This window comes from Stegodyphus dumicola, chromosome 1 (genome assembly GCF_044657685.1).
Source record: "Stegodyphus dumicola isolate Sdum_Otavi_A_Nest chromosome 1, ASM4465768v1".
NCBI classification, from domain to species: domain Eukaryota; kingdom Metazoa; phylum Arthropoda; class Arachnida; order Araneae; family Eresidae; genus Stegodyphus; species Stegodyphus dumicola.
This window is the reverse complement of record NC_140768.1, coordinates 218402598-218474686: the sequence shown is the minus strand read 5'-3', so window position 1 is coordinate 218474686 and position 72089 is coordinate 218402598. Positions and strand designations below refer to the sequence as shown.

At 30.0% G+C, this 72089-nt stretch overlaps 1 protein-coding gene across 3 annotated transcripts; it reads right to left on the bottom strand.

The window, feature by feature from the left end:
• Window positions 1–16742: 16742 nt before the first annotated feature.
• Window positions 16743–66612, bottom strand: LOC146999463 (uncharacterized). Of its 3 annotated transcripts, XM_085825639.1 has the most exons (4): window positions 62367–66612; window positions 43361–53808; window positions 22788–23057; window positions 16743–17093 (listed from the first exon to the last, which is right to left on the bottom strand). In XM_085825639.1, the coding sequence occupies exon 2, from the start codon at window positions 46771–46773 to the stop codon at window positions 45964–45966; it is 810 nt and encodes a 269-aa protein (XP_085681765.1). In that variant the 5' UTR covers window positions 46774–53808; window positions 62367–66612; the 3' UTR covers window positions 16743–17093; window positions 22788–23057; window positions 43361–45963. The 3 variants fall into 3 exon arrangements, with proteins under 3 accessions (XP_085681765.1, XP_085681759.1, XP_085681772.1); XM_085825633.1 differs by having other exon boundaries at window positions 16743–23057; XM_085825646.1 differs by lacking the exons at window positions 16743–17093; window positions 22788–23057 and adding an exon at window positions 31606–36351.
• Between the last annotated feature and the right edge of the window lie 5477 nt (window positions 66613–72089).

Here is a 72089-nt window from a genome sequence, read left to right as displayed (position 1 = left end):
CGGCTTATTATTTTTGGCAGACTGTAAAAGCAATTTTATAAAAGTAAGCTTGAACTTTCGATTATGTCAAATAGAATTTCCGATGCTGGAGCTCCCAAAGGATCTAGAAAACGAAAGTATGTTTCGATGTCCATCAAACAAAAAATGCATAAAGGTATATCCTTTGTTTATCTAACCGTTCCGAAATCTTTTTATCAATTTCACGCTGCTCTGCGCGGGGAGGGGAGACGTCGCGGCCTCGCATTGAACTGGAAGATGTTCTGTCAGCACTATCGTTATCTTCAGGGAAGATGTTTTTATTTTATTCGGCTTATAATTCCTTACTAAATGTACTACTTAATTTCGATGTACTCCGTCTTTGATATGATTTAAATCAAATTCCTCGTCATTATAAATGTCACGAATACAAATCAAATAGTTTTCTGGTTGCAATTTTCTAATTTCGGCTATGCGTAAGGTATGCTTTACGCATGCGCGCGTTGAAAGAAATGTTTAATAAAGCAAACAAATAAATATTAAGCTTCTTTTTTTTGTAAATTTTGATACCCTTTAGATCATAATTGCTCATTATTTTATAAATTATGGTTTCATATTTTTAATTTTATAATTTCTGCATGCCATCTTACCAGATTTAAACTGATGATCTATAATCCGAAATCGCCGAAGTCCCGACGATTCCGAATTAAAGACTTTTGACTGTAGTATATTTTTGTTTTACTTAATTTTTTAGTGTTTATTTGTAATTAAGCCACTTACTTTATAGTAAATACTATATTTAAATGCACATTTTCATAATGTGTTTATTTAATTGGGATACAGGAATAAAATAGAACATTTATTGTCATGTTTGAATTTATAATTCAAAAAGAAAATTTTATTTTGGAAATGTACATTTTACAGCTGATCTGCAAAATATGAAATCTTACTAAATTTAATGTACAGTTAAGGCAGTAGCTTCCAAGTTTGCATTAAATTATTTTCTGGACATTGCTGAATTTATAAGCACTTTAATATGCAAGTAACTGAATAAAATGGGCACAATTAATTACTTAATAAAGATCTTTTTAAAAATAAAAAATTCTTTACTATTGTACATTTCCATAATGCAAGTACTGTTGGTAACACCGAGAGGTCAAAAGTAAATGAAATTCTTTCAAAAACTATTTCTGACTTTAAATTAATTAAAATTATGTTTACTTAAATATATGAAAGTAAAATATTTTTCTTTAATATTTTACTCTCATATATTTAAGTAAACATAATTTTAATTAATTAATTAATTCAGTATAATTTATCTTTTTGTATCATAAACTATATTAAGTTAGGGCAGTAATAGTTTATAGTTCCAGCTGAAAGTCAACAGTCTGTAAGTATATAATCGCAATTTTTTATTATTTATTTTAGATTTTCTTCCTAAAATTATTTAAGCTAAATATCTTAAACAATGGTGCAAATAATTTAAAGCGATTATTAAAAATATAGATAAAATATTCAGGAAAAAAGGGGTTAAGTTATATCTAAATATAATTGTAAAAAATCGAACAACCTAATTCGAGGCCGTTGTCTGCTGACTGCTAGCAGACGGAAATAAAAAGCACTACCTGCCATATCAAAAGCGGGCCAACTGGCGATGAACAGCCTAAGCTATCACTCCCCAAGTGCGTTAGTCACGTGGTATATGTTGGAGACACTCTAGCAGACGAATTCTCTGTGGGGTGATTATATGAAGTCGTTGGACGGAACTATTCACAAATGGGTATTTCCGTTGAAATCTGAAAACCGAAATATTTTGAAATTACAGTAGTTCCTTTATTATGCACAAGGAATTAAAAACAGTAATTTTAGATTAGTGAGGGCTTTTTTAAAACAGTTGAATATATATACACCCCTAGCCGTCTTTCAAATAAACATATCCACCAGTTCTTCAAGATTCATAATTTTTTTTTTAAAACAATACGATAAAAAATCAGCAATTGCACTATGCCATTAAACTATTTTCCAATGCCAGTATGATCCACCTACCTGCAGTTGAAACTACAGCCATAAAATCATAACAGTGTATGAAGGTTGAAATACTAATACAGATTTTTCAGTTATATTTTATTTCTACTGAATAAATAAGTCACTGCTTATTTATTCAGTAGATTTATTTTAAAGGACAGAATTTTGCTGTGAAAAAAATTACTTGCTTTAAAAAAAAAAAAAAAAAAAAAAAAAAAAAAAAAAAAAAAAAAAAAAAAATAGAAGAATTAAATAAACTAACAAATGGTAGTAAGTTGGTTAGCTGACTATGGCAAAGCATACTAGGGTTAACTGCCTTAGGAAGAATCCTTCATGGAGAGTTTTCTAAGGAAATCAGCTCATATTCATCTTACATATGAGGAATCTACTAAAAACAATGCAGCCAGCCTGTTCTTTGGGAGTTGACCTTGAGATAAGGTACCAGTATTCAATGACTTTATTCTCTCTGCGGATGAGATTTTTCGTAAAGCATTTAAAATGAATTTATTCAGAACAGAAAAATCTGATTAAAAACTACACTAGAAGATTTCACAACCAATTTAAGAATGGAAAATGATTTTCCTTTTACATGATTTATTGAATAACCTGATAACAAATGTATTTAAAGGCAATGCTTTAAAACAGACTGAAATATGCAAAAGAAAAAAAATACAACAGATAATTTATTCATAACTATATTCTAATAATATTTAAAAGAAGTATACGCACTTTAAATGGAAACCTGACATTTAGCAATGTGTCTCTTTAAATTGGGTTTTATTGTATATTTTTTCAGACATTTTGTACATTCATATGGCTTTTCTCCTGTATGAGTAACCATATGATATCTAAAATGAGTAATCCATGTTGTTGAATATGGACAGAATGTACATAAGTAGCGACGTCTAGTATAATTTCTTCCATTTTCATTAATTGTAAACTGTTCAATGTTGCATACATATGAATTCACAGAACCTGTGAAAGAAAAATTACAGAGGTGACATATGTTAGAAAACATGCACGTTAAAAAGATTTTTCAAGTTTACATATTAACATTTAAGTCTTTTCTCCTGAAAAATTTATTCCGAAAAGAAGATTAATATTCAAGTCAGATATTTAATAAAAAAAACCTGTATGATAGCTTTCTCCAAATCATTACTAATATTCAGATTATTAGCTTTCAAATTATGGAAAATATTAAATTATCTCAAAAACAGAAGAAAATAATAAGTGATTTGATAAAAAAGTAACTTAAATCACATTTTAGTTTATTTGAAGATTATATACAACTACCACACGACCATTTCTGAATGAAATATTGTTGAAAAAGAAGTGCAGTTTTTCTCATTATGTTACGTATAGTTACTGTATATTGTGAAGTTTTCTAATAATACTTAGGTAGACTTTTAATAAATGAGATTAGCTTTATTATGTTAACACTTATGAAGAATTATGCATGTTTCATCATATACGTGAGAGTTATACATGGTCAATACATATTAAGTACATGTACATGAAAAATATCAGCAAGATTTTCAAAATGAAATAGACATTTTAAAACTTTCAAACAAAAAAGGAGAAACTTATAATATTTTAATCTGAAAAATACACATTTTTTTTTTTTCACTGCACATAAGAATCACACTTATATTGGTTACACAAAATAAATTTTCTGATCTCTTTTCATTCAAATGCCCAAATAATTTGCTACACCAATTCATATAATTGAAAAATCATTCTCCCATAAAAAGTAAGCTGTTTGTAAAGATAATGACAGTGTAATAAAAATGCAATGAAAATAAGCAAAAAAAAAAAAAAAAAAAAGTTACGCAATTGATTAGCATTTTTTTTTTTTTTTCCCCAAATACAATAAATAGTTTCAAGAAAACACAAAATATTGAGAATGAAAAGTTAAATATACTAATAAAAAATTCAACATATAATCATAAATCTTGAGTAACAAAATTTAAAAAACAATGGAAATTAACACCAATGTAATAAATTTTTATTTTCAGAATGCTGTATCATTTTATGTTTTGTTAAATAGCTCTTGCTTGAAAATGCTTTTTTACAAACAGAGCACACAAATGGTCGTTCTCCAGTGTGTTTTCGAATGTGATCATTCAAGTGAGATTTGTATTTGGTTGTATATGGACACACAGTGCAATAATGCTGCCGACCACACTTTTGTTCTGGTTGATAGACAAAGCAAACCTGGCTGTCTTGAGTCAGTAATTTCTCTATAAATAAAACATTATTATAAACATTTAAATTTAGGCAGTAAAAAGTAAGATAATCAATTAGTAATATTTAAAATTACATACATGGAACAAAGAAACACATACAGGGTTTGAATAAGCCAAAAGGGAAAATTACATAAAAGTAATAATATATAAATTTATTTCAATCCCTCAGAAAGCCTGAAAAATGAATTCCTTTACACAACTTTTACATTCATGCACTTTTAGCTGCTAATACGATATTTTGATATGTAGTAATTTCATGAACTTTATAATTACACATTTTTTGCTGTTTCACTTTCTTTTATAGGGTTAGTCCTGATCATTTTTCAATTTTCAATAAAGGATGTTTGTCACCATTTTTACTCAACTAGACATTTCCCCCCTTACTAATTATTTTACTCTTACTCAGTGGCAGCTTGTGCATTATTTAAATGGAAATTCACAAAACAAATGTTGGGTAACAATTTTTAACATTTTATTTCTTACAATGGGATCTAATAAAACCATAATGTTGCTTACAAAATATCTTTGAATGTCAATTATAAAATAGTAGTTTTTACAAATTAAATCCACATTCTGTCTCCCCCCCCACAGGAAACAAATCAATAATATTTTTGTTGAATTTAAATATGTCATTTATTATACTTTTTTCTATTGATAGCATGGCTAGACAGCTTAGTCTTTCTTTGCTAACAGTGCTTCTTAAAAATGTCTTAACTCGTTTTTTAGAGATGAGAAGCATCTTTCAGTATCAGCAGTAGTGATTATAACAGTAACAATAATTAATTAGCAACAAAGCAAATTCTCTGAAAACAAAGACAGTATGCTGATTTCTATAATAAATTGCAGAAGATTAATGGCACCTGTCATATTTCTGAAATCTGATCTTCTGTAAATTACTCCTGGTTCAGTTTTCAGACGATCCTTCTGTAACATGGAATAAACATCAGTTTTTTTTTGTTTGGTCAAGAATCTGAGTTGGAAACTTTTTCACCTGCTTCTGGAACTTCAAGGAGAGGAAAACAGAGTAGTAAGAAATAAAATAAAATCTCTCTTTTACTTCATTTGTGTCAACATCACATATATATTTAGCTGCTACAGTTCCATTTATATGAATATTTTCTCTCTTCCTTTTTCCTGAAGTTTAATCTGATTCCAATATCTCCTTCGGCACTTTGTCTATTCACTTCCTTTCTTTCTCTAATGGCTGCTGGAAAACATTTAAATAAATGCATATCAGCATTCTAATAAGTGATGCATCAGTCATGTTTTCTGGTTGTATAACACATAGATGTGTGGTATAATGCTGTGAAATACTGCAAGCCAAAAACACAAATTCAAATATGTTAGAACACAAATTCTGTGTCTCCTAATGTATGATAAATAGCCCCTGCTTGATTTGCTACAGATGGTTTAGATGTTGACTCTCTTTTTTCTATGTATTCAATCAATTGTTTCCTACAGTTATACACCATATTGATGGTTTGATACTTAAAATTCCACCTGTTGGTGAAGTTAGAATAGCAATCCTCTAGAGAGTTCTCTAGAGCTATTCTCCAGAGTTACTGAAACATATTAGCAATTAGAATAGCAATTCTCTACAGTTATTGAAAAAGTTTTAATATCACTCAGGTTGGGAAAAAATACTCGAACTTTGTTGATTATGACTGGTTACTTGCCCCAATAAAACTGAGCTCACATGCATAGCCATGCACATACTGTACATTTGTGCAGGTACACTGAATAAAAAAGCTTGAACACCAGTGTGATGACCACTCATCATGCTTACCTCGTAGCTATGCAATATTATTTTCTTGGGTTTGTCTAATAATTTTTCCAAACTTATTTGGATACATTCAGCACTAGATTTTGCATCATGCCCTGGTGGTTTCATTAATTTCCAGAATCTTTCAATTAGTTATCTGTTACTTAACACATATAAAAAAACGACAACCGATTGGGAAGTGGATAACACATCAGTACTTTTTTCAGCTATTACTGAAACAAAACTTGCTTCTGAGATCTCATTTTTTATGTGGTTCTGACAAACAATGAGCATGCAGTCTAATAAATCATTTTGAATATCGTTTGACATTCCTTTAAAAATACTGACACTAGTAAGATGATCTTTGAGGCAGATCAAATTCTGCTGAGAAGCTGATAAGACCTCTGTAAACTCCCCGTTTTGATGAATCCTCGCATTCATCATGTCCATGAAGTGCAAGCTCAAATGCACTGGAGAGCAGAATGCAATCAATACTTTTTATTGGAACATAATGATTTTTAGCAACCTCCTAATTATGTCTTTTAACATTTGAATGAAATGCACTATCGAGTTGTTGGTGAATATCCACCTTTCGTATCAAATTAAATTTTAAGATAGAGTTTAAATGTGATTGTGAGTATTCTTATTTTCTGAGTCAGATGTGATAAATCAGCAATACCATAACTCACCCAACTTCAATTGCCATTCTGTTTTACAAACAGGAGACATGGAAAACAAAACACCCATGTTTGATTTGCATTCACAAATCCATGAACATTTCTCATGTAAATTGGGATTGAATTCCTTCCCAATTTACAAACCTCCAGTCTTAGATTTTGTCACCTGGATGATTTATCACAGGTTTTCGCCTGAGTAATTTCATTTCAATTTTTCTTTCCAAAGACAATGTTGAAAAATATTATTGCTTTAATCCCGAAACACTGATTTTACTAAGTGCCCTCTTAACTATTTACACTAGTTTATAAAAATACACATATTGAAAAATTATAACAATAAAAAATAATAAGTTAATGAGAAAATGAATTAACTAACGGGATACAGCAAACCAAGGCAGAATTTGGACGAGATAACACCAATTTAAATAAATATGGCAAATGGCACAATACACCATAAACATATTTTAGTAGGGTAAACGATAATTCTTTTTTTTTTTTAAATACTTCTTTACAATGTAGCGATTTAAAAAAAAAAAAAAAAATCCCTTCTCTCCGCCCTTTCTTCTTCAAATAACAAAACTTCAATCTTGAATATTTTTAATACCAAATTTTATTTCCAAAAGCACAATTAATAAAGAAATTATGGAGGGGAAAAAAAGACCATTTTCTTAAAATACTCATTTCCCTCATAAATTTTGAAAACACACAATGGTGATAATCTACAGCAATTTAAAAAATATATTTAGAATATAATATATATGAAAGAAACAAATTTCACAGAAAGAAAGAACAGTTTAATAATATAAGCTGAGAGTTTAATTTTGGAACACCCCCCGCTACATCATTCAGTATAAATATGTCACATTTCTAGAAAACGAAAACTTCTAAACATACTCAATTTGAAACTTTAATGCAGTGACAGGTATAGGTTTATAATCAAAGTAATATATGTGGGCAATATGTAGGCATAGAAAATTTTAGTGCAGACACAAAATACTGTAGCAGCTTTTACCACCAGTCCCAATAAACAGAAATTTCTCTATTTAATTTGGAAAACATCAAAAGAAAATAGCACATTGAGAATTAGAACAAACATCATAAGAGTTTGAATAAAATTCAATAATTCAGTTTTCAATAAAACTTTCAACACATAATGCTTAAGACAAAAATACTGGAAATTGAATTTATTTGCCAATAACATTTCCCATAAAAAATAAAAATTGTTAGCTTTTTAATTAAAAAAATACTGTGTTACTGATACTTAAAAGAATAAAACTCCTAAAACGTGAATTATATAACAAAAGCTTTAAAACTGTAATGTAATGAAAAGCAGCCCACTACCTACATGTTGTTAATAACAAAATTATTAAACATTAATTACAAGTTTTTTAAACTTACCTTTACTAATGCTGCTGCAGTTATCTATACCTATGTTAATGTTTTCTCTATTTACATACAACTCACATATATTATATTGAAAATAAACTTATACATGTCACCACATTATGATGCTTGAAATGAATTAAAAAAATAACAAAGCATTAATAATAAAATTATTCAATATATCTTTTTGCCGTTTAGTTGAATTTTGTTGCTGAAATTACAAGACCATGTTTTATATATAAGAAAGAACCCTTTTAAGTATCTTAACAGTTCTCTGGTTTATAAAACAAAGCTGGAAAATAACTTTCATTTTTCAATATACTGTGAACTAAAGACTTTTGAATTGATTTATTAGAACATCCTAATCAAAGTAGACAGATAATACCATGCAGTGCCAAAATTGCCTGCACTACATTTTTGTCCTATTAATGTCATCATGTAGCATAAAATATTCTTAATACATGCATTCATATAAATTTAACTTATATCTGTTTCACTTTAAGATTCAATACAAAAAAATAAAAGCAACTATAAAAGTATTAGCTTATTAAGATTCTAGCTAAAAAAATACAAAACAAATATAAAAATATTAGCTTATAAATCGATAATTAAAATGTGCCAGTCTTGGATTTTCTAACGGTAAAATAATGCAAAAACAATTTTAATATTTTATTAAAAGAACGAGCATTTTCCTTTGCATGTGTTTAACTAGTACATGAATTTATCAATAAATTAAAAAAAAGTTAATACATATAAAGTTAATATAGACATATTCCGTAGCACAAACAAATTAAAAGGTTTGAAACATCATTATCAGAAGTGTAAATAAAAGATGCTTGTTCATATGAGCTTTCTGTCAACAAAAAAGAAAACTGTTAACTGCTATGCATGTCTAATAACATTAGTCCTGGATGCAACAGTACATGGCTATATGTATCAGGTATTAGAATACAGTTTAATCAACTAACAATTTCAGGTAAAACACTGCAATATTTCTAAAACTATGGATAAAATGTAAAAATCAGAACATGAAACAATACAAATACAGAAGCAAATTTCCTAAGGAAAAGAAAATCAGAAGCTTGTCCTCTAGCATTTAAAACAGCGCTTGCTATTAATGATACAATAGTTTCTAAAAAAAAAAAAAAAAAAAAAAAAAAAAAAAAAAAAAATTAATTTAATTCAGTATTTAGAGAGTTTAATAATAAATGATAACTAAGAATTCTTACAAATTATTTGGCAGTTAGAGAACTTTATATTATTATTAAATAACTCCTAGCTTCAAATACAGAAGAATTTTCATTTTAGATCTTTTTATTCTTTACAACTAGTTTTTTTGGCCTTATGATGCTAGAACAAATATAAATTTAATTTTTTATGACAACATTTACTATTAAAATTAGATTAAGATTTTTGTTAATCATATATTAAAAAGATTAGTAAATCATATATTAAAAAGATTAGTATATTGATATCAAATATACTAACCTATCTAATTCAAAATAAATTACTTCTATTGCTCCGATTGGGTTATGTCCACGAAATTAATAATGATTAACACCAATATGAAATTTCTATTAATATGACAGATTATACAGCATACATATACTAAAACTACTTAAAGATTCATTTACAGTGTTTAAGTTCTGAGTTATAAGAATAACTGCTTCATTAACGTTTCAAATTTATATAAATAATTTAAAAAGAACCCTGATAACTTTTTTATGCAGTCGAATGTATTCAGACATAAAATGGGTTTGCTCAAAAAAACCTTAATGAGATTTTCTTAATTATATTTTACATAAAACAATTGAATAATTTATGATTTTTTATCAATCAATTTTAAAATGCATTACCAATTAATAACTGGTATATATATATATATATGTCCAAGTTCTTTCAGATGTAATGCTTACTATCATGGTTCAATAGATCTTCATTCAATAATATGGCATTTATAATGCTTAGCCAATCCTAATTTGGATGCAAATCGAATGGAACAGATATGGCAAATGAATTCACCATAAGATATCTCATTATGTCTTAGCAGATGCCTTTGCATATTACTCTTGAGTGAAAATCTTTGGCTACATACTGGACATCTATACGGACGCTCACCAGTATGAGTTAATTTATGATACTTCATGTGTCCGATATTATTTGTTGAATAAGGACAAAATATGCATGAAAATCGACACCCTTGTGATATCTTCTTTTTCCCTCTAGGAGTGTAACTTGTGAACATCTGTTTTTCAATAGCAAAAATTTCAGCACCTAAAGACGAAATTTATAATGACATATTTTCAAAGTATTAAATAAATACTTAGACTGACATTAAACTGAAAGCATGAATAAAGCATTACATAGTAATGAAGGAGCTTATTATAAGATACAGAATATAAGGTAATCTGCTGCGTAAGACAATCGTGAATTTTTAAAAACATTTAACAAATAAAAAATGCACTGTACGAAGATAGTTTCACATAGATAAGTTTGATATGCTGAAGATGTTACACAAGAAATATAGTTACAAATTAAAAAAATTACATGGTCAAAACATCACTAAAATGCATTTTCTTTTAAACATAAGAGATAAGTGAAAAATTTATTTTCATATTTTTAAAAATTTTGTCGGTAAAATGAGTATAGTTTTCAGAACGGCATATTAAGCAGGGGGATGATTATCTTATATTCAAAACAATATGGCATTTGAATATTAACAGGTCTGGGACCAACATTTTCAATACCCAAGGTGATGATTATAGTTGACATCGAGTATAAATTAAACGTAAATAAATGCAGAAAAACGCTTTATTTAATGTCACTTGTGAGAATATCTTGTCTGGCATCTTCTGAAAATGGCTACCTTAGGGGCCTATCTTTGTTGCCTGTGCTATGAGCTAGCAGCAAATCTCAAAATTTTCATATTTATTGAGTTTACGTTTCCTCTTAAAAAAGAATAATAAATCACATATCCTTTCACACTAAAGAAAAATTTAATCAACTTCGAATGATGATATTTTTATTTAACTAGTCTTATTAAAAAACTTTTTATTAAATACAATAACTAAAAGCCAAAGGTATTTGATTAACAAATACACATTTCAGCTTCATATGAAACTAATGTATATTTATCAATTATCAACATATTATACTCACAGTATCTTTAAGAAATTAAAATTAACAGTTTGCATTCAATATATGTCCATACATTGTTCTTTATTTAATATTCATATGCAATATGACATTTTTTTTTCAAGACATCAGGAAAAAGCAATTACATATTGGAAACATTATGAAATTTTATCAAAATATAATTGGGAAAAGATATGAAAACTACTTGAAATTAATAAATACGAATCTCCACAAACACACTTCACAATTCTTTTAAAATATTATCTCTGTCTTTCTCTATGCAACCAATAGAGCAAATTTTGAAATATTATAAAAACCATTAACTGATTCTTGCTTTCATCTCCTTATACTACATATAAATAATCCAAAAGTGTTTGTTACATGAAAACTAAAAAAAAAAAAAAAATTATACTGTTTACCAAACTAATAGAGACAAATTAGTGATAACTATAGAAAAGCTTATTAAAATTTACAGATCACACATAATGAAAAAATTTAGTATTTTAAAAGACAACAGTACATAAATTAATTACTGATTAGATTCACTTTTATTTAACTAATTTCAATTATTGTTAAGATTACTGAATACCTACTTAAAATATCTAAAATTTATATTTAAAAAGATCATAATTAAAAATATACAAATATTTTATTTTGAAATACTGCAGTTTTATTTTATTAAATTTTAAGGCAATAACGCATAGAAAAGTTACAAGGCACCAATGATAAGTAACATGAAAACTAAAAATTTTTATACTGTTTATCAAATTAATAGAGACAAATTTGTGATAACTACAATAGAAAAGCTTATTAAAATTTACAGATCACACATAATGAAAAGATTTAGTATTTTAAAAGATAACAGTGCATAAATTAAATACTGATTAGATTCACTTTTATTTAACTAATTTCAATTATTAAGATTACTTACTACCTATTTAAAATATCTAAAAATTATACATAAAAAATCATGATTAAAAATATATAAATATTTTATTTCAAAATACTGCAGTTTTATTTTATTATATTTTAAGGCAAGGAAGCAGAGAAAAGTTACAAGACAGCAATGATAAGCTTTAGGTGCCATGAGAACTACCTCCCCCCCCACACACATAGGAATAGTGCTTAAAATGATAAAAGCAATTTACATAATTAATAATTTTAAAAACAAAATTTAAATATTTTAAAATGCAGCTTTCTGCAACACAAAAAAGTCGCTGGTACCCAAATTTAATTTTAATCTGGGACACAGTAAACACATTTGAAAGTTGAAACACCCTGAATAGATATGATGATCTACTTAATCATATTTTACGAGTACTTGGATAATAGGCATGAGGGTTGGAAAAAAATCCACAACTTTCATGTTAAATTATTATGCTATGAATAACAAAACATAATTTTTAATTTTTATCCTTTCATTCAAAAGAATAGAATATTTCACAACATAGTAGAAAACATCTGCATAAATATCACACACACGTATATATATATATATACACACTGTATATATATATATATATATATTATATATATATATATATATATATTATATATATATATATATATATATATATACAGTGAGCCCTCCGAGATTGACCAGTATATTCAAGAACATGAAACAAACAAGTATTAATTTATAATTATAATATTATTCTCTAAGATGACAGCTCCTGAATCTGAACATAAAAAATACATTATGCAATTAATTAGCAAAATGCCTAATTTACCTATCAGAATAAATTATTTCATGTATCCAAAAAGTCAAGGAGTTATATTTCTAACCTTACTGAAACAACAGAACTTTATTAAAAAATGATAGAAAATAATATTTAATCCTTTCTAGATATTTCTGTGTTTTCTCAATATTATGCAATTTGTGACAGATAAGATAGTAATTATGATATAGCATTCTTTAAATAAGTCATTATATTAACTGTTTATTCTAATTTTTTTATTTTTCATAAGTGCAGCTCATAATGTATCACAAATCAAGGCTCAAGCAATGCTAGATTTTTTTTTTTAAATGGCCGAGTACTTTATTTAATAGTCATTAGCCTTGCACCACTCTACAAGGGCTGGAAATCGTAGCCATTTCATTATGGAAGCACATAATAGGTGGCCACCGTTGCCTCCTATAAAGGGACGGATGATTACAACCATGCCTTTTCCAGGATTCGAACCCAGGTCCATCACTACGCAGTTAGGGTTATTAACCACTATACCAGTTGGGCGGCTACAATGCTAAAATTAGTTTCTACTTTTGATACAAATACAATTGATCATGTTTATTTCTAAGTTAACAGTTTAGTGTATATATGTATATATTGAAGACTGATAAAAGAAAAGCATTTTTATAATGGCTTGCCAATGCCTCCACTTCAACTTTTCAGAACTTTCACCTCAATGGTTGACTTATTTTATTAAGTTTAAACCATTTTAGAAAAGCAAATATTAACAAAGGAACACAATAAAGTAGGATGACTTCAATGATTAAGTAAGCAGTAAATGCTTTTAAATTACTAAACATTTTAAAAAGTTTTAATAATTTTTTACTTTCTTCCTTTAAATCTTTCTTCTAAATTCACATTTTAAAACATTATTTGCTTACAGTACCGCAGAAATCATCCATTTTCAGCATTTATGAGCTGCACTTACAGGAAAGAAAAAAAATAGAAGAAACAGTTGAGGAATGTAATGATTATGTAAAGAGTACTATATTGAAACCACTACCATGGTTTCTTTTAAAGTTTTGTTTTATTACTGGATTATTTACTACTTAGTTTTTATTAATAAATCCATACATCACACTCCTGCTTCAGTATTTTCTTTAACTGAAATCAACAGTCTTGAAAGTAATTAAGTCATTATGGAAGTTGTTAAAATCTATTATTGATAGCCATCTTTTCCAAGATGACTACTGTCATAGAAGACCCAAAGTTTCTGGAACTAAAGAGGGTTGTCTTAGAGAAAGTCCATTTATTTCCAAAAAAATAAGGATTAATTTCTTTAACCTAAATTTTCTAAGAATCATATTAAAATGTGAGTATATGCATAGAAAAGAAAGTAACATTATAATTAAATACTATTCCACTGAACAATATCATTAAATAAAAATAGAATGATAACAATTTTTAATTAAACACATATTAAGGCCAGAATATATTTATTTACTAATAAACATATAAAAATCATATTAAATAACATTCAAAGAATGCACAGAACACTGAAATTATATAAGATTTATTCTGAATACATAAGGGTGATAAAACTTATACAGTTTAAATTACAGTTACTGAGACATTTACTTTTTACGCAGATGCCTGACATTTTATATTTGGGAGCAGGAATTACATATTTGTGAAGTAATAAAAAGTTATGATATATTATTTTTTGAAGCATTTACAACACAAAAAAATTGCATGTAATGGTGAATTACGAATAAGAAAGCTGAATTAACTAAAAATTACTTTCCAAATTGTATTAAACTGACGATACACATTATTTTCACTAAAATGACTAAACATTTAACAACCCTAATTTACACCCCATTAAAAATTATACTAAGTCCAAATTAACTAATTTAATACTAATCTCGTGGTATACAATGTGATTTTTGATGACATATTACATAATCATACAGACATTAGACAAAAAATTAGAAACATTCCTAACTTACCTTTACTTAACTTATTAAGTTACATTACATGTAGAAAATACACCATTAATACTTAATAAAAAAGATTCAAGATCATTTAAATAACTCGGATCAACTTTCGACCTTTCTAAGTAGAGTTAATTTCACAGTTCATTGAGATTTCAGTGTATCACAGTTTGGATTTTATCTTCCATTTAAGGTGGCCTAAGGGATTAAAATTTCATTATTTGGTATGCCAATTTACAAGTTCTAAGCTCTAATCGAGCTTTTCATATTAATCAATAATGGTTTCTGCTATGTGAACCATAAAACTATTATCTTAATAGACTGCAAATAATGCACAGAAGAATTCAAGTAATTGCCTAAAATTTCTATCAAAGTATACTAATCCATGATTTTGTTCACCTTCTTAATGGTTGCGAGTCCAATTTACAACTGAAACTAACGAAAACCATTATAGATACATCTTATTTCAGAATTATTTGAATATGCTCAAATGCCAATGATTTTTCAGATCTCCAGTTGAACATGCACCTTAGATCATTCAGTTAAAGGCACAGTTAATTATTGCTTTATAAAATAACCTTCTACTGTCAACAATCCATGGCTTGTGAATTTAGGTCCAAGTTAAAGTACTTTGAGCTTAGATTAACACTGTTTCTGTCCAGCAGTTTCATTCCAAACTACTACATAATCATGCACTGCTGGGTAAGAAATTAGTATACAGGCCCATTACTAACAGTCTGGAGAAATTTACAACTTCTTTTACAGACCCTTAAAAAAAATCAAGGAAGCAGTCATAACTCATTAAAATTATTTTTTCTTCATATTTTCAGTCATATGAGGGTAGATTAAAAAGTAAGTTGCATTTCCAAGTTCTGACCATTTATTAAATTGTCAATACAAAGCAACACGGCTATGACAGCGTACAATGCAAGTTCACTTTTCCACATAGTTCCCAAGACACTCTAAACAGTTCTCCGAACGGACAACCAACTTTTCGATTCTGGATGCATAGAAATCTCCTCCAGTGCTATGTAACTACACAGAGACAGCTGCTTTCACCTCCTCATCATTTTGGAATAGTTATCCACTGAAATGCTTTTTAAAGCTTACCAAAAACATGACGCCACACATCACAAGGCTTGCCAAACATACGATCTGCTGCAGTGACTCAAGTGGGAAGTACGAAAACATCCTCCATAAAGTCCCGATTTAGCACCATGTGACTTTCATGTTTTCGGTAAGTTTAAAAAGCATCTCTGTGGACAACAATTCCGAAATGATGAGGAGATGAAAGTAGCTGTCTCCGTGTGGTTACATAGCGCTGGAGAGAGATTTCTATGCATCCAGAATCGAAAAGTTGGTTGTCCATTTGGAGAAATGTTTAGAGTGTCTTGGAAGCTATGTGGAAAAGTGAACTTATATTGTATGCTGCCATAGCCGTATTGCTTTTGTATTGACAATTTAATAAATGGTCATAACTTGGAAGTGCAACTTACTTTTTGATCTGCCCTCGTATTTGTCCTAACCAGTCTTTGTAACATGCAAAACTTTGCTCTTGTTAGTATCAACAATTTCTATTCCCCTAATGCCATATTCTTTTCACAGGTCAAAAGTTATGACACACTTTTGCCAATCACTTAACATCATTTTTAATTTGTTGATAAATTTTTATCTTTAGCTATTTCTTTAGGCGAAAAAAATCACCTTTATTTTTTTATTATACAACATGGAAATATTTAAGCAAGGTTATAAATATAATCTCAAGTACATTTAACATGAATATTTATGCAGAATACAACAAATGTCAACAACTGTCTTTTTTTTTGTTTGGTATTGGTATGAACAAAAGTAATTATGAAAAATAAGAAAACACATAGCTAGTAAGATTTATTAGCAAGCAACATTATGTAATATAAGTTTACACAATGTTTTTAATGAAATGCTATAGCATTTTTAATTTTGAATGAAATCATACAAATATTGAGTATGTTGAGTATGTAAGTGTCGAAGCATACTACTCTTCACAGAAAATCTCTGATGACACACTGGGCAACAGTACGGACGTTCACCAGTATGCCTTCTTACATGATTGTGAAAATGAGTAGATACTCTAGTTGAATATTCACAGTAGTCACAATAATAAACACCAGCAGACCTTGTCCCATGAGGGATTCTTGAAAGAGGTATTCCATTTTTGTTATTCTTACTATTTGTTACAGCAAAATCTATAAAAGTAATGCAATTATCAGAACATATCAAATATAAAGAAAACAAATAAAAAACGAATCATGCTGGTGTACATGTGGGGCCATAAGACACTACAGCAAATAACTTAAAATAAACATAATTGTCGAGATAATACTTTTGCTAAAGCTATGTGTACTTAATTTCGGTGAAGTATTTTTTCTTCTTTTTTTCCTTTTCATATTTAATGGTGTCAAACAAATGCAATTTTATAAGAGAAGGAAAATTTAGAATTATTTAGCAATGAAACAAAGGATTAATTACTAGAAAATAAATAAACAAACCACATAACTCAAAAGATTAAGTGCAATACATTAAACTTTTAAAGCAAAAGAAAATCAAATAACATGGATCATATAACTAGTATTTGAAAACTTACTTTAAGATGAAATTAAATGAATTAATATTAAATTTCATATTAATAAATATGAATATTCAATTTCATATTAATAAAATAAGTATTGAAATGAATATCTACTAATATTATGTTAACTGATGCATAACACAGGAATTTAAGAAATTGTACTTTAAATATTTCATGAAAGCAAATTCTGCAGTGTAATATAACAGCTGTAATGGACCAAAATTAATCTACATGTATCTAACAAGAATATTATATAAAAGAAGAAGAAAACATCAACTAATTACAGATTGCAAGAAATTAATAAGAAATATTACTTATGCACAAATCACAAAATGTTTTGCAAATTTATAAAGTATCCGATTGATTGATAGAAAATTTCCAAAGCATATTTGTATTTTAGAAAGTACCACATTTCTAAAATACAAATATGCTTTGGAAATTTTCTCGATTTTATTAGATATGCAAGACAAAATCTGCATGTAAAAAATCAGTAAAATAAAATAAAATAAAATAAATAAATAAATAAATAAAAAATAAAATAAAATAAAATAAAAAAAAACATGCATAATTCAAATCAATAATAATAATAATAAAAAGCTGATTAAAGTCTTATTGTTTTGCAAAACCATCAAACACTATTCTACATTTTCCGACAAACATTCATTATAAGAAAATACTGGTTTGATTGCAAAAGGGAATTATTTTCTACTTAATAAGTCAGTTGATTATGATGAAATTTAAATTTAATATAATTCTGCTTTCATGGATTTCTAATTAAATATTATGCATACATTAGTACTTTCCATTTGAAACTAACCTTTATACCATTATGAATATTAGAAATAAGCACAAAACAATAAAAATCTGTAATAATGAAATTTGAAGTTTTAATTGGTTGTGGTGGTTCCTTTCACAAAATCAAATATTAATTTACTTTAAAAATTACACATTATATGATATGAATATTTAAATAACAGATTCTTGTATTAACTTTTTATTAAATACAAATGTTAGCATCAGGAAAAATGATCATGAAAGGACAATCAAATGCACAAATTCTTGCCTACATACAATTTTACCTTTTTCCAGAACATAAATATTTGTTACAATGAGCCACTTGCCAAGATTTTGAAAATAAAAATTTAAATAAGCAAACTCTGTCTAGATGAATACTTCACCAAGGTAATTACTGCTAAACGTAACCAGTATTTTTGAAAATGCAAATTAGCAACGATATTGAACAGCATCTCTTTAAGACAATCATATCCATAAAAGATTAAAATCATCTTGAACTGTGAGTGGTCATTTTCAAACTAGAATAACTACGTACTTTCCGATTATCCGCACCTACCACTGAAATGTAGTGAGCTCATTGCCACCTTTGGAGAACATTAATGTACTTGCTGGTGACTAATTTTTTGCCAAGGTTATTGCAAAAGGCAACATTCATTTTCAAAATGATGACATGCAGAAATTCCATATAAGAGTTATTCAATCAATAAACTTTAAAAAGCATGAAACATCAGCAATAAAGCATTTACCCTTTTCAAATCCCCCCCCTTTTTGGACTATCCTGATGTACACAGCAATCAAATTCCCCTCTTTTGTTGGACTATCCAGATGTACACAGCAACCTGTTTTCACTTAAAAAACAAAATCAGAGAATTGCACGAACTCAGTCTTGTACAACTTCTGCTTTTCGTACTGGTCAAAATGAACATATATTATATGCATGCCTGACTTGCCCATAAATATTTTTTGGAGACATCATGGGTTACCATGTAAGTATTTTGGTGACATACTGCTTTTTTCCTGAATATTTTTTCGTGACTTTTGGGGGTAGAGAGCTGCAGATAATTAGAAAGTACCCAAAGGTGCATTAAAATAAATTTTAACAGAAAACCTTTAAAATTTTAAATAATTAAATGTAAGCTTCAAATTTTAGGCAATTTCTGCATTATGATAAGATTTTAATCCATAATTTTTTAACATTTAAATTAAAATTCATTACTTAAGAATACATTTTATAGCCTAAACCTCTTTAAAGTTATGACTGTTTCCATTTTATCATTTAAAAGAACTGTGATATTACTATAAAAACTTAAATCTCTTGAGTGAGTATGATTCAAGTACTTACCACAATTTTTTAATTAAACTATATTTTTACAAGAATTCATACTAAAAAAATAAATAGAACAAATACTAAAATCAAATCAAAATGTGTTAATGAATCATGCTATTATATAGTAATTTTCTTAACTGCAAATAATAAATGATTTCCGAATGCTGTGATGGAAATCTACATTTCTTAAAGAGATACAAGTTATGCTTGTATGAAATTAATTTTTATATATCTCAAAGTAGGGTTTAAAAAATATATCAATGAAGCAACTGCAACCTTTTTTAAAGAAGCAAACAGATTTGATAGTAGCGTATTCGGAAACTAAGTACCGTTTCATTCTAGCGCCGTTGCAGCGCTGTGGTAGGCGTCCTGCGCATGCGCACTAGTCTTTCTTGTTCACTGACTTTCAATTGTCGCCATTTTGGTTATTCTATGTTGTGTTTTCAGTTTGCTATGCACATTTAAAATGTTTAAGACAGTTAGTTCTCCCGCTGATTGTGAGATTCGTGCCGTGATTAAATTTTTGAACGCGAGGAATGTTAAACCGGCCGAAATTTATCGTCAAGTGACAGAAGTTTACGGTGAATACGCGATAAGTGATGGAATGGTGAGAAAGTGGGTAAGAATGTTTAATGCAGGTCAAACATATGTCCACGCCGAGGTTCGGAGTGGTTGGCCTTCTGTTGTCACCGATGATTTGGTAAGGAAAGTTGATGAAGCAATTCATGAGAACAGACGCTTCACAATGAAAACTCTTTCAGAGGCATTTCCACAAATTTCATGTACTGTTTTGTTCAAAATTGTGTCTGACCGCTTGAATTATCGCAAACTGTGTTCCCGATGGGTTCCAAAAATGCTCACTGATGTTCACAAAACAAAGCAACTTGATAGTGCGCTGACATTTCTCACGCGGTACAGTGATGAGGAAGAAAACTTTTTAAACCAAATTGTGACAGGTGATGAAACTTGGGTGTGTCATTTCACACCAGATTCGAAACAACAATCGATGGAGTGGAGACACACTCATTCTCTGAAAAAACAAAAGTTCAAAGTGACAATGTCATCACAAAAAATCATGTGCACTGTCTTCTGGGATAGGAAAGACGTTTTGCTTACTGAATTTCTTCCCAGAGGTGAAACCATTAATGCAGCACGATATTGTGAGATTTTAAACTAACAAAACAAACGAAGAGGAATGCTCAGTAAAGGAATTGTGTTGCTCCATGACAATGCTCGGCCCCATACTGCTGGTGTCACTCAATCGTTAATTCGACAGTTTCATTGGGAGCAGTTCGATCACCCGCCGTACAACCCGGACTTGGCGCCGTCCGACTATCACTTGTTCCTGCACATGAAGCGCGAACTTGGTGGCAAGAGCTTTGGATCTGACGATGACACGAAAAATGCTGTCGAGTTGTGGTTATCGAAACTGGCGGGAAGTTTCTTTGACGATGGTATACAAAAACTGGTCACCCGCTATGATACAAATCTCACGAAAATCTGAATATGTGACAGTGTTGCACAAAATCATAAAAATTTTTTCAGTAAATTAAAAAAAGAAAAGCATATTAAGGTTGGATTTTTTGGGCTATGGCAAAGAACACAAAGACTATCATAATAAGAGGGATATCTTCGTGGAGAACTTACTAAGGGAATATAGCTCATACACAAGTTACACATGGGAAAAATCGATAAAAACTTCCAGGCAGTCAGCTCGTTTGCTCGGATTTGAACCACGGCCTAGCTATCAAAGCTTAGGCTACAGTTTATAATGGGATTAGCCTATATATTCATGAACAACAAGCTGATAATTTTCATATCTGAAATCACAAGCTGATAATTTTCAGACTGAAGAACAGATTTACTGAAGTTCGAGGGTCGGCTTAACACAAATTTAAAATTATCTAGAAATAATTAGATTACAGAAATGATGTTATAAATCAAACACTGGAAAAATATATTTTGTACTTTATTTAATCCTAATGTACATTAATATAATTTCACAACATCAGTATCTGGTTCAGACTCTCTAGCAATTTTTGAAGATCTCCATCTGTTATAAGAAAGCTCAGGTGAATGATATCCTCCATTTCATATACATATTTTATGTTTTAATTACATTCTAATTCTGAAAATTAATTACTAAACTTATTTAAAAAAGGATTCTTTTTGGTTCAGGTGGAAATCTTGAGGCAATTGCTTTAAGAACACATTCAAATCAATTATGCCTTTTAGAATTTTTCAGCAGACTACATTTTTGTGCATAGTTTTTATCATCACTGGCTAATCACACAAGGGCATATTTTAAAACTGAGTTTAACTTCCCTAAAAATGTATGATTTGTCTATAAAAAAACTGTTGGGACTTATGATACAGCAAAAGGAATGCATAAAAAATGCTCCTTTTTAAAATCTGAATAACTGCACGTACACAGTTGTCAGAATATTCTGAAATTCTGGCGACTTCTACTATGGTGGTTGCACTAATTATTAAGTACTAGAGAAAATCTTGGTGCCAAAAAATATCCTTTCATTATACAAATTTCTCACATTTATTTTTGAATGGATGCTAAAGTTTAATTGGCATGTACCTTCAGCACAAATGACAGGCCATTAAATTTGGCTTTACACAAATTTTAAATTTTGGCTGAAATTTGACAGTAAAATCTCACCTCTTGGCTTACACGTAGATCGGCTTATATTCAGAAACATACAGTCAGTAAAATATATTATATTTGTGTACACCCATAATTACCAAAAAATGCACCTTAAAATTAAGTTTTACTTTGAAGTTAAACAAATTAATTCCTTATGCTATTAGCTTAAATACTAGTCCTTTTCATGTACAGAACTTAACACTGTATCTTTATTTCACAGACATTTACAGAATATGTACTTTAATAGAATAGTCATAAATATAAACATTTGAAAAGTATTAGCTTTGTTAAACAAAAAATATGGCTATGCAAAATCCTGATACAAAATAATATATCTTAATTATTTACCAAAACTTATTTTAAAACTACATATTTAAAAGCATTTATTTCAAAGTTAAAGAAATATTTAAATTTTTAAACATTTTAGTGCAGTTCATTTTTCAAAACGGTAGGAACTTTTCAACAACACATTTGGCAAGCAAGCATATCGGAACAGGGTTTTATGCAACATAAAAGCATAATCATGATAATACCAAATATCATTCATCAAATATCATTTTGTAGTGATCCACCATGGAGAAAAACACAATGCCTCTGCATGTTACTTTTTGTGGAAAATCCTTTACTGCAAATAGGACAGATATATGGCCGAGCACCTGTATGAGTGACACCATGTTCAGCAAAGTGACCACTGTTATTAGTTTTATATGAACAGAGCTCACAAGAAAAACGATACGAAGAAGTGATAGGAATGCTAACAGAATCCATGTACATTAATGCCAATGGTCTTCTTCCTTTTCTCCCTGGAATTTAAACATTTCCATATGTAATTTAAATATTTTCATCTTTACACACATATGCATATTAATATCCATTTTTGAACTTTATTCATTTTAGGAAGCAAACAAAATAATGTACAAGCAAAAATATAATTGACATAGGCTACAAACAAAGGAAAATATTTATATATAATTATTGTTAATGAAAAAAACTGCATGCTGAGATTTTTAGATGGAATATAACTTCACAAAATTTTTATACAATAATAAAATAACAGTCAAGAGCTTAGCATTTTATGTTTAGTTATATAGTTAACATTAACAAAATTCTCATACAAATAATTAAAACAACAATTAGGAACTTAACATGTTTAGTTCATATATATGTATGTATGCACATGAACATATCATACACGAATGAACAAACACAAATGAAATCATACAAATATGAACATATGTATATAAGATACATGTTTGTGTGCCTAGGATTACGAAATAGTAAATAACTTATAAATGCTTACTTATGGATAGCTTTTCAATGTATACCTATTAATGACAAGAGAAAAATTCAAATGAAATGCCACACAACTCAGTTATATGCTGATAAATCTGCATAATCTGCAAAATGAATTTGTAGTAAATGCATTCTGTCTTTCAAATTTAAAGTATTTAAATACTTTACTTCTTATAGGTTATTTCACTCAACTAATACAAAAATATTTATTGTAACATAAAAATGTAAGTATAAAATGCTTTATTTGCACTAAATATTTCCATAATTATTTTCTCACTGAATCATATTTTCTTTTGACAAATCCTACATCATTATACAAGGAAAAAGATATGGATATATTAACTAATCTATTAGAGTGCCATTAGAATTTTGAAATGCTATATCATAATTTTCATGTACAGATTATTCAGTTTAATGAAAGTTGGTGTTGATGTAGACAATTTAATACACGGAAATTATTCCTTATCATTGCATTTAGTTACATAGACAAAAAAAAAAAAAAAAAAAAAAAAAAAAAAAAAAAAGGCAAAATTTCACAAATAATTTGTAAACCTGACATAATATTCAAAACTAAAACAAAATTGATGATCACAACAAAAGCTGAGATGTATAATGCCAAAACAGGCTTGTGTTATGAACAGATAATTAACTTGTTTATATTTCTACATGACTTGTTATATTTAAGACTTGTTTACATGCAAATGAGATTTATGCAAATGAATAAGCAATTTACATGTTTACTATGACATTCCTTTTAAGAATTAATACATACTTTTATTTTGGCATGAATGTGGCCAAGTAATTTAGAATGCTAATTATTACTAACAATTAAATACCGATAAGGTATATTAATGCACAGAATATTAAATACATGGTTTATAAATGAAGTTTGCATCTTATCCCAAATCACGCATAACATTAGTTTTCCTAAATTTTTTCAAATTGCCTAATCTCTCTCTTTCACTTAATAGTTACTAATTTCTAGTATTTATAAATAATTTTTCATAATTATCTTATTTATATTCAAATTCAGTAATGACAGACTTTAGCTGCAAAAAGTTGTTTTTTTACTTGAAAAAAGTACTGTTAGATTTATTTATTACATGCTTATGCAACAAATTAATTTACTTTTAACTTAAGTACAAGTTTCTTTCGGTTGGATTAATTCATGAAAATCGTATGTTAATCCAAACACATAATATAATATATCCAAATACTAATTAATTTTTAAAAATAATAAAACTCTGATTTTTAAATAAACTTTAAATAAACTGGTTTATTTAAAAAACTCTGATTTTTTTAAATGTTTGGTTTTAAATAAACTCTGATTTTTTTTTTTTTTTTTACTTAGAATTGAAAGAAGTGCAAACTGATACACTACCAAAAAACATTAAATACTTTGGAAGCACTTCCGCAGAGGATCCGTTAAATGTAAACATCGCCAAAATTGGCGATAACAGTTCAAAGTTGGTAACCCGACGAATTCGGTGGTCGTAGGTAGCAACATGATTCTTCAAACGCTTAGACAACGAATCTCTTCTCGTACGTTCTGTGCGTGCTCCGTTTTGCCGCTGGCTGGTGGTGCATCACTACCGGATGAGCAGGTGAAATTACGGTGGAGCATGGAGGTGGGAAGTAAGAAGGAGTCGCCCTAAACAAGTTTCTCCGTACCCTGCTCTGAAGCACCGGCGATCCCTACGTGGTGACCAAAACATTGGGTCATTTACCATTGAGTTCTATGGGATTTGACGCGTTCGGGTGTAAATATTTTGTAATTACGTCGCAAATATACATATAAATGTATATATTTTCTTTTTCTACAACACTTCAGAGTCCTAAGTATGTGAAAACAACATATTTTTAAACAACATTTCATTCTGAACGGAATTAAATGCTATACTTTTCACAGGACAGTTTTCTCAGAATGGTTTAATTTGAATGAAATATTTTCACAAGTTTTCGTTAATTACATTAGAAAAAAAAAAAATTAAGGTAGTTCGATTTTATTCGGTTAAGGTACAAAAATTAAGATCAAAGTTTATTGTATTATTAATATTAAAATTATGCATTATTTCTTTTCTATTTATAGAGCTTCTTCCTAAAATACTTTCTTAAATATGACATGATTTTTTGGCTTCTTTTAAATCGAAAAATGTAAGTCAATTTATAATTAATGCTCTATTCGGTTCATTTTAAATTAGAGAATTATTAGGAAAATAGTATTTGACTTTCTCTGAACATTTCTGAAAGGGAATAAAATAAGTTTTTTTTTTTTTTTTTTTTTTTTTAAGTATTATTTAAAATTTGTAACTGAGTTATTATAAAATGTAAAGGGAATAATTCTTTTAATTATACTTATCAGATTTTTTTTCTTTTTACCCTTCATTTCAACAATACATATTCCAAAACTCTTTATTACGTTCTTAAGTGCGCATCTCATAGCATTTGCTTTACAATACCTTTTAACAGATTGCTTTCCAATACGAACAATTCTTGCTTAAATAGTTTTATAACTTATTTGTCAACAGGATTTCAATTTATGTTTACAATTCAATATTAAGGTTATTACATATTTAGATAACATTTATAATCATTATAAATTAGATACATTTAATCATTAGATTTCTTCACAGTACTATCACAGTTGTTTATAAGTGAATAAATTCTTCATTTCAAATACATTTATAAATAATTTAATGAATATTTAAGTATTTTGTCAAAGGCAGATACATGCTTTTTGCAAGCACATGCATAAATACCCATACATATTTCCTATTTATCATTTCCGGCATGTGCAAATCTTTAATTTCTGTGCATTCACTATATTTTTCGTGTAAAGTAATTTACATTAATTTAGCATACACCCGAAAGTTTTACATAAAAATATATATATGAATATAATTTGAATGAAAATTATAAGTATTATTTTTAATACCCACTCAAAGGTCAGTTTTTCTTCAAAATTCCCCCACGATGGCATCTCTCTCTTTAGGCAGATAGCCCTTGCATGCGTTACTCTATTTAATAAAAACTTAATCTGACCTATGTGCCTAATTACAAATATTTTAACATACATAATTTTATATTTACATTTAGCCATCAAGTTTCGAACTTTTCAAATCTTCTAGAAAATAAATTTTGGCAGATCTCTTTTAGCAGTTTTCTTAAAATCTATATTTTTGTAGTGCAACAGCTTAGAATTTTATAAAACAAATTCATAATCAAAATCGCTGTTGTTAGTTATCGAAAAATAAGCAAGATGTGATTTTTGCGTAAATGTTTCTAAACTATACAAATTGCTATTATCCATCCCACTATGAATTTTTCTTTCGTGCGAAAGTGTCCCTTTTTCGATTTCTATGGAACTGTCGTGTGTCAAAATACTATCAGAATTTTGTCAAGCGAGCTTCTGAATGTAAACCAAAAACACCCCATCTGGTGACCCAAGCTTCAAAGCAGTGCTTCACTTCTAGCGCGGAATGGCCCCTCCTCCCTTTCCTACCTCCATGCGGTGGAGGGGGGGGGCTTTTTGATAATTGTTAACACGCCTGTTTAGAGTAGTATGACTGTGTTCTTAATAATTAAAAGACTAAACACTCAGAACCATATGGTACCCGAGTCCTAAAACATGATTAACGTGGCCCGCAATAATATAAGGTTTAAATAATTAACTAAAGTTTTTATTTTTATCTAAAATAATAATTACATCACTTTTCATGCTTAAAAATTTGACATATTTTTATAATGTATCTTAGCAATTACCTTTCAGAAGATGCTAGGTGTTTATATATGATAGATGATTAGAATGAAATAAAGAAGTAATAATGAATAAAAAAAGTATTATTGGTTCTCTGAGATGAGATTAAAAAAAAAAAAAATTTAAGATTTTTTATTGGTCATCAAAGTTAGTAAACCACTGCTTTGAGTAATTAATCAAAGTTTGACTTTTGAAAGATAACAAAATGTATAATGTTCTTATAGTTTTATTTACAATGTTACTCTAAAGGATTTGAATATTATTGAAGATTCTTGGCAATGCCCAGTTTATTGTGAAAAAGGCAATTGTTTCAAAATAAAATATTTTAAGCTATCAGCAAGTAAATTAAAAAAATAACTTTGAAAATTGCTTGCATAAAATGGATATTTGAAATGTATTATTCTGTAATGAATCTATTATATGTACAGTAGCACTTAACATATGAAACACAATTTTGGGAATATTGACAAGCAAAGCACTTAATAAAAAAGACACTTTTAAATGTACTAAAATATTAGTATCTGTATGAACAACAGAGAATATATGTAATGAATAATACCATGACCAAACACCTATATAAACAAAACAAAATTAAGTATTCTCATCCTCGACACTTGAAAAAGTAATCCTGCTGTGCAACATTTAGTGAATTTCTGATTGCATGATATTGCAAGCATTTTTTAAGATTTTTCCTACTAGTGGTTAAGACCATTGAATATTGGTAGTTTGATCTGTGTTCATATCATGGTTAAAGGGCTGGCTGCATGGTTGATTTTTCTAGTTTTCCTCATGTGTAATGCAAATACAAGCCAGTTTCCCTTAGAATGTTCATAAAGGCATCCTTCTTCAGGTCAACAGCCGGTATGCTTTGCCATATTCGAATAACCTAAACTTTCCTTCAGATTATACATTGAAAGGTTATATCTGTAGTAAGCAGGACAATGATCATTCAGCTTCTATCCGTGTGGAAGGAGTATATTTAAAACATGTCAGAACCATGGGATTCATAACAAAATCGACCATTAATCTTGAACATTTTATCAAGTGTGCCGTTTTTCTTAAGTTATGGGTTTCACTAACAAGATATTCATGTCAAAAAAGCGGAACTGATTTAACATTGTTTCCTTGAAATAAAATTTTGCTCGAAAAACAAGAAAAGGAAATAAATTTTCCACGTAGCACTAGTGGTTGCTATGAAACAAAATCACTTTTATATTTAAATTAAAGATATATACTTAACTTTAGCTAAACTTATCCTACATTATTTTATGAAAAATCTAGTCTTTATTCGCAGTCCTCTATAAATTTTTTAAAAACTTTTTGAGCTAGAAAAAATATTGTATAATATAAAAGTATGTGATATGTTACGTACATGTCAAAATGCAGTTTCGCTGAGAAAAATATTCATCATTGAAAGATTGTATCTGGAACTTATTTTAATGGTATATTCTGTAATATTTACTACTTTTTGTTCAAGTTCACAAGCAGTTCAGCAATACAGTTGCTGGATACTGGTAGTTTGACCCTAGTTTGAATCTTCAGTACTCAGTATCTTGGGCCATCACACTGTCATGGCCCCTAAAGCTATTACTGCTTGGCATAATATAAGCAAAGCATTTACGACTCATTTATGATACAACATTCTGAGAAGTGCTTCATCTGCCTTTCTCATACACCTGAATGCATCATTCAGAAGAAAATGATGTTGCTGCGTTTAATTTCATCAGGCCTCATGAAAGGTCTAGAATGCTGCAAGTGCTGGTTTTTTCCCACATCTGTTATAAGGAGAAATAATTTCAGCGATATCCTGGAACTAGAATTATTCTAGTTTACATATGAATTTGTCAACAGCATATGCTATTTCCTAAAAATCAGTGAAAATATTGCTTTTTTCATTCTCATTTTGGATATTCTAAAATGCAGTAATGTATACAGCATTGATTTACGTCCATTTTAAGGTAAATTTGCTGATAATTTCTTATAAGTTTCCAAACATCTTTTTAGAGATGGACTTTCTTCTTTCCAAAGTGAAATGTGTGTCAATACAATTTATTTCAAATGACTATGGCATGACATCTAGTCTTCACTTTGGCATTCATGTTTGTTTCATTATTTTACGGAGACATTGCTATTTATTTTTAAGTGTTTTTAATGTGTTATTGAAAATATTTGTAATATAGGCATTTACAAAACTTTGCATTGACCAGAGATATAAAGTTAGTCTTCAGTTAAAAGACTTGTTTAGAATTGTGTTAAGTTGAACAATTACTTTGTTTATGTAAGTTGAATAGGAGACTGTTGTTTTATGATTTTTTTTGTAATGTTGGATAGTTTCCACAGGCTTTGTGAATTTTCTTCATTTGATTATCTCTATGTAGTTGAATAGAAAAATATTTTGAAATTATCAAGATAAATAAGTTATGTATTTTGGAGATTAATTTTGATAACCAGCATCATGTTCTTAGCATATGCTAAGAATATCGTCGAAAGAAAAGAGTCAACCAACGTGTGCAGATCTGTGATAAATTTTACAACTTTTTGCTACGAACATGGATACGAGCCAGTTTCCCTTAAAAAGACCTATACGGAGCATCCCTCCCTTTCCGTGGAGTGCCTAAGGGCGGAGCACGTAATAAGAAAAAAAAATAACAATTAATAACAAAAAAATTAAGTAATCATATAATAAATATATGCAATATCACACTTACATGATAATTTATACGAAACTATTCCTACATGATTTTTCAATGAAATTTTTTTCTTATTCATTGATCACTCAGCATAGCTCTCCAATAACAATAACCGAAATCAGGTTAGAGTTTGAGGGTTAATTAAGCAATATTTTATTTTTAAATAAAAGTTTTTTTTTAAAAAACTTTTATTTAAAATACACCAGTTTAAAATTGCTGGTGGCATTTATCCATTTGGTTTGGTGTGTTTTAATTATGTCAAAGCATGCAAAAATATCTGCGTAAGAGAAGGTGTGCCTTTGAGGAGAACTTTATAAGGGATTTTTGGCTTTGCATTCATGTAACATATTGAAGCACCGTGAAAACACCCATGCAATTAGCTGTCTTTTTTTAGATTAGGACCTAAATCAAACTACCAGAATTCAGTGACAGAACATCAGTTGGAAAGTAATGAATCATAGTATGCTTGTTAGAGTTACATGCAAGAACGTTAAATTCTGCCCTTACTGTTCCTGAGGTTAGCATGATTGTTAATAAAAATAGTGGATATGTTAGTTTTTATTTTATGACACATGCACATATAAACACACACTTATTTATGCATGCATAAGTAAGTCAGAGCAGAATATAATTTATTCCTATACAAACTTTATTTTTTACCTAGTCAAACAGTTGCAATAGTTTATATTTCAATGAAAACATTGTTTATTTCATTTATGTGATGATAATTTATTTTCGCTCATACTTTGGAAAGCATTTTGAAATTATGTAATGAAGGTACAAGTAGTAAAAGTGCCTTTTTGTTTTTCTTGTGTTTTGACAATTTCCCAAGAAACTGCACTGTTAAAAACAGGAATATTTTCTAATTTTATATTCTTAAAGCATATTTAAAGAAAGATATGAATTTCACTAAGTTATTTTTCAACAAATTGATAACTTTGCCATGAAAGACTCATTATTTGCTGTGATCTGCAAATATGATCTGGTTCTGTTTTAAATGGAGAAGACATGTATGTATCACCAAAATAGCTAATTAACAGTCAATTACATATATATAATATCATATTTAACCTTTTGATATTTTTTTCTGCGGCTAACACAAATTTAGATGCGTTTAATATGTTTTTTAATTTATATTTAATTTATATGCTTTAAACATCACGGATCACCCGTTTAATTATCTTGCAATATGTTTGTTTAATATATATAATAATATAACTTAATTTCTATGCTTTAAATATCATGTTTAAACTTTTGATAATTTTTTTCTGCGGCTAACTCAAATTTAGATGCGTTTTATATGTTTCTTTAATTTGTATTACGGTTAACCTTTTTAAATATCTTGTAACATAACTGTACACCGCTAAACTCATGGCCGATTAGCCGTTGACGAGCTTGGCGAGTAAATACGCTTCGCCGCCAACGGATCCTGGAAACCATAGATGAAGAAAAAAAAAAAAAAAAAAAATTGCCATATTTAATAAAGAAAAATTTTCACATACACTACCACATTAGATTGGAGAGACAAAGTTCAGCACCTAAGGCAACACTCATTACTATTTCATAAACTTCTCTGAAGATACATGTTATTCAAATACAGTGATACAAAAATCAGCTTTTTAAAATTATGCCCTTTTGTTTCTTCCTGCAAATGCTATATACTTGTCGTTTATGAACACACTCATTTTAGACATAAAAAATTATCTTCAATAGCAAAAATTTACATCTAATAAGTCTCTCAAAGGTGATGACAATTTGTAAATACTTTTATTATTAGAAACTCAATATAGCAGAGAGTGGTTACTTGCATGCATGAGAATAAATAATACACAACATACCTGTTGGGAGTTTGGAACACAAGTGAAGTTTTATTCAAGGTTCTTTAATATACTAGTGAAGTTTTATTGGAGTGCACAGTTATAGAAGAATAAAAAACAGTGGCACCATCTATGGGCCAAGAAACATATTTAAAGCTAACCTTTTTTACATTTATTATTAATTTATAACTACTTTGATATATTTAATTCAGATAATGAAAAGCAAAAAGAAATACATTTTATTCTTGCCCTAACTGGTCTTTGCTTAAACTATGCAAGGTCATATATAAATATTTTAAAAAACAAAAATTTGGAAATGCTCTACTCGAGGAAAAAATGCTTATAGGAAAAAATGAAGGAGGTTTATAACTATCTTTATGCATTTTTCTAAAATATTTAGCTTAAAATCATAATGACAGTTATCTTCAGAAATAAATGAAATTGGGACACCAAAAATCAATGAATCATTCTCTGGAACTGTAAAGGGCCGTTCAGAATGGGGTTTATCTGGGCTAATGGAGACATCTGGCATAGTGGACCCATCTCCAAAACCAGTTTTCCCCATAGAATAGCGAATTGAAAAATCTGATTTGCAGGCACAGCGGAGCTAGTCATCATATGGAACTGACTCTGTTAGCTGAGATAAACCTCAGTATGAACGGCCCTTAACAGTACATTACCTTTTGTTCCAACAACAATTAATACATTTCTTCATGATAATCTGATATTTTACAACAGTAGCAAGACCATTAATAAAAATATTTAATGTTTGAGTGGTGACTTCACTGCTATTCATAAATATCAGTATTGCACTTATTTATAGTCTTCAAATGCCTTTACACAAACGAAAAAAAGGCAAGAGCATAGTTTTGGATATTAGCATAGTTGGGGTAGGCAGTGAGAGGAGTGTAATCCCCTAATAAATGTGCATGACTATAATTGCATATGATAAACTTTACATCACTTGAATTTGTACTATTTACAGTCTGATCCTAACACTGTGGGGCAATTTTGTGTTAAGCACATTCATTTCTGATGAAAACCACAATATCTACAATGTATTTACCAATTTTAGCTAAAAAATGAATTCTGCAGTTTGTAAACTTCATTTATTTACATAAAATGGAAATCAATATTAAAGTTGTTTGTGACTACTTTTCAAATAATAGTAGAACTTCTAATTATCCTGATAAAAAATGTAATCTGCAAAATTGCAAATTAAAACATATATTAAAAACAAGAAATCTTTATGTTCACTTCATATCCTACATAACTACTTAATTTGGATACCAGCAAATATTATGTTTAAGTAAAAAGGTACAAATTTTATTTTTTCAATCAAAACAAAATTGCTCACTGGCGGCCGAGAGGTAAAATCACTGAACACTGTTAATTCTGATCTGGGTTAGATTCCAGGTGAATGGGTTGGCAGCATGGGCATTTCTGGATTTTCTCATGTGTAACGAGTTTACGAGCCCGTTTCCCTTAGAAAGCTCTTTATGAAGACATCTCTCCCCTTAGGCAGATAGCCCTAGTGTGCTTTGCCATAACACTAAACAAATAAAAATCTTGGAACTTAACTTTTAAATAATGAAAATTCCAATTGCATGCCTTCACTCATATGCAGATTTATTTTCATTAAGTACTTTTTTTTTAGAGATTTTCAACAGTTTAAAAGATCTACAGGTGAATCATCTAATCACAAACATTAAAAATGGCTGTATATGTAATGACAGAGCAAAAGATATGTAGATACCCAACAACTTTCATAAATGCACACAAATATATTAATAAAATGTCTGATGTTAGAAACAGGCATAAAATCTATAAATATTAGATAAGATAATATTCATTCAGGAATTTATCAATAATATATTTTGCAAATAGATATTTTTAAATCAAGTATTGATAAATACAGTACAATACCTCCCCTTTTTTATGATTTTTCAAAACAGATTGTTTTGAAATACCAGTAGTACACCATTTTTAAAACTTCATGTCCAAATTAAGCATTTGGTTACAATTCAATTTAGTCAAGAAAAAAAATAGAACGTGCACAGTAAGCGAGATGTGTAATTTTTATACATTCAAATTTTAATTATGTACAATGAACTTTACTGGAAGATTTATTCAAAAAACTTAGATATGCACTGAAACCCATAACTCTAATATTTATTAAAATACCTCCACCAAACTCCAAAATAAAGCATAAAAACATCACTACATCTAATATAGTCACAAATGTTTAAAATGCTTTAATACAGAGTTGTAAATGGGCCATAATGTATTTACTGAAAGTTTTTGCCATTTTTTTTCTGGAAGGAATTTTCTTAAGGACACTCAAACCTTTACAGGTATCTTGTTGCAAGATTTTCTCAAGATGTACCATATACAATGATCTACTTGTTTGTGTAAGAAGATGTGGAGTATATCCCTCATATCAATCAATGGGCATTTTTAGCTCTATGCTAAGTCTTGCTGAAAGGCACATTAGTTGTTTGCAAAATTCTTACGTGACCAAGGAAGCAAAACATCATCAAAACATGATTTTGATCTGTTGGTTCTGCTGCTTAATTTTTACCCTATGAACAACAAAAATAAAAGCAAGACATTGTTTTTATTAGGAATTGGGGCTGTTGGCATTATTCTATAGTGCTGAAAAGACTGCAAGCATCTACTGACCAAACTATAGCTATTGTTTTGTGAACTTTTTTAATAATGAACTTCTCTTTAGTAAAAAAAAAAAATTTCTGCCATCAATCACTTGTGGCTTAAGTGGTAGCAATCACTTTTAAAGTTTTGCATGTTTTTATATATTAACTTTTGAACTTTTTTTCACTTTGTAAAGTTCAAGTTCTTTTGGTAAAGTTGGTAAAGTTGTGGGGTCAAAGGCAAATGTCTTAAAGGCCTCTGTGAGTGTAACCTCGCCTCAGAAAAGCGCCGTGAGATGGTGGACGGTACTACGAGAGATATAGACATGGCTGTAGTGTGTTGAATCGTAGACAATGATACCACTGGGGCGTTTCGGGCCTGGCGAACAATCATCCTATCTTGCCTCGCATTTGTGCTCCTTGGCCCTCCAGAGCCTTCATTTCATCGGCAACTTCATTGTAGCAACCATTGCTGCAAACAAATTTGTACAGCAGTGTCTGTACGCTGCAGGTGCTGACCTATTGCTCGGTATGACCACCCAGCTTCACGCAACCCTACAATGTGACCACGTTCGAAGTTGTTTAGTTGTCTGTAAGGTGTTCAGTATCGTCATAATGGTATCTTTAGGTGCTTCTTTACGGAATTACAATGGCAGCAACAAAAAAAGATGAATTTTCCGTCTCTGTTACTGGTTTTATGCTTTGCAAATTGCGCACTAGAAATGTGCGCTATGATCACAATTTCTGTTCATTTGCCTTGAAACCTGGATCATTTGCATGTTCAATCAAGATATTTTTTCATACCAAATTTCGTCACAATCACAAAAATCCTTCTTGGTGATTCAATTTTTTTTTGCAAAAGAGTGTGTTTTCAAAGGTGACTTGTCAGCCACATTATCCTCAATATTGTTCAAGAGTTAACTCTATTTTCACGCATTTTTCAAAATTTTAACACTTAACCATTCACTTTCTTCAAAATTATATGAAGAGAAATTTTTTATTAAAAATGATCATTATGCTAATCATTCAGATGTCAGCATTAATATAAAATAAAAACAACTGTTTCTAAACAATTTTTTTTTTCTTTTCGTAAAAAAATAGCCAGTTTTACAATAAGGAAATCCTTTTCAAAATTTGGAGATCAATAGACAAATTTAAAAGAATATTTTTATTCATTTTGCAGCAAAATCCACTGAATTAAATCAAAAATTTATATAATTATTTAGTGAATTACATTTTTTATCATATAACAATAACTTTTTATTTAATACAGTCATTAGAATAAAAGCAATTCAAATGAATTTATATTAATTAAAATATGCATTAAATATTCAAATTTCAATTATAAAAGTAGCACTGAATTTGTATTTATGAAATTTATTGCTTCTAAAATAACACAAACATTTACATCTAAAATAATTATTTCCTTAAATGAATGACAGCAACAAAATAGCCATATTGAAAATTCTAGTAATAAGGAGTACCTATAAACTATAAATAAATAATTAAAGAATTATCTTTTAATCACAAAAAATTAAGCAACAACTTCATGATTTTTATACCGTAAACAGGTCACACAATCGATTTCAAGTATGTCATACAAAGTATCTTAAAAGATACAATTTTGAAAAATTAAATAAATCTAGTCACAGAGTGAAAACGTTTTTGATGAAAAGTTAAACTACTTTTTTGCGTAAAACCTTTTTTACAAATATCACACTGAAATGGACGATCTCCAGTATGTTTTACATGGTGGTTTTTCAAATGGGTAAAATTAAAAGTACCATAAGGGCAAATACTGCAATAATATTTGTTACGACGAAAATTATGCAGTTCTCCATCTACTTGCTGATGCAGAATGAACTTCTTCATTACATATGGCAGCATAACTATTAAAAATTAAAAGTAGTGAACTTCAATAAATTCTGCTTTAAAAATGATTATTTTGCAAATATGAATAAAAAAAAACGGTTGATCTTTACATTATGGTAACTTGGCGTTTTTTTGGCGAAAATTTGGCGACGAACTCTCCTACAGCAAACCTCTATTTTTTTTTCCCGCCGCCATTTTGTCTTCACGAAGTAAAGACATGTTTCTTTTCTTTTTATCTACTGAACACTTCTTCCAACAATCTACTAGCCGAATTACACTTATGCTAGAAATTTTATCTAACAAAACTGCTTAATCATGACAAATATTCACTGCAAAATTGGGAAAAAGTGCACAATACCATACTCCTTACGCGTTTTTCAAAATAACACATACACATAAACCATGTACACGCCGACTTATTTTTACTTAAAAAAAAATCCCAGAATTGCACAAAAACGGCATTGCGCACACTCTTCACTATATCCATGTACACTGGATACATGTACATAAACATGTACATGTACATATACATTTTTTCTAATTTATGTACATATACATGTACATAAATTAGAAAAATTTCACGAAAATACATGACAATTTTCTCAATCTTTAAACCCGGTAAAAAGAACATATATGAAATTACCTGATCGCGAAAAAGTATTTACCCTTTCCAAATATGAAAATTTCCACATATAAAATAAATAAAATATCCAAAAACGTTTACCTCTAAATCATCTATTACATTATACACGTCACCAACGAATTCATACCGCAAGCATTACAAATACTTAGTATCAAATATTTAAATTATTTCCATGCACGTTTACTTCAACTTAAACGTGTACCAAATTCCTACAAACATAAAATTCACAAAATAACTATCATTTAATTAAAATATCACTAAACCATGTACACGCCGCCTTATTTTTACTTAAAAAAACATCCCAGAATTGCACAAAAATGGCATTGCGCACACTCTTCACTATATCCATGTACACTGCTTTTTTCTCATATATTAGAAAAAATTCACGAAAATACATGACAATTTTCTCAATCTTTAAACCCGGTAAAAAGAACATATATGAAATTACCTGATCGCGAAAAAGTAATGAACATTTCCACATATAAAATAAATATCCAAAAACTTTTACCTCTAAATCATCTATTACATTATACACGCCACCAACGAATTCATACCGCAACCATTACAAATACTTAGTGTCAGATATTTAAATTATTTCCATGCACGTTTACTTCAACTAAAATGTATACCAAATTCTTACAAACATAAAATTCACAAAATAACTATCATTTAATTAAAATATAATTAAATTCAAAAACACTACTTGAAATATAAATGAGCACATACATTAAATTAATACATACATAAATACCCATTTCGAATTCACTTTAGTTAGGGCCATGGGATCCAAAAATTCACGAACACTGTTTCACACAAGACAGAATAAAGCCAAATACAAAATTTCCAGATTTTTTCCCGATTTCTCCCCTTTTCCGATTAAAGAACCGTAAATCGTCCATTAATATCACATGACATATCCCATGATCTCTCATTTCCCTCACACAAAATAATGCGTAATCAGAACTGAGTACTGCTCACATTATTACCAAAGTGCCAGGTAGTAACCTCTATCGCCTCCAAAATGTCGCCAAACTACCAGTTACCATATTGTAAAGATCAACCAAAAAAACAGTTGAAAATCAATAAGCTAAAATTTTTATAACATTTTGATCAGACCAATTTTCATAATATAAAAAATACATAAATATTTATATATAAAAAGCAAAATCTAATTTAAATTTAAGTTTGCTACTATACAACATTATTTTTAAGCAAACAGAAGCCTCATATTTTTTAATGGTTCCACGAATGGTATGCAAAAATAAGTTTTGTTTTAGTAGACATTTTTTAATTCAATTTATGCTCTTCTACTTCTTGATGAGAAAAATACAACAAATCATTATTTCACATTAGAATGTATAGAAATACAAATTACTAATACTAAATCATAAATGTCTAATAAAACTCAAGAGCTGCAACTAAAGCCCTCAAAATATATTATTTTTACATACTGAATTGATTAACATTTACGTTCGTTTTTAGTATATAGCATACAATACATAGTAGTTTTTAGTATATAGCACATGACACCTAATTATAAAACTTTGTTCATTATAAAAGATAAAATGTTGTTTTGTTACATTCACAGAGAATGACTTCAGGTTATGACTGGAAACATTAATTTATTGATATTTAAAATCATCTCTTAACTTCTGCCTTCTTTTAAATACATAAACACACATACATATATATATATAGACAAGAAGTAAGAAATTTAGAACCTATTTTACACAAAGACCCAAAAAAGTCAAATTCAGTACCAATTAATTTCAAAATATCCTAGAAATTTACAAAATAAGAATCAAAGAAATGTGAAATTAAAACCTAAAAATTATAAAAACCTGAAAATATTTACCAAAACCAGAGAAATATATAAAGAGAAACTCAATTAAATCTGAGCTAACGTTATCAAGAGTTAAGATACATCAGTCTCAATTAAATTCTTCCTTCCACTAAAAATCCTTGCATTTTTGTATCTAAAATCAGCTGATGAACTATTCTAAAGTTTTTATCCTAAAGTTCTCTTCATTTTTTTCCTGGTTTTCGTACATATTTTCAGGTTCTAATTTCAAATTTCTTTAATTCTTATTTTGTATATTTATAGGCTATTTTAAAATTTACTGGTATTGAATTTCCCTTTTTTGGGTCTTTGTGTAAAATAAAATTAAATAAATCTAGTCACAGAGTGAAAACGTTTTTGATGAAAAGTTAAACTACTTTTTTGCGTAAAACCTTTTTTACAAATATCACACTGAAATGGACGATCTCCAGTATGTTTTACATGGTGGTTTTTCATATGGGTAAAATTAAAAGTACCATAAATTTCTTATTTTTTGTTTATACTGATCAGCGAAAATAATTACATTTTTAAACAAAAATTTTGTGAACTATATATCAATATACATATATATTCCGATGACATTATAGTTTTAATAAATATGTGGCATGTGAAAATGCTCTGAAATTTTACAAATTTTGATTAAATTTATCTTATACAGTTCAAAGCAGCAAATTCCACACATACCGTAATTTCCGGACGAAACGACCCGGCGTTTACGTGTTTAAAAACTTAAATTTTCAGCGGGTGTGGCGTTTCTACCCATGCGGCGTTTAAGCAAAGAATATGTATTGTTAAGAAGAAAAGCTTCACAACAGCATGAGTGGCTCCCTCCCAACAAAAAGGGACACAATTGCGCATGCGTGAAATATCTGTCGCCAAAAAGCGCCAAAGCTCGAAGCTGATGTCGAAGTTCGAACAGGTTCGACGGTCACGTTTATCAAGAGTTTAAAGCTGTGTGACTTCATTTTTTTCCTACATATTGACAGATATAAAATCAGACATCAAACTGCGATATGGATAATACAAGTTCAACTAGTAGAGCAAAAAAGCACGCGAAAAGTCAAAGAACAATTCATCTTAACCCGTATTCCTCAATTTCCTGTACACGTGGTGGAGGTGGAAAATCTCGGCCAGGTACATCACAAAGGGGGAAATTCTCGCCAACAGGTTCCGTCGCCAAATCCCTTGGCGAATTGTCCCTCTTCTTTCTAGCGGCGTAGAAGACAAACTGGTTTACATTACGTCTATGGAGCCTTTCCTTCTTTACATAGACTTTCTTTGGTTTAGGTGCACTAAAAATTAAATATTTCCTATGATGGTCATTGTACATAGTTTGGATGGCCTTGTCATTGTGCATAGACTGGTGCTGTTCCCACACAAAAGACCACTCAGTTGCTTTTTGCGAACGTTATTTTGCTTACATTCTTTCCCTTGAACGGACCTACATGCCTTATTCACCCTAAACGAGATCTTAGAACAATAACATTCTTCCCCCTTTCAAATCAACATTCTCATCAGTTTGAATAGTCTCTCTCCTCTGCCATTCGATGAATCTTCCAGGACCCATCCTCTCCTCACCCCTGCCTTTTCTGCAATTTTTTTCAAAGGCGGACAGGACTCCACCTGCCTCGAAATAACGAACTCTGACGTATTTCCCCTTCAGCATGAATGGATTTTTCTTGGCATTCTGCCAAATACAGATTCCCATCAGTTTGGGTACAAGTACTTGTTGGATAGTTTTTAATTAGGGAGCGGAAAATTTTTGAAAATGTCTCTAAACGGCACAGAAGCTATACATTTCTTACTTTTAATTTATTTTTGAGTTATGGTTTCATTTCATACATTTTTCTTAACTGGTATGTCATATATCAGGACTTAGGTTGAGTTTTTGCATCTATACGGCCCACGACGATGTCAAGTAAATGTTTGAAATTTCAAAAACAATTTTAAACATTTAAAAATGCATCTATTTATTACAATACTTAGCATTAAAAAAAAGTCGTTACATTTCTATTTCCATAGCTTATATTTTCTACACGATAATGCATACATTTTCTTTCCACTTCTTTAGTTTATATTTCTAAAAAGGTCTTCTCTCTTGGAGACCTTTTTTTGGAGGGGGTGAGGAATCGTGGATCATGTAAGATAAAATTTTGCCTTTAATTTGTAAGAGCCTTATATTCTTTCTTTCTTTTTTATTTCTTTCTATTTATTATTATATCTCTTTTTCATTCTAAAAATATGAGCAAGCTTATAATTAATTTTTCTGAAGGATGTCATTCTTAAGTTAACAGTGGGTACACATTTAAATAGCAGTACAACCTGAAATTATTTACCTAAAAATATTCTTATATAAAATTTGAATAACCAACTTTAAATTAAAATTTCTAAAAACAGCAGTAATGAAGTGAAGTCACTCACATGAGAAATAAATTAGTTTTGCCATTTTAAATCTATCCAACCAATACATTTTTAATTTTCTCCATTTCTATGATTTCTATATTTATGTTCTAAATTTTTCAGATAATTTCCACTTTCTTGCTTGTTATGTATTTTGCTGTTTTCTGATTATGTTTAAGTTAATAATACTGAATGTGAACAGAAATTAAATCACTAATCGAATATTGGTTAAAATATATACAACAGTACAATGCATTGCATGACTGTCAGTAAAATTCAAGCTAATAATAATATGAATTATTTTTCATGACATTAATTAACAAAAAAATTATTTTCTCCTTTTATTTCAGCTGAAATAAAATTCTTAAATAAAGTTTAAAAATGCATTTTTTTAAAGTAAACCTAACTTAGTTTTATGCATTGCATTACAATAAAGCAAACTTGTGCAAATAAATTTATAGTTAAACCAATATATAATTTTTCTGCCTTTTTTTCACATAACTATGTAGTTCTCCTACATATTGAGTTTGACAACCTTATTTTAATTTCATTATATATATATATATATATATATATATTTTTACAAAATACCTTATGTAGAAGTTTTCTACCAGATTTTACACTTGTTCTTCAATTTATTAAACATTATTAAAATTACAACGAATTCAAAAGTCCAAAGCCCATACATTTCTGAAGAGCATAAAATCACAAAAAATGACCCAGAACCAGAAAAATTCTATTCCATTTTTAAAATTCAAATAATTTAGAAATTATAAATATTTCTATAGAATTAGATAAAAAGCAGGTTAGCAACCTATAAAAACCATATCAATATTTAAAAAAAAAAAAAAAAAAAAACAGTATATTGACTGGTAGTAAATACAGCAAAATTTAAATTTTATTTATAATTTCAACAAACAACAGAAGTGTACAAAAATTGAGATGTTTCATTTTTTCAAGTCATTCAAAGAAATATGCATACATAATAGATAATGCATCAGGTAATGAACGTAAAAATACTATTTGCTTCAATAAGCTAAAAAGTGATATTACTCACCATAATTCACTTTTACACTTTCAATTAATATCCTTAAATTTAGATAAATAGGTGAAAGTGCACATTGCACTTCAGTTCTTGTTTTTAAAGCGGGCGTTATGCACACCCTGCAGTCAATTATGAGCTGTGTGTTTTAAATTTGGGTATTTTTTTAATCTATTGTTTTGCATTCTGTTTATTAAGATTTTCCATGTAACGTTTGCCACAAAGCAAAAATTTGCAATTTCATAAATGAGATATATTTTTAATACATTAATACTTTTCATTTATACAGCATTTTATAAACAATCCCATGAAAAAAAAATCTTACACAGATTTAATTATATATGAAAAGCAGGATTTTTACATAAAAGAAATCAAAGAAAGGATATTTACATAAGCAATCTACCCAAAATTATACCTGAACTTTAATATAAATGGACAAAAATAATACATTATGTGAACCCATATGAGTTAAAACTTATTTGCCAGGCGCTGAAAATTAGCGAGAAAGATACCACTACTTCATCCAACTGCAGCTCATTTCATAAGGTTTTCCCCAGGTACAATGCAAATACAAGCCAGCAGCCTTCAGAAACTCCCCTCATAAAGGCATCCCTCATATTCAGCACATCACAGTGTGCTTTGCTATAATTAATACGTTGAATGCCCAACACAAGATAACACATATTAGTGCTTTTCTTCAGGATGCCCAATATGAGTTATCTCGTAGTTTCTTGACTTGCCACTTTTGCGTCGCTACGAGTTAGTTCATTGTTTATAAGTGTAAATATGAATGGATGGCCTTCTGAAAGAAAATAAATTCATTATCACTGCGCTCACTTGAATCATCAAGATGGTACATAATCGCTACTGTTGGTACCATCTCCAACAAAAAATTTGTCAGATTCTGACTCACTTAGATTAGCAAAACGTTCAAGTTCAGCTTCACAGTAAGTGGTCTTTTCCTTTCCATATTTTAGAATTTATTACTTTATAGTAAACAAAACAAAACAAAAAAATAAAATAAAAAAAAAAAAAAAAAAAATACAAATCAATGAAAATGTAATGCTTTTGATTCAAGATCTGACATAACACTGAACTTACTCGCTTAGCGCTTGTTTTAGTTGTACTGAGGCGGCAAGTCGGAGCATGTCTGTACGAATCAACTCGTAGTGGTCTTCTGCGAAGAGTTTTATCCAACAAAAGATGACTATGAGATAATTCGTAGAACCCTATTTTATATATATATATATATATTAAAAAAAAAAAAAAAAAAAAAAAAAAAAAAAAGATCCTGAAAACTTTTTAATGATTGTTATGAATCATAATTAGTATTTTAAATAATAAAAAGTATCCCAAAATTAACACAAGATTTGAATTTGGTGACATTTTTGTATTAAGTTGTTGGCAACCCTGAAAAAAGAACAGTTTGAAAGCCGAGAGTTTAGGGTTAGTGAAAATTTAGCGTTATACAATACAACAACGTGTTTTCATTATTGAACAGTATTTTTAAAATAATAAAGTTTGGCAGCCGCAGTTTGAAAATTTCATACAAAATATGGCGAAAATAGTGTTTTAACCTCGTCAAGTGTGAAAAGATTAATTGAAAAATTCGTAGAGACTGGATCAGTTGAAGACGCTAAACACACTGGTCATCCAAAAACAAGCCGTTCAAATGTCAATATTGAAGCAGTGCATGAGAGTATTGGTGAAAACCCAGGAACATCAATTCGGCGTCGTAGACAAGAATTGCAAATTTCAAGAAGCTCTCTACAGCATATACTCACAAAAGATATGTGTCTCCATGCTTACAGAATTCAATTAACACAACTGATGCCTAATGACCATGAACAACGAAGAGAGTTTGTGGACTGGATTATTAACCATCAAAAAGTGGATGCTGGTTTTTCGAGCAAAATGATCCTACGCGATGAAGCACATTTTCACCTCGATGGCTTTGTTAATTGCCAAAATTTCCATGTTTGGGGTTCGGAGAACCCTCGTGTGATTAGCGAAAAACAAATGCACCCACATCGTGTTATTGTTTGGTGCGGATTTTGGGCAGGAGGCATCATTGGAGCACACTTTTTTAGGAGAATGAGGCTGGTCAAGTAGCAACTGTTAATGGTGTTCAATATCGCAACATGATAATACAGTTCTGTCTGCTGAAATTGGATGATATTGATGTGGCCAATATGCGGTTTCAACAAGACGGTGCCACATGCCATACAGCCAATGAAACAATTCAATTACTGCATAAGACATTTCCCGATCGTGTAATCTCTCATTTCTGTGATCAGAATTGGCTCCCTAGATCATGTGATTTAACACCATTAGATTTCTTCTTATGGGGTTATTTGAAGTCAAAGGTCTTTGTCAACAATCCCACAACCACACGTGCATTACAAAAGGAAATTAAACACTGCAGCAATGAAATTCAGCCACAATTATGCAGAAAGGTCATGAAAAATTTCGATGAAAGGGTGTGTATGTACCAGCAAAGCCGTGGAGGCCATTTGCCCAATGTGTTATTTCATAAATAACCCTATCCTATGGACTTTAAGATTCACTTAAAAATACATATCTAAAGATTAAAAACTCTCTTTTATATTGAATTCAAATATTGCGTTAACCCATTAACCACCAAAACTACAAGGAATGTTTCTTTTCTCATGAAAATAATAACAAATACTAAATTAAGCATTTATAACATAAATTTACATTGAAAATAAGAAAACATGCTCTTACCTGTGGAAAAGTTCATGTTGCGAGTGTTGCGTTCGCACAACGTCAGCGGGATAAGACTACGGATGTCTAGTGAGTAGGATTGTACTCGTGTGATGTTTCTTTTGAGTGGAACGCAGGATTACTTTTTAGCTGTATAACGTTTTATAAATCTACTTGTAATTAATTTAATATTAACCTTTTGTAGACGGATGGCCAATATATTGGCAGTTGTATTCCCTGTTTGAATGGACGGGGTTGTCCACTTTAATGGCCATGTCTTTTTCCCCCATTTTACAGGCTGAAAAGTGGGGTGAAATGTCAAATTTGACGTCCCTGGGTTTTCAACCACTTATCTCTTTCAAAGATCTCCCTTTTGCGACATAGATGCACCCCACTGAGAATCCATTAAACTACACAAGAATCTTTGTTGCAAATAGGAGGTGATTTCTTAAAGGAGGGAAAGCATTCGGTTCAAGATTTCCCATCTTTTGGTAGCTTTTACTGCTACCAAAGCCCCGGCCTCAATAGGTTAAAATACACATTGTATTTTTTTTTACAAATACCGATTATTTCATTTGAAAGATTCAAGCATGAAAAGCTTGATTACAATCATGATGTAAAGCTACATTACATACTTTGCATCTATAAACAGTCTAGCTATGGTACTCTTTACAACAAAGTATTTTGTTATCAACGGACTTTACGATAAAATGTCTACCATCTCCATGGAATGGTTTTTGAATGCTGAACTGACCAGGTCTTCCTGTTGCTGATCTATTTCTGGCTAATTCTACACTCTCAATAGGAGTTTGCAAAAGGAATAATGCATTCTCGCGTCTGAAATCTAAAACAGACTTTATATTTCCAGTAGTAAAAAGTGGTGATATTTAGTAAGTTTAGATATGGTCTCAGCTTATATAATTTATCAGTATTGTCAATTTGACTATTGTCAAATGCAAATTTTGCTTCATATTCCTGTACTACAGACGTGATATCAATTCTCGTACAACAGGAACAGAAATGTCCTTATCAAAAGACCAATACATTTTTTCTTGAGGTAAAGAATGATATCCTGTAAGCAATAATATTCCAATAAATCTTCTCATATAGGCTTCAGATACAGGGGCGTAGCTAGAGGGGGGCATCTGTCCCCGGGCGCAGAATCCAAGGGGCACCGAACTGATGTTACGACATTTTAGAATTAAATGTTTTCCATCCTTGACAAGCAGTAGGGGGCGCGAAATCTTCAGTTGTCTGGCAATGAAAACCCTAGCTACGACTCTGTTCAGATATAATAAATTCTGGGCATTTTTTTTCCCCTGAGCATATATATTTGTCTGTTCAAAGAGACGAGAGTAAATGTCTAAACCAAAGAGAAAATCGAAAATCTGTGCACTAGTTTTACCTCGTGTTTTGTCTTTTATAATTTCTCTTCTATCTCTTTCTTCATGTTCTTCTTGAGATATAACTAACAGTTCCTTTTTTATCCACTTCAAAATTTCAGTTTTCTGCTTTTTAAACTTTTTAGTATGACTATAACTGCTTTTAGAAGGCTGAAACTTACTTCTTACGCGAATTTCAACTTCCCCAGCAGTATCATTTGGTAAAATATCTCTATCATTATTTAAAACATTGCCATTCTTTTCTTCTTCATCACTAGCCTTTGCAATTTTTTGGGGAACAACAACATCAGTTTCATTCTGGTCATTATTAACATTATCATCATCCGTTTCTTCATCAAAAAATCTTTGAATGGCTTCTTCTAATATAAGATACCTCGTTCTAGGCATTTTTAAACAATTAGAACACGAACCAGAATATCGAAAGGAATGAGTGAAAAAGGAGATTGATTACCCGTTTCCTGCTGACGTTGCTTCAACGCAACACCTGTTTTCTCTTCCTTCCCAACACAAATATAAATATCTGACTGGTGTAATGTTCTGATAAATGGTGACCTTGACTAAAAATATATCTCTCTTAAAGACGGCGATTCTTTCGTTAAATATTTTCAGGAAAAATACCTGGTCGAAAATTTTGCTTAAAGTATAAGATTAATTATTATAAACAAAATGATTGTTGAAGGCAAATATATCTTTACAGAAATAATCTTCATAATATTCCCTACATAAAATCATCTGCTGGTATAAAATATCTTAGGTAGTTATATTTATATATGCATTTATTTTAACTGTTGCGTCAACGCAACACCAGCGGCTAATGGGTTAATTTTGGGACACCCTTTATAATATGATAAATCAATTTGACTTCTCAGACTGGAATCCGAAAAGTGCCCTGGTAGTCAAGGTGTTAATAAATCCAAATACTCTTAGGAAAGGAATAATAAAAGTCATAATTCTCCTTTCACAGTTATGTATAAATTTTTGTATTAACAATAAAAGTAGTGACAAACAAAGATAAAGCAATACAAAGCAAATATTTTTGGCACACACACATCAAAATTTTAAAGCTGAAAATACAGTAAGTCTAATTATTCAGCATTAAACTAATTGAAAAATTGTAGTAATAAGAATATTTTACAACTTTAGAGTTGTTTTAATAAAAAATTGTGGAAATGTGAGATTTGTAAGGCACTAATGTATGTACAGAACTACTATTTAAAATCTTGCTTACCACATAAAATGTGAATACAATTGCACTACTATCCTTCAAAGGATGCTGCTTAGAGCCTGCTGTTGTATCCAATGTTTCGTTCCAAGAATGAATCTCTGAAAATGGACATTCCTCATAGATGTCTTCCATGTTAAACCATTTTTTGATAAACAAAAACTTTCACCAGGTAGTGTGATTTATAGTCAGAAATGAATAAACGTGATGTCACAAATATAAGACCTTCACCAGAAATTTATGCAAAAACAATAAATTCTTGATAAGCAGGTTTAGTTTTTGTAAGTAAGAATATAAGTTAAATGTACCTATCTTTTCCTTCCATTTTGAAAATATATAAATAAATAAAATTTGAGACCCGCCTTATACAGAAAAGCCCATTGTGGAATATTTTTAAAGTTATGCGATCTTGGTAACAAGAAAGGTATGTGTTAGTGGAATATATGTGGTATGCAACTTTATTTGAAAGCCAATAAACAACAGAACATGAAAAATTATATGTTATTTAACTTTTTTATATCTTATAACTGTAACTAGCATCCATTGATTATCTAATAACTAAAGAGCAGTCTGTTTCTTTAGACTTCTGCTGGAATGTTAGGCATACGTTTTGCAGGATCTATATTAAAATTCATGGTTGAAAGGATTTCGTATTTGCTTGCGATGCTTTACTTTCATATAATATATTTAAGGTCTATGAAAATCAGCATTTATATCTGAAATGCATTTTCTCTGAAACCTTATATAACACAGTACAAAGTCCGAAATCCGGACATCCATTATCCAGAATGATCTAGTTCGGACTTCAAAACCATCAACGTTTTCTCGTAGGCTTTATGCATGTGCATTTGATTTCTCCCTCAGCACATAATAAAACATCTGGAGAGTCCCGATTCTTAATTTCACTTCGAAATTAAATAAAATACCCTGTTATTAAAGAAACAATCATTTTAGTATAAATCTGTATGATGAGTAACTTGGCTTCGTTGCACACATCTCAAATCGAAACATTCCACATAGATACATCGTTGATCTGACGACAACCTGGCGAATCACTATTTATTATACTTTCCTTGAATCACTGCATGTTTATCAAAACATGACAACTTAAGTAATGACTCATGTAGCGATGCCTAAACATTATTTTTATGTTAGTAATAGAATAATAAAGCAGTATGGTAACCTTTTATGTTGACATTACGCTTGGCGATGATTACAGATAAGTTAAATGCGCTAAAAACTGTTGACGAGGAAAATTTACTAAAAATTTCTTTCCATATGGTAAAAATAAATTGTGTTGATGATATGCATAGACCCAAAGATTACATATGAGGTTATTTGAATTAAGAATAACTGATTTGTTATTCACATAAATGCAGAACCAGCGCCAGGGCTCGTATGGCCGCACCAAGTTGCAGAATTTAGTACCCACAGAGACTGCATCACGTGGTAAGATATCTAGCGCCGGCCCTCAATAAGGCTTATGTATATGTGGAAATTTATTTATTTAGAACTCATAAGCCTTATGCATGTGCAAGAAATAGACATAAGTATAATAAATATATTTATTATACTTATTAAATTTTTAACAGTATACCTAAACTAATACAATTCAGCCTTAACTGTCTCAGTGTGCAATAGAAGTATGATAAAATTTAATGGAACAACTTGTCGTTAGTCGCCAAGCTCATGATGTATAGTGAAGGATAGCTAAATTTGATGATGATAGCCGCTAATTTTAAAGGTTTTCTGATATCGCAAAACAAAAGTGAAATTTTCCAGTTAACGGATTTTATAAAGAAATGTGGAGCAGTGGTAATAAATGAAGATGATATAAAAGAGGTTTTTCATTGTGAAGACAATGCTTCTCAATTATAAATCAGTTAATGAATGGCGAAATCTGCATTATGCTTCTAGATCTTGAAAACACAGAAGTTACTGAAAACTAGAAAATTTCAATTGACAAGTTATTCGGAATTCTCGAAACAGGAGTTACAGGATTTCAACAATGTAACTCAACAAGAGATTATGTCTGTCTACAAAATTAAAGAGAAAGTATTAGCACAAAAAACGAATCAACTTAAACAACTTACATTGAAAGAAATGTTTAATAAGGTAAATAAATAAATATTAAACTTTTTTTTTGTAAATTCTGTAACCCTTTAGATCATAAATACTTAATTATTTCATAAATCACGATATCATATTTTTAATTTTATAATTTCTACATGCCATCTTGCTAGATTTACACTGATGATCTAATATCCGGAAAAATCCCAAATCCGGAATCGCCGAAATTCCGAAGAGTCCGGATTTCGGACTTTGTACTGTATTAAATGTACGCTGAGATAGCTAAGATGGTTGCTTTTGTAATTTTATACCAGAAATTTCTTCTTCCATTAACTTGGTTTTCTGCAAATGAGTTGCTATTTTTTATGTGCTCAACTACCTGTTATTTTCCCATATCTAGTATTGGCATTTCGCAAGCTTTTCAAATAATCATGTTTTCACTGTATAAATCCAAATAATAATAATAATAAATGCACACTTTCCCTAATAAGTACGGGATTCTAAAACTACTGAAATAAATTCATATCATCTTTGTTTAAACTCATGGAATTTAAGAATATACTTAAAAATTTCAAACATAAAAAAATTGGAACTGTACCAAAATTATACATACTAAGATAACTTTAATTGAATGGGGGAAAAAATATTCCCTATCAAAAATTTCAGTACACACACACAAGGGGGGGGGTGACAGAGATTTGTTGGAATTTTAGCTTGTTTATTGGCATTGAAGTATACAAATAAACTGCTTTCCTATCCATTTTTCACACAGAAAATGAAACCTGTTTCAGAAGACACATAAAGCAATTATGAGGTCTACAGTAATGCAAAATAATAACAATTATAATAATAAAGAAGAGATACTCAATGCTTAAATAAGAAAATTAATAGAAAACCATTGGTGACACTGCTCCAGATGAAAATTAATATTAACAAACAGCTTTACAGGAACCTGAAATAAAAGCCTTGATAAAAAAAGGGGGGCAATAAGCAAAAGCTCGTTTTCACATTCATTTTGACAAAGTAGGTTGACTGCAGTGCTACTGATATTTCAAAGAAGTCAGTTGATCAGTTTGAGTTGGAATAAAATGATGCCATGTCATGACTTCCCTTGCAAATGCAAAGTCACTTGACCAACCACCCATAACAATGCTGTGAAAATTAAGAAAAATGCCAAATAGCTTGCAATAATTTTAGTTTTAAAACAGCAGGGAGGCCAGCTTCACAACCTGTGGAAATTTCAAACACAATGAGACTAGATTTTTCAATGCAGAAATTTAAACTATTAACATTTAAAAATAATTATTACATTCACATATTCATAATGGTGTGCAGGAAAATAAGAGATAATGTATAACTGTTTTCTCTACAATCAAATTGTAATGTTGTATATTAAAAAATGAGTAATAGCCCCACTTGGGTGGAACTAAATAGGTATGATGTTTCTTGTCTTCCTTAACCCTTTCAAGACGGGCGTCCCATATACGCATTCCCTAAGAATGTCTCTTACAGTCGGGTGTCCCATCTATGCATCACTAGAGATTGCATTCAGAAGACAGGGGTTGCGTATACGCATTTTAAGCTAGAACATTTTTCTGAAGGCCACTAGATGGCATCCTATGTCCATTACTTTTGAAATGAACACAGTTTTAGGTTCCTGACATTGAGTTTGATATATATTGCCTGACTTTGGTATTTTACTCATCAGCTGTTGCGAGGGGGGGGGAGGGAAAGTGTAAATAGAGGTGGGCTCTTTAAATCCCTATGTGCTAATGAAAACATTCTCGTGTCTGATTGATATCCAATTCCTTTTTTATTCTATTTTTTTCCCTCTACAGTGTACGGTCTTTTAGGGCTACTGTGTGGAGTCCTTTTACGTTTTGCATTGCCTTCAGATTATATTACCTTCTCTTTTTATTTAGAAAAGCCTCACCTCCAGTCTATTATGGTGGGAAGGTGCTATTTATCAGAGGAAGAATACGCTCATATGGTTAGTGAACCATTTACTAACGCAAATGAGAGTGATGATTCATTTCTAAAGAGTTAGAAAGCGATACTTCTCCATGCTTCGAGATTTACCACACTCAGTCTTCATTTTAAATTTTGTTACTTCTTACTGTAAATAGTCTTTATTGTGTTGTTTTATTAATTTTAAACTTTATTGATGGATTTTTATCAATTAAAACTTTGGAATAATTTGAATAGCGCTTCCGAAAATTATTTTACAAGATAAGCAATTTTTAAAGTATATTTTCATGTAAAATAAAGAAAAAAACATTATTAAGTACTAGTTTCAACATATATAAGAGCTCAAGTAATAATCTAAAATGATGCTAAAAATTACGATGCTAGAAAAGAAACTTTTTTTTTTCTGATTTTTTTTTATAAAATTAGGCTTAGCGATGCAAAACCTCCAACCTGTATGGTGACTGCTTTCAATTCCCTTCTGTCCCGCAAAAGCGTCTTAAACAAAGGCGCGCCATCGCGAAAAGGTTAAATAGTATTTTCAAGAAAATTTGCCAATTTCTATCAAAATCAAGATTAAAATGATGCCACAAACTGATGAAGTCACATTAAATTTGAAAGTTGATAGTAATGATGTCAGTGAGCTGCTGGACTCAAAAAGAAAAAAATTAATAATTAATAAAATTATAAAAATGTATTATCAAATTGCTGTGTAAGAAAACAACGAATTAGGCACAAATCCATCAGAAAAGCATATGACTTGTCAAGCAAGCTTGACAGTACTCAGTCATCAGACAAATTTTCAGGAGACATTGGCATCAAACTAACTCCATTTTATGTAGCATATTTAATATGCTACATAAAATATGTATGTATAAACACTAAATTTTTATTATATACTTTTTATAAATGTTTTTTAATATCATTGTCCTATTTAACTAAAATTCATATGCATTTATATGCAAAGTTAAAGCCTAACTTGTACGCTTTTTATTGATCCCCACGTTAATGCAATTTCAGGTTATATAATATCAAAATTAGTGTAGTAATTTCTTTTAATCATTCTTGTTTCATAAAAGGGGTAATGAATTGATTTTATAATATGAAAAATTTTCAAAATGGTACCAGACTTCGGTTTTGTGAAGTAAAATCAATACATATGTAATTGTTGAAATAGGTTAACTGATTTTGGACCTTTCAGCACATGCATTATGAACTGCATACACAAAAACATACACTTTTTTTTAACTGTCATAAAAAATCACATTTACATTTTAGATTATAATGATTATTATTTTTTAAATATTTAAAAGAGTCACATTAGAAACATTCTAAAATTTCCTCTTATGTTAGGGGCGAGGACTTTATTTATTATCAGACAAAAAGCACAAAAAGCATTCAAACTAATATATACTTAAAAATAAGCTAATAATAACTGATCACCAATGAAAAGAAATCCTATTAGAACTATTCTATGTAGAAGTTTCAAAAAGGCTTAAATGATCATCATGAAAAGCCTAGTATTGCCCCCATATATTTAAACATTCCAATTAAATGCAGCAAAATTCATTTCATTCAGTTTTCTTCTTTGATAGAAAATAATTCGGTGGCAATATAATAACTATAAAGACCTCACCTCATTTTCAAATCAGCAATTTACTGCTATTTTTAAATAGGAACAGTAGATTAGGAAATAATTTTTACATTTTTGAATAGGCATGCAATAATATAAATTAATTCTGACATTCAAGCACATTGATTAGTATTTTGAGACATCATAAAAATGGATTTCACAGAATATATATTACAATGTTTAGAAAAAGGTTTAAAAGTCTGCACATTCATATTACAAACAAATAAAACAAAATTCTGTTCCACAACTACTACATTTAAACACAAAGAGTGTAATTAGAGTCTTTCACCATCATGATTCAATAAAACATGACGTCGTAAACTACTTTTAGCTGAAAATGCTCTCTGACACAGTAAACATTGGAAAGGTCGAGCTCCAGTGTGTTTAACTTCATGGTAAAGCATATGTTGCCTATTTTTTGTACAATATGAACAAAATTTACAACAGAAATGACGCTTTTGTTGATTTGGACTTTCATTATCTTGTTCTGTAATTATATAAAACATTGGATATTCTTGCCTAAGAACAACAGCTAAAGAAAGAGGGAAAATGAGAATTAGAAATTAATGGTAATTTAGGAACAAAATGTAATTTAAAAAATCTAAGAGAAGCTTAGAATAGCACATTAGCAGTTTCAACATTAATAAAAATTTTCAATAATTTATTTAAATGATTTTTAGATTTCATTCAGTAATTAAAAATTTTAAAAAACCATCATTTTAACATAAAAAATATGGCCATTTTATGTTCAATTTGGAAAGGGGGACAAGTGAATACACAGAAAACTAGAAAATATATAAATAAAAATTAAAATTTCTTAGATTAAAACTTAAATTATAAAAAAGGAACTATAATTTTCAACAGAAATATAACACTCATAAATGAATATATGTTTTTATAAATTTAACATTTTATAATTTGAATTTTACAAAAAACAAACAATTATACATAAAAAAAACATTTAAAAAGCACATAAACAAAATTTTTATTTGTATAAAATACTGCAAAAAAGTTATTCCCTTTTAAATTCATGATGAAAAATATTTCATTCAGAAAAATAAAGATAACTAAGCAGATGAATATCAAATAAAAAATGAATGGTACATTTAATAACTCTAAAATGTAATACAACAGGAAAGAAAAATAGCTACATGTTCTGGTACAAAATTTGAAATATTGGTCACAATGAAATTCCTTGCTATTCAATTTCAAACTTTACGAATATTTTTTCATCAGCATTCATTTTAATACTTTACAGTTTTCAGCCATTACTGTTGATGCTTTTGCATACCCTTGATTAAAGCATCATGTACCCCCAAGCGGTATGCATACCACATGTTAGGAATTACTGATTTACATACAAAAACTTTAGAATATACATATTTTTCAGAATTTTTTTCACAATGCCTATTTCATATCGCTGGTTGCAAAACCTAAGCCTGGAAAATCCCTGTGAAAAGAAGAAACTAAATTTTCTGCTATTAAAAAGAAAGAAAGAAAAATGGAAAAAGGCAAAATATTTAAGTCTCTCTGTTGAAAAATAAAACAAATCTGCCATTAAAAATTCATTTAACTAACAAGTTTTACTCTTTTTTTTTTCCTTGTTTGATTTCTAGTCTAAGATGCATATATTACATTTAAAATTTTTAAGATGATTTCCACTTCCTTGTTTGCTATGCATTTTGCTGCCGGATGCCATTATGCTACAAAGATGCTCTTATTTTATTAAATGTATTCATAAGCTGTAGAAGTTATGCTACAAAATAAGATGATAACGTACAAAAGTCTGTAATTCCTACATCATCACATATATGCACACATAATTCAAAACCATATCTGGCTATGATATAAATAAATAAACAATTAAAATAACTCACGTGATTCATTTAGTGGAATAATTCCTAATTTTATAACAGCTTATTTATTACTTAAAATAATTTATTTAAAAAAATTTTTCGAATTAAGAAACATATCATGTGGTTATTTTCGTAACGTCCTATGTTTAAACTATGTGGATTAACTGCATTTCACATGATGCTATTTCTTTTCTAGGAACACATTCTATGAAAGAGAAAAAATTAATAATTCTGTCACTGACCACGAATATTTTTATAAATAATAGTACAGACTATGGCTGTCAAACTCAATTTACAAATTATATATTTTTAATCAATTTGATTACATTCAATTTATTTGTACTCTAATTTAGCAGTAAAACAAAATCTGAAGAAAATAATTATTATGTTGCACACACTAAAGATAATATTCATATAGTAATTACACAAGTAGTCAGATTTATTACTTAAAATCACTTAACAGATTAGAAACTGAAATAAATCATTTACTGTTAACCATTTATTATGGCCCACATACTCTTAGTAAAAACTGAGATGGATAATTGCAGTTGCCTACCACAAATTTCAACATTTGAAAAAAGATTTCAATGGAACATGACATCTATGCATATACAGTTTTAAATATTTTATCTTTTTCTCTTCTTCTTACAAATCCCTCTGATCTGAATCAGATCAGATCCATAAGTTCATTCACCTTTATGACTTCCAACAACAAATTCTCTTCAGTAGGTCTTCACGCACCAAGGCAACACAACTTAGCAGATGTTGCACAACGGCTTCATGGTTTTTACACTTGGTACACGTCGAGAATGTTTTAGTATCATGAGAAAAACATAAGGATCCTTAAATGCTCTGAAGTCAAATGAGCCAGATCCATTTGGTCCTTCCTGTCACCCTTGAAACCAACAGCAGTACCAGAACCTGCACTATGATACCATGAATAAGTCAGCAGTTGTCTCCAAAAAAGTGTTAATTAAAGCCTTTCTTCTTCAGTATAAATCAAGATAGGTCAAAGGTTTAGTATAAACCTGAGGCATGGAAGTATGCTCCTTTGCTAGTCTACTATATTATTATATTTTAGATTTACATGAGATGGTATCTATTGTACATTAGACAGAAGATTTGGACAAGGTCTTGAATTTTTCAATAACTTTGATTCCTCTCGGGTCTCTAATACTTCTCTAGCTGTCTAGGTATTGGATAATACTATGGAGGTAAGGATAATACTGGTGTAAGGATCCAGATTTGCCTGGATAAATGTTGCTCTAAAACACAGTCCAAAGACATATCAATAGCAATCAATTCAGAGCTGAAAACAGAACAGAAATGGAGGAAATATCTTTCAAGTGTATAAATCCATATTTCTACACTTGAGAGATATTTCCTCCACGTCAAATTTAACAAATCAAGCGTGTCCATGTGCATTCTTACTGCCATCTGTATATATCAGAACTGCTTCAACAGGTACACAATGACTTTCAGAGCTCCTGGGAATACATTCTTATTCATATAATCCATTAATTATAATCCATCCTTAGCATCCTGATTGCTGTGCCAACTCTATTTAAGTAACCTCTTGGTTTCTAATGGATCACAGTTTTACTTATCTGATATGACAGTGCAATACAGTGGTAGCTTGGTCTACACTATTGATCTATTCCACATCTTTGGATGTATATCAAATGAATTTTTCCAATAAAAGATAAAGGGAAAATAATAAGTTTTTATAAAAATCGAATTTATATCATTATAACATTGTTTAATATTAGAAAACAAATGCAGTGAATGAAATATTTACTGTATATAGAGTGGTCGACACTGAAAATGCAACACCAAGAAGGTGTGGTCAGAAAGTGATGAAATTTGGAAAAAAGACAGAGACAGCAAGCAGCAATAAGTGATCTTTATTTCAAAATGATAGTCTCAATAGAGAGCGAGAACAGCATAGGCTCAGTAGGATGTAGGACCATCGCGGACAGCGATGCACGAAGAAACACGTCTAGGCATAGAGTCAATAAGAGTGCGCATGGTGTCCTGAGGAATGGTTCTCCATTCCTTTTCAACTATTTGCCACAGTTTGTTTTCTGAACGAGACAAGGGCAGAGTCTGCAAACGGCGTGCAATCACATCCCACACATGTTCGATTGGTGACAGGTCAGGAGAGTATGGTGGCCAGGGAAGCATCTGTATACCTTGCAGAGCACGTTGGCAGATGCGAGCACTGTGTGGTCGGGCGTTATCCTGCTGAAAAATTACATTAGGCAGCCCCTGAAGGTAGGGGATTGCCACCGGCCACAGTACATTGTCCAAGTATCGTTGGGCCGTCATATTGCCCTGAATACGAACTAGAGGTGACCTGGAATCATAGGCAATAGTGCCCCAAACCATAATGCCACGTTGTCACACGGAGGGGCATTCTACAGTTACTGCCGGATTAGATATGTCTCCATGTTGACGGCACACACGTATGCGGTGACTGTCACTGGGTAAACAGAAGCATGACTCATCTGAGAACACGACGTTTCGCCATTCTGTCATCCACATCGCTCCAGTCCAGTACCATTCTAAACGCTGGTGTCTATGCTGTGGGGTCAATGGCAGTCTTCTTAATGGACGACATGAGTGCAGGCCATGCTCAACCAATCGATCGGAAATGGTTCTGGTCGACACGGGCACATCCAGGGTATCTTGCACATGCTGCAGAATTGCAGTAGAAGTGACTTGCAGGACCACCACAGCTTGTTGGGGATGTGCCAATCCATGCGTGCTGACGTCACTCTGGCTGCACCTGCACCCCTCCTTCTTCCCACATTTCCTTGTTCCAATCATGTTCGCCATAGCCGATGCACTGTGCTTGCATCCATGTGGATACCAGCTGCGATTTGACGTAAGGACAAACCCGCCCTTCTCAGTCCGATCACCATACCCCTTGTAAAATTGTCTATCTGCTGGAAATGCCTTCATTGACGGCGGCCTGGCCATTCTCTCCTATTACACGTATCCCCTGGGACAAAAACCAACTTTCTTTGATAATTCATCTGGCAGAAATAACGACATGAATATTGCCCATTCTGCACGTTCCTTCTCTTATATCTTACTTCACGTGCGTCGGAGGGCTGCGCATTTCAAATCATTCGCATAACTTAATGACATGCGTGTACTCTAAAATTTGCATAAATTTCTGACCACTCCTTCTTGGTGTTGCATTTTCAATGTTGAGCAGTGTAAATGAAATACATAAATGTTTTTCTCTTATCCATATCAAAAGCAATTTCTCAACATGCTGTAATGTTTCTGTTTCATAATCAATTTCACCCCTTTCACAACATTAGCCAGTTTAACATCATAACATCTTTATTTTCACGATCATAGATACTGTCATGCTTGGCATACAATATGCAATAGCCAAATCCTGTGTGAAGATTGCAATAGCCAAGTCTTCACATTTTTTTTTATAATTTCTCTTTAAAAAAAAAAAGCTCCATAGTGATCTTAATCACATTCTTTACTGCTTGACTCTTCGCATTACTTTCTTAAAATTAACTGTTACTGAATTTACAAAAAATTCTGGCAAAAAAGAGCAAAAATTCAGAGTTATTGTTCAATTTATTTGCTGAATAAAACATACTAATGCTCATGAGCAGCTGTACCACTATTTCAAAAGAGGTAAATAAAGATAGTGTGTGCAGTTATCACTCATTGAATTTGAGTCGTATTCCAAACAAAAATTTTCACTAAAAGAGGACATACATCAGTTAAACTTTTTTCAAAGTGGACATATACCGAGGTACCATTGTATTTTATAATAGTATACAAAATTATAATGTCATAAATGTTTAAAATATATGCATCTTTGTTACAATTATCTTATACATAAGCTTTAACCCTCCGAGCATTACGAGTTTAGTGCTGAAATTTCAAAATTCCTCAAAATGTCATGAATAAGTGGTATTTTCTTCATTTTAATTAAAAAATGACTCTCTCATTTTGTACCTTGATTCCTTTTCTTCCAATATACATCCAAACCGAAATCAGATATATTAAAAACTAACAGAAATATTCATGTATAATGAATATAGAAGGCAGCCTTCTATGTGGAATTTTCTGGCCGTAACGCTGAGAGGGTTAAAGTCATAAAAAGCATAAATTACTATTTTAAGATGGAGAAAATGTTCTAGTTTTCCTGAATTTTTTTCTCTCTTTCTGTCAACTCAGGAAATTAATGCATTTCTTACATTTCATGCTATAACCAAAGAAAAGGAAGTGATAGAAAAATATACACAAGACTAAACTACTTTATCCTGACATGAGTTGCCAGAAAGCTTTGCTAAATACAAAATGAATCTGGACATATTGTCCAGATATTTTCCAAGTAAATTTGGTGGTCGTGTGCTTAATGCATGATATAATTAAAGAAAATAAGAGTAGACAATCTCTTATAACAAAAGAATATATTAAGTACTAAATTACAATTTAAATTACATTGCAGAGATCAACGCAGAGCTCGGAACACAGTTCGTGCTACCGTCGCGTACAGTTGTCTGACGAGAAGTCTGAGTGAGTAATGACGTCGCTTTGCTGCTGCGATTAAGAACTGGATTTTACATGTGGCGCCATCTCATGAATAGAAGTTGAAGTATCTGTCGGAACACCACATAAACATGAACAGAAGAATAATGCAAAGCAACCTACACTAAGAAAGATATATTCAGGTGGTATGCAATAGGGATCATCATGCTACCTATATATACCTTTTTGTTAGTATATAAAAGAAAAAAAGTCATTAACTATGTAGGTCTCGTACATATTGTGTTTGACAGCCTCGTTCTACACCTAAAAGTTTTTCTTTACAAAGTATCATACTTAAAACATTTGTAGCTGATTTCACATTTATCTTAATAATCATTATTAAATGTTAGATTTTGATGGCCTCCCATTCACACATTTTTTGAGTTCATAGATTCATTAAAACTTCTACAGAATTACAAATAGAGATTAGAAGAGCAATGCAATAAACAATCTATAAATATTTTATTTTTTAAAAAGTATATCTACAGATTGGCCAGAAACGGCAAAATTTAAGCTTCATTCCAAAATTTAATAAACAACAGAAATATACAAAATTAGGAATGATTCATTTTTGCAGGTAAACATAAAACACTTTTTGCTTCAGTAAACTGAAAAAACTGATACTGATGAGTATTTTGTACTTCTTACACTTACTTCAATTAATATCCTTAAATTTAGCCAAAACTTGAACGTACATGTTGCATTTTGGTATTTGTTATAGCAGCATTTGTTATTCATATATATTCTGTAGTAAATTATGAACTGTACCTTTTAAATTTGAATATTTTTTAATCTTTTGTTTTACATGCTGTTTATTAAGATTTTACATGTAGTGTTAGTCACAGAGCAAAAACTTACAATTTCCATCAATAAGATATCATTTTAATACATGGATATTTCTAATTCGTGAAGCTGTTTAAAATTAATCCGATGAAAAAAAATCTTAAGTGGGTTTGATTATACATGAAAAAGCAGAATTTTCTCAAAAAAGAAATCTGTTTCGGTATGAATGGATGGATGAAAGATATTTATGTAAGCAACTTATTAAAAATGTACCTGAATTCTAATATAATAGGATGGAAAGAATAAGTTATCTCAACCCATTTGTGTTAAAAATAATTTTCCAGTTCCAAAAAAATTAGCAAGAAAAGCTACTATTACATCCTCAAATTCATCCTCACTGAATAAGGTTTTCCTCTTGCGCAGTGTGAACACCAGCCAATTTACTCCAGAAATCCCTCTTAGCTGCGACTATGAGAGCAAACATGCATGTGCCATTCAGACAGATTTATTTTCAAAATAGGATGGATGGACATGAATCATGTTGTGGAGATTTTTTCCGTTTATTTCCATGGCATTGTAAGAGCACAGACATAAGAAGACAGAAAATTAAGAAATCTAAGCTGATATGCTGATTATCATTTATTATTTGGTGTTTTATTATATTACGTAAATTTTGCGCATTTATTTATTCACATATTCGTAAAAATACAAGCGTTTTCAAATTTGTTCTGCTATATATACATTATTTTATAATAAAATGCAATATTTAAATTTTATTGTTATAATTGTAATTACAATTATTAAATTATTATAGTTTATTGAATAAGTTTCATTATTATATTATTTTTACAATAAATTCTAATAATTTAATTATATGACAAAAAGTAATTATTATAATTATATTATAATTGATAATTATTTTGGTACTTACATATTAATGCAACCACTTTGGTGCCACTTGGTGATTTTTTACAGATAAAAAGGTAAAAGTTACTTATTGGATAAAAGTTGGTGGTTTTCACTTCCCCATCCTCCGAAAGTTTCACAAACTATCAGTATTTAACGTAAGTCATTAAACATTATCAGTGTATGAAAAGAAAATATATTTAAGCAATTTAAAATACAAACTTGTATTACATGAGAATTACGTGACACATTAAAAATATAACGCATTTTTCTTTAAATATTTTGGAAATTTTACACTGTTCTTCTCCTAAAGTACACAGCGATCTGTTCTCACTTAAAAAACACCAGAGAATTACAGAGTTTACTCTGTACTGGAACAGCAGCTATCTAGGAAATACATTTCCTCGTTGTTCACTTTAGAAAATTTTCAGAAAAATTCTGTAATCCTGCAGAAATTTTATTATAGTTTCTTCCACTGCTGGAAAATTCCACAAGCTAAGTTCAAGACATTTAAAAGCTAAGTTCAAGACAAAAAATATCACGATTTGTTTACAAAAACCATTGGAATTTGGGATACAACAAAAACGAATGCATACGAAAATAGCAGTGTTGCTTGATTGAAGGACTGTTATGAGCATGGATGCCGGAAGAATGGTTACTCCCATAGTAGCCACAGTTTGGCACATTCTGAAAATTTGCAAACTTCTACCAAGGCGGTTGTGTTAATACATAAGGTAAACTTATTTTATCTTTGAGCTAAAATTTATGTGCATTATTACACACTGGAAGGAAAAAAAAAAAAAAAAAAAAAAGTTTCTTAGTGATTAATTATAATAACTGTATGGTAATAAGTAATTAGTACAGTAATTTAAGTAATTAAAATCTAATAAATAACTGTTATATCTCTTTGATTTTTGTGCTAAACACATATGGAGTACTATACATAATGGGTAGGTTAAAAAAAGAAATTTCTTACCTCCAAACTACTTATTATTCTGTACCACAGTCAGTATACATATCAAAGTTGTCATCTTTTTCACCAGAAAAAATTAATTAAACATTCACATAAATCTTCCCTTAATCCATCTTTTCTCCAATAGTCATTTTCTAAGTTTTCTACAAGGGTGCAGTATTTCTTCCAATTTATTGTCATTACACTTTCAAGATCTTCTGTAATTTTTAATAATTTATCCATTGCCATATCTCCAGCTGTGTTGCAGAAACTGCTTTATTTCATCCCAAACAATTTCAATTGTATTAAAATCACAGTGGTACAGGGGCAGATGTAGAGGCATAAAACCATGTTCTTTGAGCCTTGAATTAAAATTATATGACTTTTCTTCAGGAGCATTTTGTTTCATAAGCTCCATCAACTCTACTTACAATAAATATGGAGACACCAGTACATTTTTCTAAAGTAACAGCTGCATAATTTCTTATTTTTGACTTGCCATATTTAATAAGACAGTGTGGTAGGAGGCAGTGTCTAAAATCATTACAATATTTGGTGAAAAATTCAAAATAAGTTTTTCAGAAATTCACATTTCAAAAACAGAAGAATTCATTTGCCAGTGATAGGCCTTCAATGTGGCATTTGTTTTGTATATTAGAGATGGATGAGGTAAAAATCCCATAGTGCCTCCATCATTCCACTGAGCTGTTAACACAATGTCACTTTTTTCAATTAAAACTTTTCTCTTGTTTTGGCTTTTTCTCCACACAAATCAAATACTATGCAGTACATTTCTTATTTTCATTCTATTCTTGAAATCTATTTTCCTGCAGCACAGGGTGTAATTCTGAAAGAAATGAATTTTTTCCTCTCCTTAATATAAAATTCATGAGTTTTTCAAATTGCATTTCATTCAAAACCATCTAAACCAATACTATCCAATGCTTCCTTCTGGGGATTTTTTTTGGAGAATGGAAACCTGGTTCTTCCTTCCTTTCTGCCTCTTGATGAATTTTTTTTAATGTTGCCAGCTATACAACTGCAATGTTGCTGGCTCTTTTCATAGGCTGTGAGATGGGAATGCTAAGTTCTTCATTCTTAGCTTCCATATCATAAAATGTAATATTATGTAGCAGTTTCTTAGCAAAATTGTGAAATAATTGTTTTTAAAAACTGAACTTTTTTAAGGATAAAAACAAGCTATCCCTAACACTTATACAATACTGGCAAATATCACGTTAAAATCAAATACAGTCTAGGTAAAACCAGCACAAATGAGGTGGAAACCTACAGATTGGTTTCCTTCCAATAAAAAAAAAAAAAAAAGCCGCATGATTTTTAGTGACCCTATATTTAAAATTCATAAATTATAAAAAAAAATTTCAACATTCTTGGGTCCAGGCTGCACATCTGTGAAAGATAGCATTTATTTCTGCAAATATATATACGTATGTAATAAATATGTATATTTAAAAAAAAAAAAAAAAAAAAAAAAAAAGGCACGAAATGCAATTGCGGATAGCATCACTTGATGACATGGGAATTTCACCCCTTCAATCGTATAAATTCCCTCTTTTTGGCAAAGAGAGGACTTTCTCAAGACCTTCACCCCGTGGCACATAATTAACACCCCTTTTTGACGAGCCTATGTGTTTTGGCAGAATACTACCCAAAGCTGCATTGGAGGTGGTTGAACTAGGCTTTCTCACGACCTCTCCACTCATGGCACATAATTAACACCCCTTTTTGAAGGACCTAAGTGTTTTGCAGAATATCAGCCAAAGTTGCATTGGAGGTGGTTGAACTAAGCACATCTCTATTATATCAACTTTACAAAAGGTGATGACAAACGAATTTAAGGTAATTAAGAAAAAAAAATATTTTTGGCACAAAACACCAAAGTACAAAACACAAAATTTTCTGTGCTCTTTTATAATAACTAAAAACTCTTTTTAACCTTATATAATAAAATAACACCAATTCGGTAACTCTCTTTTCACAGTTATGAATATATTTTTATATAAACTTTAAAAACAAATTTACGGTAGCTGAAAAGCAAATATTTTAGGCACACAGATATCAAAGTACAAAAACACAAAATTTTAAGGCTAAATACCTCCCCAAAAAACTCTTTTATAATAACTAAGAACTTTTTAAAACTAATAAAATAACATCAACTCTGTGAAAACATGCGGAATGAAAAATAATATTAAAAATTTCAAACATGCAAAAATCAGAACTGTATCAAACATTATATGCAAGAACAGAAAGTTAATTGAAAGTGTAAAAATTATGCAAGATAATCAATTGCATTTTTTATAGCAAATGAAAAAAAAAATCATATTCAAAAATCTCATTACACAAATACTAAAAAGAGAGAGAGAGAGAGAATTTTTAACATGTCTATTTATATTAAACTGATATTGAAATATATAAATAAACAGCTATCCCAACACTAGCAATGTACCATTTTTCATATAAAAAAGAAAACTGTTTTCAAGAGACATATAGAAACTGAAAAGTATATAAGAATGGAAAATAACAACAATAATAATGAATAATAAAAAGGGGTGAACCCACTTTATCAAAACGTGGAACTTTCAATGCATCAAGCATTTAATGTCCAAGTATTTTTATCTGAATTTATGTCATAGAACCTCTGTGATTTAGTTGGGACATAAGCAATTCTTGAATAGGAAAAAAAATATAAAATCATTGATATAGCTGCTCAAACTGAGGATGAGAGTGAGTATTAATAAACAACTCTATGGAAAATTGAAATCAAAATGACCCCCTCTCAAAAAAGTATTTAATAAAAACTTGCTTCCCGGGCTCAAAATCACTACCTTTATATCTTTCATTCCAATAGAGCAGGTTAACTACTGCTATTGAAATTTCAAAGAAGATAACATGACCTTTTTGAGTTTGAATAAAATGATGTCGTGGAAATTCCTTAATCAGCAAAACAACCTATTACACTGTTGTGACATCATAAAGTAATAAGAGATGAAATTAGTAAAGGGAATTAGAGATTTGGAATAAACTTCATTTTGGAGAACATTTTCTGATCAAATAACTGAAAAACTAGAATTCTGTTATGGTTATTTCTATTATATGCATACAAAAATTCATAAAAAATTACTTAACTGTAAAATAATAATGTGAAAAATTAAATCAAATTTTGAAGGAATTATTTCTGTGTACAATATGAATTGCCTTTCATGAATTTGAATTGCAAATTTATAGCTCTGGGCCTTTATGTAGTGCATTATGCCCTTCAATCACAGCAATAAACTTTTTCTTTTATCATTATAATTTACTGGATTTACACTTTCAATGAAAAATAACTTTTTAAATATCCAAAACAGTTAGATTAGGAAAATCCTGTAATTTACCCTTAAGATAAAAAAACATATTTTTTTAATAACAGAAAATCACAGAAAGCCTTCAAAATTGTTGATTTATGTAAAAATATACTAATAATTACTAATGTAATAATAACATATAAGTATCACTCTATTTAGAAGTTTAAAAAATGTTTAAATGATCATGATGAAGAACATAGTACTGTCTAGCTATTCAAACAATGAATTTAACTGAATAATGCAGCAAAAATATAGTTTATTTCATTTAGGCTTCTTCCAGCGTGACATAAAATATCTTAATGGCACTAAAAATAAAAACTTAATCCCATTTTCAAATAAGCAGGTTAGTATTATTTTTAAATACTAACCATAAAGCTAGACCTCCCTCTCTCTCTCTTTTTTTTTTTTTTTTTACACTAGATAATATAAATAAAATTTTTACATTGGCACTTTGGTTTGCATTTCTAATGCATCAAAAACAATATTTCATGCAGCAAATATTACAATGTTTACAAAATGGATTAAAAAAATGAAAGAAAAGAATGTCAGGAAATAAAATTTTGATCCACAACCACAGCATTTAAAAACTGAAAGTGTAATTACAGTTTTTCACCATTTATGATTCAATAAAAGATGCCGTTGTAAACTACTTTTAACTAAAAATGAACTCTGGCACTCTAAACACTGAAAAGGTCGTGCTCCAGTGTGTTTAACTTCATGGTACTTCATATGTTGTTTACTTCTTGTAGAATATGAACAAAATTTGCAACAGAAATGGTGCTTTCGTTGATGCAGAATTTCATTACTTTGTCCTGTAACTACATAACACATTGGATATTCTTCTCTTTGAACAATAGCTAAAGAAAGAGGTAAAAAGAGAATTAGACTTCAATGGCAATTTAGAAACACAACTTTTAATACAATTTAAGAAATTAAAGACAATGTAAAATGTTATTAGTAATTTTAATACTAATAACAATTTTTTAAACCACTAATTTTTTTTTAATTACAGAAAATCTTATTCAATACTCTCCTCCCCCTCCCTCCCCAAAAGGAAATTCACCACTCTTAAGTAAGCAATTTTAACTTCAGCATAGAAAAAAAAAAAAAAAAAAAAAAAAATACAGTACAAAGTCTGTAATCTGGATGCCCATTATCCAGAATGATCTATAATCCGGACTTCAAAGACACAAACTTTTTTTTGTATGCTTTACGCATGCGCGTTTAATGCATAACAAACGGTATAAGCTAAACTAAAATTATCTTTACTGATTCTAAGGCATTTCAGTTAATGTTGCAGATTGCGCTGCTCCTTAATGTTCTAATTGGATTTGGCTTATTATTTTTTGCAGACTGTTAGAGCAATTTTATAAAAATTAAGCTTGAACTTTCGATTATGTCAAAAAGAGTTTCCAGTTCTGGAGATGCCAAAGGATCTACAAAGTGAAAGCATGTTTTGATGTCCATCAAATAAAAAAAGGAATTGCTGCAAAAAATTGATGAAGGCATATCCGTCTCAAAATTATGCGAGGAGTATGACATTGGAAAGTCAACTGTATATGACATAAGCAAAAAGAAAAAGGAACTTTTTGATTTTTTTGTGGATTCCGACACCCCACTTGCAATTAATAACAGAAAAAGGGTTTGTTATGCTAAAAGTGACGATCATGACAAAGTCATGATTGAATGGGTCAGACAGCGTTGCTGCGAGAGCATGCCATTGACGGGTCCAATGCTAATGGCTCAAGCCAAAATATTTCATGAAGAAATGAACTTAAACACTGAGTGCACATATTCGTCAGGTTGGTTAACCAAATTAAAAAATCGCCATGGTATAAGACAAAAATTTCATGTGAAAAAGCTTCAGCTGATACTGAAGCTGCTGAACAATTTGCAGATGAATTCATTACTAGTGAACAATTATCTCCAGAACAAATTTACAATGCTGATGAAACTGATCTTTTCTGGCAATACGTACTGCGAAATACCTTAGCAAACTCTACAGAAAAGGCTCCAACTGGTGTCAAAAATTCCAAAGCGAGACTAACAATTTTAGCGTGCGCAAATGCTGCAGGAATGCATAAGTGCAAACTTTTCGTAATCGGAAAACATGCACGTCCTCGAGCATTTAAAGGAGTAGCGATTTTCCTCGTTATATATCGCACAAATAAAAGAGCATGGATGACACAAGCGTTGATGAATGATTGGTTTGAAAATCATTTTATACCCGAGGCTTGGCGACATTTGAATTCGGTTGGTTTACCTGATGACTCAAAAATAGTCCTGATTGTTGACAACTGTTTGGCGCATACTTCACTTAAAGTTTTAGTAAAAGATAATGTATCCGTATTATTCTTCCCTCCAAATTGTACATCTATCATTCAGCCTATGGATATGGGAATAGTGCACACGGTGAAATGCAAATATAAAGTAGCATTTTTAAAATCTATGTTAAATTTCTTGAACAATGGCAAGGCTATTCAAGACTTTTTGAAATTTTTTAGCATAAAATCTGCTGTGTGGAGCATCGCAAGATCGTGAGAGGATGTGTCTCCAGATACGTTAAAAAATGCTTGGCATAATTTATGGCCAGCTACCATATTTCATGGTGAGGACGATGAAGATGATAGCCACGAATTTGAAGGTTTTTGAACACTACAAACTAAAGGTGAAATTTTCCCGTTATTGGATTTTGTAAACAAACGTGGAGAAGTGGTAATAAATGAAGATGATATAACGGAAGTTTTTCATTGTGATGACAATGGCCCAATCATCAATCAATTAATGGCTGGAGAAATGTGTAGTATGCTTCTAGATCCAGAAAATACCGCTTCTGATAGTGAAGAAAGTGACTATTGAAAACGAAAAAATTTCGATTGATAAGTTAAGTCAGTTTTCTGACACAGCAATTACAGGACTTCAACAGTGGAACTTTGTAACTGAACAAGAAATTATGTCTGTTTATATAATTAAAGAGAAAGTATTAGCACAAAAATCGAAGCAACTTAAACAACTTGCATTGAAAGAAATGTTTAATAAAGTAAACAAATAAATATTAAGCTTTTTTTTTTTTTGTAAATTTTGACACCGTTTAGATCATAATTGCTCTTTATTTCATAAATTACGGTTTCATATTTTTAATTGTATAATTTCTGCATGCCATCTTACCAGATTTAAATTGATGATCTATAATGCGGAAAAACCCCTAATCCGGAATTGTCGAAGTCCTGACAAGTCCGGATTACAGACTTTGTACTGTAATAAATGACTAAATAAAAATATATATTTCTCACACTAATATTTAATTTATGAAAACGGAATTGCAATTTTCAGCTGTAATATAATGCTTGTAAATGAAATGAACATAGCTTTTTAATACATTTTTATATATTTAACAACTTAACAATTTGAATTTTAATCCAATCAACAAACTTTTTACATGTATAAAATAATATCAAAATGTTATTCACCTTTACATTCATGATTAAAAATGCTTCACTCAGAAATATAAAAAGAACTAAACAAGTGAAAATGAAGGAAAACTAGAAATTCCATAGTGCACATCCCCCCTCCCAACTTAAAATGTGTACATACCCACCTTGGTCATCACTTATAAATGATAACGAAAAGTGACAAAATAAAAATTTTTTAATCAAATCCCCAGAAAAAAATTATATATAAATAAAATATATTTCTTTTAGAATCTAAAAATGCACATTTATAAAATTCATTTCAACACACAAACAAATAGCTAAGTGCAACTTGTATTATAAATTTAATTCCCAAACTAGGCAATCCCACTTATGTCAAAATAATAGTTATCATTTATTTGAAAAGATACACTAGCACATATTTTACTTACTTTTTTATATATTTCAAGGCAAATTAATTCTTTCTCCTAAATTTTCCAAGCAAAAAAGAGAAATATAAGCAGATCTCAGAGACAGTATACATGAATACAGAGGGTGTTCACACATTTTTGTAACGTTTTTGATTTTTAATAATTGAATTTGAATATTAATTTTAAAATACTAAGGTGCCTGGCATCAAATTGGAATAAGGTTTGATTATCATCTGCAGCATTAAAAATATTCTTTTCTTTAAAATGTCACTGAGAAATAACATTGGATCGAAGGCTATATATTTGCACTGTCCAAAGAGAAATACTCTAATTCAGTTACCAAAAAAAGATGTGAAAAGCATGGTTTTAATATTTCTACATTTAAAATAAGTGACATAATTAATATGAAAAGAAAGAGACAACAAAGTTTACATCTGAATGGGAAAAAGGCAAATAATGCATACACAACAAAGGTATGTACGCCTCTTATTAAATTTGGGAAGTCACATCTCATGTTTTAAAGGAAAATCCAGCCCCCCCCAAAGAGCTATTGCAAAATGCAAAATTTTTAAATATCTCTGTAGGAACTGTGAGCAGAGTATAAAATCTAATTTAAAGCTATTAAAAACAAACAAACAAAAAAAAAAAAAAAAAAAAAAAGAAATGAAGCACAGGTGTGGACCCACCTTTCTATTGTGAATAAGCTGACCGATGAGCTGCAGGGAAACAAAGATAAAGTTGTTGGTCTTCTCCTAGTCTCTCAGTGAGCCCACTTTGGGCACACCTGGCGTTCGCCGTTCAATTTTAGGCAAGATTTCAAGGTAAAAATTTTAAAACTAATATACTAATAAAGGAGATTAGCCAAGAAAATAACATAGAAATTTCTTTTCAAACAATTCCTCTTATATCATAAAAAAAATCTGGAAGATTTCTTTGAAAAATGAGGGTCTTTAAAAACTAAACATGGTTAAAATATATGGAGTGGTTTGTATTGAGCTGCCATCTACTATAAATAGAGAAGGTTCAGAATAACCTATAAATCCTTTTTCATTCAATTTTTCTGTGCTTACAGAAGAAAATTTTTAGGTGTGCCCGGAAGGGTTAATACATTGGTTCAGAGAAAACAAAGAAAGCTTTTAAAAAGGTTTTATGGTTATTACTGGATTCTGTTCTAACGGAAAACTTAAAATAAGGAAAGTAGAAAAAAAATGTCAAAATTAATTTGGATTGCTATCAGAAATATATTTTAACACCTATTTTTAAAGAAGAAATTCCATTTCTTTATCCAGTCTTCACTGCGTTAAGTTCCATCAGGATAACGCTCCAAGTCATACCTCTAAATCTACTACTCTATTTTTCGAAAAAATGAGAAATAAAACTTTAAATTCCCTTTAAATGCATCTCACCCAAGGTCCCCTGATTGTCTCCTATGGATTATTGGGCATTTGGACTTTTAAAACAAGCTCCTTATAAGTGGCATCTCAAAACATTAGATGGACTCATTAGACTGTGAAGGAAGTGTAGCATAAAATCAACCTTGATATTAAAAAAAAAAAGATTTTCATCTTGGAAATCAAGATGTAATATGATAGTTTAGCAAAAGGGCTATCAGACTGAACATATTAGAAAACAAAATTCTAAGGTTTGTTAATATATATAAATCTTTGCAAAATCCTTACAAAAATGTGTGCATATTCTCTGTATTACAGTTACACACACTGCCCATAAAAGCCTTTACCCGACCTTTATTTTCACAATCGTTGCTCATAGGCATATAATTACAATTATATTTATTAAGTTCTTAAGCAGATATTAACTTACTGTAATCGTTGGTTACAGATACATACTTCCAATTACTAAAATGCTTTAAATAAGGAAAATATCACATTAAATTTGAAAAATTAATTTTGTAACTATTACAAAAATGTACTTTTTATATGACCTTCTGGTCCCTATAATTATATTTTATAAAAGTTTCTACTTGCTCTAGAAAACAAAACATAATGTTTGATTCCTGTACAACAAAAATTAATCAAGTTCTTTGAGATCATGTTCAGAGGTTATACACAAATTGAAAAGTGAAACATTTACATCTATGCATAAACTAAACATGAAATACAAATTTTAAAAAAGTTTCTGATGTCGAGAGATTAAGCTTTGAACACTGCTATGCAATCAAAATCGTAATAACAACCTTGTATTTAGCGTATATATATTAAAACACTCAATCGATTTCGAGGGCAGCTAAAGGTCCCTCCTCATCAAGAGAACGAAATTACTATAAAGGGAAAAAATGAAGAAAAATAAAGCATTGGCAAAGAAGTATCAGAAACACGTGGTCGTTATCAGCACCACACGTGATCGTAACCGGATTTTGATTCAGAGTTACACTGGCCGCCTACTTTTACTGAGCCAGGTTATCTGATTAAACATTTGCCGCCTACTTTTACTGAGCCAGGTTATCTGATCAAACATATAACACATAGACTAAAACGCAAAAAAATCAGCGAAGTCAAAAAATAGGGAGCGAGGGGCAAGTGC

Bases quoted from the DNA above. Each gene is read 5' to 3' on its own strand.
- LOC146999463 (XM_085825633.1), bottom strand. From the start codon at position 46,773: ATGCCTAGAACGAGGTATCTTATATTAGAAGAAGCCATTCAAAGATTT.